Below are 72,089 nucleotides of genomic sequence, written 5' to 3' on the forward strand. Positions count from 1 at the left end.
AGAGAAATTAAAACACGTGCTCAACACTTAATTACTACATTTTTCAAGGAACGGCTAACATTTAGCTTTCCGCGCATGTCCCGAAAAATTCGAGGAGAAACAGTTCAGCTAGGTGAACTGAATTCACCGCATTCTTGTCTCAAGCTCCTGTAGGATGAAGTTGGGACTACTCACATCCGATGTTTGAAGCAACACTATAAATGGAAAGTAAGAACTCAGCTTATTTTATATTTTGGAAATATGCGTTACCACTACATTGTTTATTACATTATGTTTGATTGTAATTTTACATATATTAATGAAAATACTTTTACCTGAGGAAGTATCCAAATTTACATTTTTCCACCCAAGTAATGTGGTGTTTTTAAACACGACAAAAAAAGTTTCAGACTTAAAAATCGTAAAAAACAATAAGTTTTCCAAATATTTATAGTCACAATATAACAAATATTGAGAGGAATTCAGAATATTTTTAATCTAATGAAACCTAGTAACATATTCTTCTAAAAAAAAATACATATATAATGGCAACTTATTTTTTATTCTTCTTTATTTTATTTGTTTCCTCTTTCTTCCGTTTTTTAAAAACTGAGACTTAAGTTCGTTCATCTTTATTTCCAAATAGTTTTGGAACTGCGGTAGGCTTCACATGCCATAGAATTTAGAGAAAACTGTTTTGAAAAAACGAATGTGTAAGGTGCATATGAAAGTGTATCAATAAAAAAGCGGCTGTCAACAATTTCTTAAGTTCCTACTTAAATATTAGTAATAACTAATAATTTATTCATTTGAAAGAAAATGAAAAAAAAAAAAAAAAATCAGCAAAACCTAGGAGAAGTTGGGTGATTACAAAGAGTTTGGTGAGTAAAAGTAGCATCAATCGTATAATATGATATTAGACAGGGGTTCCTAAACTTTTCCGATTCGCGGAACCTTGGAAGAATTAGAACTTTCTCACGACACGGGAACCACAAAAGAAAAAGATAAACGCAAAGAAAAATTATGCTGCGATGAAATTACAGAAAATTACTAATTAAGAAAAGTATCGCTTTTTTTTTTGTTTTTTTGTTAGGAAAATCTTGTATACGTTCTGTTTCTAGAAACAAAGTTTTATATAACATAGTGTACGTTTCGAACAAAATGCGTATTTATATAAGATGGAATTTTCTCAAAAAATCTTTAAAAATTTTTTTCTTTAAAACTTTTGGATTTTATTTCTTTATATATATGAGGAGAATGTATTATGTGTCTTTATTATGTTCTAATAAAATATAATAAAATATTATTGATTAAAAAAAATAGATACCTATTTTTAAAGTTTTTTTTACATCAATTCTTTAGCTTAACGTTTACTTATCACGGGATAACGAATGATGGTATGCTCTTTAATGTAGTTTGAACACAAAAGTTCAAAAAATCCTTTGAATAAATTGTGTTTCAAATAACTACACCATAATACACACAAAGAAATAAAAAGCACAAATCACCGAGTAAAATCAAAATTTAGCAGTTTTAAAGGCTGCAGCGGAGCCTCTTCGTTTCAATCAACAAATTGAAAAAAACGACTCGGAACTCAGAAAACGAGGCGACTTTATCATTAATGATTTTTACTATTGTTTCGAATAGCAATCATGATATATCTAATAACCGATGATCGAGTAACGCGCGTGTTTCAACAATGAAACTCGCGCCACGGAAAGATAATCTGATAATATGTTTTCGTAATGTTTAACATGCAGGAAAGTGCTTTACTGTGACAAGGCTGAACTGGATCCGGTAACTTAACTGTTTTACTGGTAAGACTGTGTCATTTCAGGGAATGAAGAAACGAAAAAGCGGTCAACTATGCACGCTATCTAATGGAGTTTAGGGTGAATTCACTGGAGTTAGGGTTAAAATTTCAACTATCAAAATATAACCAAACAAGCAATTGCTCCGTTAAAATGTAGAAGAGAAGCAATTTTCACCCGTCATACCTACTAGACGTTAAATCCCGGTTATCACAAATTTGCCATTTCAACTGCTCTTGCGCGCGGACTTAGCTTTTTCGGCTTTCCTGTTTTATGATTTCGTGTTGCTTGCTTATATTTTGACTGAGCGAGAGTCCCACCAAATTAATGAATGCGATTAGAATATTTTCACAGCGATTACGTGATACATTATATGAAACTACGGATATGAATAACTGATAATCTTAAGAGAAAAGTGACGCTTCGATATTTATTGATTCGGAAATATTTATTTAACATAAATGTAAAACACATTGTGTACTTCAAAAGTGATTGGAATATTAGTACAGAAATCCGTCTTTTGCGGATATTTTACGTAAGGCGTAAACAACTTAGTATTATACATTTTTTATTTAGGTTGAGGGTTCAGTTTTGTATGTCAGCTTTGTAGAAGTGATGCTGCAGTTCTAGTACGCTCTTCTGAGGTTAAAAATTTAGTCCTGAAAAGGGACAGAAAAATCAGACACCGAATCCATTAATAATTAAGACGCAAAATTCAATCTTTACCGAGGCCTAAAAACTAAATCAGAGAAAACTTTGCGATTTCTAATTTTTATCTCTATCCATATCATGTTTATTGCCAAATTTAAAACGTTTGTAATTCATTTTAGTAAGATTTTTGAAATCAGCTAAGTCCGCGCGCAAGCGCAGTTGAAATGGCAAATTTGTGATAACCGGGATTTAACGTCAAGTGTCATACCTTGACGGGAGACTTTCTAGTTATAACTATTGTGTGGGTCATTCTCCAGAAAACGTAACTTTTAAACGCAAATATTTTTCAATTTCGAAATCTTTTGTTTTCATTTTTTTTCATTCTTTCATGAAAGTATTACTTACTAGAAGTAACCATAAACAATAGCTAAGTTCCAATTATTTTATCATAAATAAAAAATAATAAAATGCCTTGGTCTCGAGAGTAAAAAAAGAAAGGTAAAAAAAAAAGTTAATATTTAAAATTGAGGCCAATTAAATGTCAAAGTAGTAATTTTTTAAATTGTGCATACAATCAGCTATTTTAATGATTAGTGGGAACATAACATTAAGCTCTCTTAATTAAAGTGCGGCATAATTAGCAGTTTCAAATGTATGTTAAATAGTATTTAGTAAATTTGAGGATATACTGGCAATTTATAATTTTGGTAGAAAGCCTACTATTGATGCATTTCCTCTCCATCATTTATTTTCACCTCAGAAATAATGACATTGATAAGGTCTGACACAAAGGTGAGATTCACGGAAGTGAGGAATTTGCCATTAATATAGGCCTAATAAATACATTTTTCAGGAAAAAATATTTTTTTTCGTTGATACAATCTGCACATGTTAAGCATATGAAAACATGTTCACTTCTTTTTTTTACATTAATTTATATCCCTGAAATTTAAGTTCACGGAGATTAGAAGTCAGAGTAACCACACTAAGTTTTTAAAGCAAAATCTATCTTCTTGTTTTTCGCCAAAAATCTCACAACTTTAACTATGGCTGAAAATAAACAAGAGGGGGGGGGGGGTTTCCCTTGCATCATGGAAAATAAAAATCGATTTCATTTCTGCCACGTGTTAATGAGGAATGGCATTTTGAGTTTAGGTAACGGAGGTGAGATTTTTTTGTGTGACAGACCTCATTATCCTAGTGAAACGAATTAAATCACAATAGAAAAAATTTAAAAACACTTGAGTATTTAGTGTTTGAGACACTTGTGAGGAAAAAGTTATAAAAAATAGGTTCATTGTTTAATTTAAACAAGTTATTAAGCATCATTATTAGCTACACCAGGTGTGTGACATGCCACGGAGGTGAGAATTCCCATGTTGTGAAAAAAGAAAAAAAAAATTTTTTTTTTTTCAAAAAATATTGACAAATTTAAATGGATACATTTATGGGAAATGTAAAAAATACTGTTAAGTGAACTATTGTTTCAAACTTTTACTGTAAAGTGCATGTGATTTTGTGATTTAAAAGTTACATTTTTTTGGAGAATGACCCGTGTAAGCTGTAAGATATTTAAAATTTAGAAGGCAATCTAATGTTTCACGTGCTTAATTATAGGAATATCATATTATGTTAAATTCGACTAACACTAATGTTACATGAAAAAAAAAAAATATTGAGAGAAAATATTTTCTCAGTAATATTTATCTCAGTTGTAAACCCTCAAATGTTTTTTAATAGTCGTTTTGAGAAAAATTACAGGAAAAAAAAATGACATAGCGAAAAGTTGGAAATAAATTTTGCGTTTTTCAAAACAAATTCTACAATAATTTCTTGTTCTTCAGTTTTCAGCAGGTATTTTGTTAAAAAAACGAGTTTGTTTTAACAATTTGTTTTGTTCCAAGTCTGAATTTCTCAATAAAAAGTAATTTTTCCATGACTGAAGAAATACCATTTTATACGTTTCATTCCGTCTTTTAAGGGAAAAGGTATTATTCTAGAAAAAGCATGTACTATTAAAGAGTAGTGAGTGATAAATTTCAATTTTTAATTTAAAATTTAAATCTTCGTTCACATGCTTATTTCGGCAAAAGTTTTCCAAATTCTAGCAGTTTTATGTCTTTTTCTGTGTAAACAATGTGTCTTCTTTGGCAACTTTCTCGAACTAAAACAGTCGTTTGGCGCAGTATACGAGTAGTTCTTGCACCAAAAAACCCAATCTAACGAACCAACAACCCAATTCTCCTTAAGATTAAGGCTCTAAAAAATCGTTATTGCTAATTTATGCGGATTGGCTTTATTTATTGGAGGATTTGCATTATGTATGGGTATTCTTGGAAATTTATTACTTAATGATTTTGTCCTGATGGAATTGTGCAATAAATTTCGGCTCTAGGTGTCATTTTTTCTTATTTGTTTTGTTAATTTCCATTTTCTTGCTATTTATATTGTGTTCCATTTCACCGTGTTGATTTACTCGAATGACTTTTCATCTAAAAGCTCATACTTCTTTGCGTTGAAAAAGGTATTTCTTGAAACACTGAAACATCTGTCTGCCGTAATTTGCAATTTTAGGGCATGAAAACGCTGGTAGTTCATTCATTTAAAAATAAATTTGTTTTCGGTAACGATACGTCGATTAAAATATTTACATTTTCGAACAAAAACGCCTTTTATCACTCATTATACTTAATCTACAATAACCCACGTGGGGGAAATTCAAGTATAAAAAAAAATCTCTATCGCCTTTTTCCATCTTTGTTTTTACTGAGAAGGCATTTAACAAGCGGGGGGTAATTAGGATAGCTTCTTTAAGCAGTGGCTGACATTCTATCTCGTGCGCATGTCTCTCATAATTCCACGAGACCACTTCGAAAGGGTGAGTTGAATTCACGACATTCCTGCCACTGTCTTCTGTCGGATCTGGATGATTTGTTTTAAAGTTCCGGATTGTTTTCAAGCGTCTTTTTAAAAAACTTGTCACGGAAATACGGTGAGCTTTTATACATTTTTTTTGTTCTTTCTATTATTATATTTGTGGAGTTTTTGGCTTTGACATTTCTTTTTTAAAAATCATTGTTTTACGAAACATTTTGTATGAAACATTTATGAAACAGTATGGATAAACAAGAAATATATCTCTGAATAATGCAACGCCGTTTTTTTCCGTCTTTTTTTTATCTTTTGTGTGAGGAGAAAAGTTGTTAAATTACTATGCCAAGTGGAACATTCTTTTTGAATGTTTTTGCTCAAATTATTACTAAACGATTTTGAAAAACTAAAGCTCAGCAGAAAATTAGTTTAAATCAATATCTATTTTTTCTTTTTTCAATAACTTTTTTGTAATTGTGACTAAAAAAAGGTTGATAACATTTAACTATAAAAATTACTGGTGTACATGCGTGTATGAGGTGTGTCTGTTTAGTTTTTGAGATATCAAGTAAAAATTTTAGTAGTATTTGTGAACTGGGATTACGTATGTCATCGGAAATATATTAAATTCTGGATTCCTAATTTCCGGAATACCGGCTATTTATCTACGTGTTATCTTGAATGGTGTATTTCATACATTACAGTAACAGTAACTTAGCCAAAATTTACACATCTGGCGGCGTGGGTTGTAACAATTGTTACATGAGTATAAAATATCTTTTTCACATTTGCAATGTGTTAAATCATGAAGAAAATTTAGCAGAGAGGAGATTGACATTTCCAGTCCCCTTGTCATTTCGTTAGGAGGTAATATTGCTAACAACGTGCTGGTGACCAACCCCATAGTGGTTGTGATTGTAATTATTATCTTTATAATTGTAAGGGTGCCAATTTACCGCAATAGCTATATCCTTTTTACTTTATCCTAATAACCATTGATGTGTTTTATAAATATCCCTCGTATTACCTAATCTAGAAAAAATTATCTAATCACAAGGAGTAGTGTGACGGGTGCGAGTTTCTTCTTCATTTCCATTTCATTCCATTTGTAGAAACAAGTAAGTCAACGGATAGGGCCTTATCGCAATTCGTGATTGCGAAAAACGTAATTTGAAGTCCTTAAAAAAGAAAATAAATTGTAAGCTTCTAAGAAGAATCGAAAGATGCTATCTTCTGCGTATTATTTGAGGATATCGAACTCTCAGTTACGATGCAGCCTTTGCCATTTATGGTCTTCCGCCATTAGATTTGCTTATATTGAACAATATTCAAGTGAAACACAACTATAAAAACTAACGTTTGTGGCACCCAGGATGGGAAGCTTCCACTTTCATGATTGCCTCAATCTTCATGTAGGAAACCTGTTTCACTAATTACTTATTGAAATGTTGATTTTAAAGACTATAAAATTATTTGCGTTACGGACGGTAGCAAGTTAGAGGGAAGGGTGGGCCTTGCCTTTGTTGTCTATCAGGATGGAGTGCGGAAAATTGCAGTCCAGCGTCGGTACGGGATGAATGTTATGTTTATCAGGCTGAACTCTTAAGTCTAAACCTTGCTGTGAAGTGAATCTAAAATAATATTCATGAGAATTCGGTGAATAAGTTTCTTGTTTGTAGTGATTCACTTTCCTCTCTCTTTCTCTTGCGTGACTTAGCTACTTCTGAAAAGTTTGAAGTAGAATTTCAGTCTATTCTGTATGGTCTTGATGGGGCTACTGAGATTCATTGTTCCTATGTTCGAGATTACAGTGGTAATCATGGAAATGAGAGAGCATGTAGACTAGCTAAGGAAGCAACTTGTTTTTATGTTACTTTGGCGATGTCCGTGCCGCCTTCTCATTGAAATTATAGTGCGAGGGAAAAAACTGTTACTGACTGGAATGCCGAATATCTTTCCTCATCGAAAGCATTATAGACGAAGAGATTTTTCCCTACTATTTTTCATCGCTTGAAGTGCAAATTTTTTCCACCGTCTTTTTGTTAACCCAGGTATTAACTGGACATGGTAGCTTCAATAGCTATTTGTTTCGCTTTAAGTTAGTGAATAGCGATCTTTGTTATTGCTGGTGGTAGAGCATTGTCTACTAAGCTGTAAGCTGCATGATGAGGCCAGAAGTTCCTTTAAGCAAAGCTTAGCACACTTTCTAGAAGCTGCCACTCATAAAACTAGGTATTTACCTAATAAGATTCAATTTCAGTTTTGTTAAATATAGTTTTTCAATTTGACTGAAATTTGTGCTTGTTCACGTTACTTGTTGACTCATTATTTTATTAATTACAAGGACAGGTATTCCAGTTTAAGAACATGAAATTCAAACAAACTTTTAAATTTTTTATAGAAAATAATTTAGTGCGCATTTAGGATTACTTAAAATATAAATTATAAGGCTTATTAAAACATTCACACTTTTTTTTATAAAGTAAGTTGCTTAGAAGCTTCAACCTCATAAAATAGATTTTGTCTGAAATTTGTGCTTGTTAAACTTTTTTAAGTTAATTTCTTTATTAATTACAAGATACGCTAATTTCTATCATTCTTGGTTTTAGAAGATGTCTAAAAGGGGAAATGTGTTTCATAGGCGGGAAAAATAATGAAAAGAGTCTTAGCTGTTTGCAGGAAAAAAGATATGGGGCTATGCTATAAACTTGTAAGGTGTAATTAAAGCTTCCTTTTCCAGCACACACTATGCATCTTTTACAGCCCTTTGACGTGGCCGTTTTTAAGCCTCTGTCCACATATTTCTATCGAATCTGTGGATGCGAGAGCATCCAATAAAGTCCATTACCCAATATAAAAAAAGATAATTGTTAGGTCACTTTTATGAACAAACTGCAAGCGTGGCAAATATTTTGTGAATGGATTCTGTAGAACAGGAATTTGACCTGTTAGTATAATTGTGTTTTTATGACATCGACTTTGCAGCAACCGAGTCAGAAGTTTGTAGTCCAGATGAGACTACCAAAGTAAACATGCAAAAGAAAGACAATTTGAAACCGTTTCTGGGGGGAAAATCGCAATCTTTTATTGCAGCTAAGTGTTCTAAAAGTCATAACTTTACTAAAAACTCAGTTTGTTTCAGACGTTTCATCCATGCAAAAAGTCATAAAATTAATCGTAATATTCTGAAAGCTGTACCATGAGGAAAAAGTAATAAAAAAATCTACGTCTGATCAGTAAAAAATGCGCGTAATTGTATAAAGTATGCTGTTCTGAAATTACGATGTTTAAAGATGTTGCAAAATCTTTATATTTTAAGAGAGATCAAATAAATTAAAAAAAAAAAAAAAACTGTTATAAATAAATTCTAAAAATGTGTTAAGCTTATTTTTTTTCGGTTACATATAATTTAAAGAGTAATAATTCATTTTAATTAATAATGAAGTGTTAAAATAATTTCCTATTATAGGAGAAAGAAAAGAAACTTACGTTTTCTTTTATTTTTATTAAAGCTTTCAAGAAAGAGGTGCTCTGATTATCTAAAAATCATTATGGACTATGAAATTTCTTTTAACATATAAAAAAAAAGGTTAAATAACCTTCGCTTAAGATTTAACATTTACGAAAGAGATTGATTAATAGAAATGATTTTGATTTAATAAATTTAAAGTGCTTAATTTTAGGTATTTTTTTCTCGAAACAAATGATAACTGAAAAGTAATGGTTTTGTTTTTATCAAAAACTTAGTTCTATTTTAAATTTGTAATTTAATGTTTTTCTAAATAAATTCAAATGTTAAAGAATCAAAAATTTTTTCGTGGAATCAAGCGATTGTACGCTTGATATATTTCCTTGAAAATGATTTTCATGCCTTAGCATGAATGTTTTTTTTTCCCATTTAGTTTAACTATTCAATTTTCGAAGAGATGAACTGAATGGAGTATTTACTAAGATCAAGTTACATATTTTGTCTCACATCTTAAAACCGTCCTTGCTTTAAGATTTTTGTATTGACATTGCTGGAGTGAAATTACTGAAACATAAATCTTAGCACTTCAAGAAAATAAACAAGATATAGATTACTTAAGAGGCGATCATTTTCTTTCCTGTCAAAAATAAATTTATTTTATTCGATATTGAGTATTTGGACCGTTAACATGAAGTTCCGTCTAGAACTAAACTTGCCTATTTTCCCGTTAACCAACATCCGTTTTCTAGCGCCTGATTAATATTCTTTCAATTATCTGAGAATGAAAATTATTTCAAATACATCTTTCTAAAATTTAAAGCAAATTTTTAAAACCAAAATATTCTTGTTTTATCTCACGAAATAGATTAGTAAAAATTAAATAAACAAAGTAGCAGCTTCTTATAAACAACGCAGCCAATATACTAGTTTTTCCATTAAAAAATGCTTTTATAGTTTCAAGAGAAAAACTAAATTTGCGATTTTTCATTCCCAAATGAAACGCCTCGGATTTTATTTTTCCTCTGTTGCCAAAAAAAAAAAAAAATCATTTAAAAGTATTCTAGAAAATAAAAAAATAAATTACAAAACGTATTCTAAAATAAATAATGTTTATCAAAAGTAACATCGTTTGTACAGTTCTGCTTTTTGTTAAAATTAAATCACTCTGAATTTTTTTCATTTTCTGATACCAAAGTTAAAGTAAATGAATAAAACCATTTAATGAAAATACAAGCAATAAAATTTCACCTTAAAATATTTGCACTTTAAATTCATGTCATGTTGATTTAGTCATACTTATCTCAATTTTGCGTTAATGTTGAAGTCTACGAGAGATGATATTTCGGTTTTTATAAATTACATTTTTCCTATTACTTGAAATGAAACATTTATTCAGAATCTAAAGATTTTTCAAAATCAACATGTTTCCATTTCCCCGAAGAAATCTTCCTCGTGACTCGATATTCCAGAAAGATGTGAAGCAGGTGTAGTTAAATAGTGATTTAAAGAGGGGAAAAAAAAGTCACAGTTATGGATTGAGCGTCTTAATCACCGTACATGCATCTAACTGAGCATTTGTCATGTGAACTGAATCGTCAATCTAGCAAACAGTTTTGTTCCATACCGATAAAGCTTTTCCAAAGTGAGTAAACTGATAACAGTAAACTTTCTGAGTCTGAATTGAACCAATGAGTACAACTTGTGCCTCACAGATGAAATATTACAACTCTTCACGAATCTTATTTAATTGCTCAAAAACAGGCATCGTATTTTTATATATTGTAAATAAATAAAGTATATCATTAAAAGTATTTTAATAACAGTATGAAAGTTACTAATTTACGGGAGAAAATTGTTCTTGCGTTATTTTAAATTCAATTACTATAGTTAAAAAAAACAAAACAAAAATAATTAAAAAATAAAACTCGCCTATTTCAAAGTAGTATACGTACTGAGACTGTTGCTTTCATAACAGACACAAATTCCGGCGAAAAAAATGTTTTAACAGTTTCTTTTCTTTTTTTGGCTAGAAACTGAACTCTTTTTTGCTGTACATAATATGTATGTATTTTCTGTTTAAATTGAAAAAAAAAAAAAAAAAAAACGAGTATTATTGTTACAATTGTAATAATAATAATAATAATTATTATTATTACAGTATTTGAAACCACCATGAAAAGGGAAGCTGCCATTAGCGTGCATGTTCGTACTGCTAAAAATATACTCTATTTACTGAGAAGATGTTTGTCAACTAGCCGAAACTTCACATTCTTCAGAGAAAGCTATTGTTGTTTTACTTTTCTATCTGGTCGCCTTATCTATTTTTGGGTAACATTATCTTGGAGAATATTCTAGCTTTTCCTTCTTTGTGCCGTTTTACTTGCTCCTGGATAACTGAATAGGAGTGCTATCTTCTTACTTAGATTCGTTGTAAAAACGCCTGTATTAGACAGAGTTACAGTAGCAAAAGTATGAATTGACGATAATATCGTGTTTTTTTCTTAAGAACAGCTTCTTAAAAGGAAAAATATCTTTTTAAAAATCTGAGTTTTGTTTTCTGACGAATTAAAGTTTTCCCAGTCATATTTTCAAACTGTTTTAATTTTTACAAGTCTCTCTTTTTTGAAAGTTTATGTTTTATACCGTAAATTGGGGTTACTTGAGTCTCCTTGGGTGCTTGAACCCATAAGAAAAAAGTGTTTAAAATCCGTCCTGGTCCTATAAAACTCAATATATAGGCTTAAAAAACTTTCTCCATGACAGGTAGCAGTACTAGGTAGAGGCTGGAGCATGAAACAAAGTGTCTGCTATTCCCACCTTTTTCTGATTGAGGTTACGAATGCAAACAGCTGTTTTTAGTGCCTGCAAACTTTCACATTTAAGTTCATGGAAGTAAGTTCATCAACTTCTCTCTGATAAAATCATACCCAGGGGCGAACTGGTTCCCATGAGAGGGCGCGATCCTTGACTCCCAAAGGGCACAGAAAAAATCCCAAGGTACAAAATAAATAAATAAATAAATAAATAAAACAAAAAGAAAAACAATAAATAAATAAAATAAAAAAATAAAAAACTCCGAAGACGCAATGAATAAATGAAGGAAAAAAAGAGACGGGGGTGCACACGTTCGAGGACGCAAATAAAGTAAAATAAAATAGATTTAAAAAGAAAAAGACTTGTACACGCACGAGGGTGCAAAAGAAAAACCGAAGGAGCCCAGGTTTAAAGGTTCAAAAGAGAAAAAGATCGTACAGGTGTCAGAATACAAAAAAAAAAAAAAAAAAGGACGTACAGATTTGAGGGTGCAAAAAAAAAAAAAAAAAAAACATGCGAACAGGTTCTAGCGCGTAAATAAAAATAAATAAATAAATAAATAAAAATGGAAATTTTCGAGGGCACAAAAAAGAAAAAAACAGTGCACGCACAAGTTTGAGGGCATAAAAAACCCGAAGGTGCTCATACTTGAGAGCACAAGAAAAAAACGAAGTCACGTTCGAGGGCTAAAAAATAAAGGCAAGGACTAAAAAAAAAAAAAAAAAACAAAATTGCACAAGTTTGAGGGCGCAAAAAAGTTTTAAAAAAAAGAAAAGGCGAAGGTGCACAAAAAAAAAAAAAAAAAAAAAAAAAAAAACGTTCAGAGGGCGTTTGAGGGCGCACAGGCGGGAGGGCATATCGGCCGATGGTCTGGCGTGCCAGTCCGCCCCTGATCATACCTTCCAGTCAAAAGGAATACCGTAATATCTTACTTAATATGACCTAATTATTTTTAAACACCATATATTACAGTTTAAAGCAAATCATAAAAACTTCTTATATTGCACAAAAAACGATTTTTTCAGAATAACTGTCATACAAAAAAAAAAAAAGTTCTCCCGTTTAAGAAAAGAAAATCTTACATCCTTATAACACTTTCAGTTCATTACACATATACGCTCAAGAATTACAATCCTTGTATCAATTTAACCCTGTATCAACTGGACATTGTTTAACCGATTGTTCTTTATATTTATTCATTTTTCTACAAATTTTCAAATGGCTGTCTATTTTTTATTTCTTAACAGTATTATTTTGACATGTGGTATTAAATGCGTATTAATAAAAAATCAGAATCTAGGAAGTAAGAATACTTCATATAGCTACTTTTCGTTCTTATAGCTATGGTGTAAACGCCCATTGCATTTGTAAACCCACTTTTCCAGGTACACTCACAGAAAGTATGACGGATTGGAATTCTTCTAACGAGACTTATCTGGATCCCGAAGAACTTTACTCATCCTTGGAAGCGATCGGACCTAGCATGCAGCTGTTCCTGATAGTTCTGTACAGTTGCACTGCTCTGGCAGCTCTTGGTGGAAATGGAGCTGCCATTGCCGTACTATTACTAGGAAAACGGAGGTCTCTAAGATTATTCTTGGTGAACTTAGCATTGTCTGACGTGACAATGGCAGTTTTTTCGATTCCCTTCACTTACACGGACTTTGTGCTGGGGCGGTGGATCTTTCTGCCGGAATTTTGCCCTGTCGTGCAGTTTGTGCAACATGCTTCGGTGACAGTGTCAGTTTATACGCTAACTGTTGTTGGATTAGATAGGTAAGATTTTGCTACGCATATATTTTGTTTTTGTTTATAAGTTTTGTTATTTTTGTTATAAAGTTGTCTCCAAAATTGTTTCTGTATGTGGCTGCATCACTATGTATGAAACAAAGAAAGAAATACAAATTGCTATGTTAAACATTAAGCTACTTTAGTGACTTGGTTCATTCAAAAGAAGATCATGATGCATTACAAAACATAATTAAACTACTAATCGGTCTCGAAAGTTCGATTTCAGGGCATTGAATGGCACATGACTCAGATTTGTAGATGTGGAAAAAAATACACAACAATAAAACACACTATAGTTTTGGTTCATTTAATATCATGATGTATTACAAAACTTAATTAAAACTACTAATATGTCTCAAAAATCTGATTTCATGGTACTGAACGGCACATGACACAGAATTGAAGGGGTGGGAAAAATATTTTAAGAATATTTGCTCAATATTTTGCTGGATGGAGCATACGAAGTTTTACTAATTTTTATTAATGATTTGTTCTTAAATTTCTAAATGCTAAAACATGTCAAAATATTTATTTATTTTTGTTATTTATCAGCATACTATCAAAATAAGATTATTTTAGGAAAGTAAAATCAATTATCTTTTGTTTCGGAAAAAATCCATGAAAAGTTCACTGAAGCCATAAACTAACATTAAAATTCAGTACTTAGGGTAACGGCACTAGAAACAGACAAGGGTCCAATAACAGGCAGTCGTAAGTTTCAATTCAAATATTAAGAATTTTAGGCTGGTAGAACTGATGTTGCTGCGACACATAAACACGATGCAACCATCTAGTGCTATCAGAGTAAATTTTGTGAGTCAGTTGGTATTTACAAGACAGTGGTGAAAGTTATGAACAGCCACCACGAGATCTGCCGGTGTTTCATGTTCATTTGAATTTAATAAGGTTGTAGATCGAAAAATTTAGAATCTAAAATAAAAAACTTTTGCACATTTTGAAGATAAAAAGAGAATTTTGTTAATTACTAATCCTTTCCTCATCTTATCTGTTACTGGGTATCATCAGATTTTTCGGTATCTGTTACTGAAGTTGAAATTTTTTTTGAAATTGAGCAGATAAAAATATAATTAACTAATTCAGAGGATCCAGAAGCAGCCAAACGTTAGATATGTAGTTGCATGAAAGAAAAGGTTTTAAAAGTCTAAATACAATAAAAGGCTCAGAAAATTAAGCTAACCTGAGAGCAATGTCTAAATCATGTCCATTACTGGTGCCGTTATCCAATAGCTTTGCGGGAAAATTTGGAGTATTTATAAATCCTGGCGCAGCAGAGACCTTAAAACCCCAATCGTGCCAGATACTGTCACATTTAGATATGTAATGTTCCAAGCCCATTGCATAATATCTGATTTCAAGAGACTTATGACATTTGAAACTTTATGAATTTGAATCGTTGAATTGAACGAGCGCAAAATGCAAGGTTAATATTATGTTCAGTGAGTGAAATTCTGGGAAACACTCCACCACTTATTTATTGCAGACTATATAATCCGCCATTTTGAGTTTAATGTATCAAATAAGAAATGCGACTAGTAGCATCACCTACTACAATTTTAGAGAATTTTTTTTAACCTCTCCACTTAACGCTCGCTCACATCCGCTAAACCCATAGTATGACTTCCCTTATGTATATCCATTTATACATATATGAAAAAGATACTGTCTGACCACGGATTGTATGGGAAGACAAACATCCGTTTTACAACCGGAAATGGACGAATCTATTATTTTTTTTTACCGATGTCAGCTTTTGCACAAACAGAGTCTCGTTCAAATGAGCGGAATACGCGCATCAAATTTTCACTTTTCCCCCTTATTCACATAGATTCGTCTTATCTGGACATTTGAAAATTCCATGCAATCCGTGGTTGGACAGAATGTGTGATAGATTCAAAAATTAATTTAAATGTGATTTATTGCATAAACCTTTAAAGCTTAATACTTGGTTTAAAGAATATTTGTAACATATGACAGTCAAGAGCACTATTTTTGAGCTGTATATTAAAATAATTAAAATCTTTTGCTAAAGTTTCAGTGTTTAAAAGTTAAGAGTCACTGGTTTGGTTCTTCTTATTGCAAACAGACACTATTTTCGGCGGTTATCTGTAATCAAATTTTTATTTTATTATGTAATTAAAGATGTAACCGCACATGTTCACTCAACACTGCAGCACGATAGCTTTGACTGTAAGACAGTTGAACAGCTAATTACATATGTTGTTAAAAAAAAGTTCTTTTTCGTTTTTTTAACTCCGGTTTCATTTCAAGCTGCCCCAGAAGAATAAACGAGTTGCTGCAAATGTTACCTACCAATAAAGTAATTCGTTGTATTAAATACATTAAATACCCAACATACTATATATCAAGATGTTTTTAGTGACTTCTAAACAAATACCTGGTTTACAGTTACTGAGTTCACTGGTTTACAGTCCATCAATCATTACTTCATTGAATAAATATTCTTTTGAAATATTTCTTTTGTTTAAGGGTCTTTGTGTAGAAACCAAACTAGTTAAAGAAAACATACACTACGGCCTGCACATATCTACGAACTAATTATATTTCTGATTGAATTCCATCTGAGTTGAGTCGAATAAGCAGAGCATTTCATGCATGATAACACTACTAACAGTCTCAGCTACTAATTTAAATGAGTACTTTGTCGCTGTAAGTAAATATTGAATAAATCTACTGTTCCAGATTCATATCATAGTAAGGAAAAGGTCAAAATAACACCTGCCATGTCGTTTATTTCGTTATAAATATATTCGAGTAAAATTTAAAGCAACAGTATTTTTAAAAAATGCTGTTTCCTTAAGAACATATATACATTTTATCAAGCGAAAAACAAAGTGCTTAAATTTTGCCATAGATATGTGAACTTCTTCTCTCTTTTAATCAAGAAAACATGCAAGTAAGAAAATACATTAAAATTCTTAGGAAAATAAGTGTCCATAAAACATAACTAGATACATCAAAGAGAAATAAACCTAAGGCATGTTTTTAAATTCAATAAGTAGTTTTCAAACTAAAAGTTTAATAAAAAAGCAAAACACTGACTTGAATACTAGGCAAGCAAAAAATCTGCATACAAAAATCTTGTTCGGATTTCGGCAACAATTCAAGGTAGATCAATTATATTTAGAATTGTTAGTTAAATTTAGACACATTAGATGGGAAATGTTAACAGTTTGCCTTGATGAACAATTTGTTTCAGCTATAAGAAGCATCAAATTCTTTCTGGCATAAACTAGTACTTTACTAGTACTCTTAAGATCAAAAAATTAATGTCGAATAGTATAGCTATTTCAGACAAATTGAAATCTATTAATTCTAGTAAAATTTAACACAATATTTCTATAAAAATCTTCTTTAATTATTTTGTGAGAGAAGTTTACAACTTAATAAATATTTATTATCATTAAAATGATACTAACTGATACACATAAATAACTAACTTCCGAAAAGTAAATGGAATTAAAGTTTGTCCACATATTAATCATATATCTTTTTGCATTTTTTACAAGTAGCTTTCACAATACAGCTCTTTTGTTTTTGGAGCAATTTTATGTTCGAAATATTTCCTCCTAAATAGGGAAATAAATCATACGCTTATGCCCAACAATCTGCGTGTTTTAATAAAAAAGGAAAAGGTAATTTTGAGGTGTCTTGTTTTTATGTCCACTTCTTTTATATGACTTAGTTCTACATGGTATAGGTGTTCGAGTTACACGTACTGATTTAACGATTCCGGGACAGCAGAAACAACGCATTTCTTGCGAACATTTAGCCCACATAAAAATAAAATGATTCGATAGAATGCATGTTATGTATAGCACTATAATATAAAATCGTTACTCATTACTAAACAAGATGTAAAAAGTTAGATGTGTTGCCGCTCGGTGTTTTGCTTCTCATACACTTATTAAAAATGAAGTACTTAGTAAATAAGTGGAAAACGTTTATGAGGGAAAAGGTTAAGTTAAAAACAAGATTCATCAAGTGGGTGGAGTAGATGGCGTACAAAAAAGTCAACAGAAAATAAATCTGAAAAATTATTAATTTAAATTTTGACATCTTGAATTCAAATTATGTTTTTCGCAATCACGTGTTTTTTTGCGTGTGTGCAGGCATGTTTGTGTGTGTTTGGGTATGTGTGTATGTAGGCGTGTGTGTTTGTGTCTGTGTGCAGGCATGTGTGTGTGTATATGTGGATATGTATGTGGGTATGTGTGTATGTGTGTGAGTGTGTAGGTGTGTTTGTGTCTGTGTCCAGGCGTGTGTGTGCGTATGTGTGTGTATATCTGTGTATGTGTGTGTGTGGGTATGAGTGTGTGTATGTGTGTAAGTGTGTGTAGGTGTGCATGTAATGTGTGCGTGTGTGTTTATAGGATATGGACGCAACCTGGAGAGGGTTTTCGCTAGAGGAGCAACATCGTGAGGCCGGTCGACGATGGTGCTGCAGAGGGAGGCGGGGGGAAAATAAAATCAGCTAGCGCCAAAAACAGTCAAGTGAGAACAATAAGCAATTGTGATTGCTCAATAACTAATGTTTACATAAAATGCTACCGGAAATAACGGCTAGCGCTCCGCTAATTTTTTCCTGCTGTTTCCGATTGAGCGAAGATCAAAGGTTTTGTCAAGTGATCAAGCATTTCTGAAACAGTTGACAAACTAAAAAGTTATCGCTGTATCTCCGTCTGTTTTTTTAAGTCTATGGGTTTATTCGTAAGAGTACACGAATTGATTATGGTATAGTAGCATACAAACGATCCGATTATAGTGTTTGTATAAAAAAGTCACAGATATAAATTAAACTAATTGCACAGGATTTCAACTCGAAAAAACAAATTTAAATTTTTTAAATTCTTCTAACAGTCATATCTTGCTCTGACAGCTTTTACGGATAAACTAATGCTAGACGAATTAATTAAATTGAGTGAAGTAGTGAAAACAGCAATGCTCGCTAATCTACTAGTAAGGTAAAGCGAGTAGAGATTGCGCAGGCGGAGTGATTGCGCTGGCGGAGAGATCGCGCAGAGGGAGAGATTGCGCACAAAGGGATTGTAAGAGCTAAGTAAACGCGCAGAGACTTCATCTAGTTCAACAAGTGCAGTATTCGAGTGGGAAGATGAAAGTGTACGCTGGTTGTTCAGATTGTTTTCGATGAAATATCGTTACTTTACATTTTTTAACCTAACTAAGTGGTTTAGTTTTTATGTATTTTCCTTCAACATAATGGCAATAAAGTAACTTAGATTTAAACGGTTTTTCATGAAGCGAGCATTGTTAGCACCAGTAGTTCTTTCGATCAACGGCCTTGTTAAAAGTCTGAGCAATTTCTCCTGCTAAAATAGGAGTGTTCGAGTTTCTGTTACTTAGGAGAGATGACGCACTGTTTTCATTCATTTACATGAGACAAGATATTTTGTTTCTTTTGGTTACTCTGTATTGAAAAACGAAAATTGAAAAAACCATTAAGGTTAACAAGTTGCAAAGTAACGAATGGATATTTTGTACATTTTTTGACGTTCCTTGTTTTGTTTCTTTGGCATTTTCTTAAATTAAAACTTTTGCGTTCTATATAAAAATGCCTTTTCTGATTCATTGAAGATTTATTAAAAATATTTACTCCCACTATAATAATGGTTAAGTAGAAAAACCTTGCAAAAATGTAATTTTTAGTGTAATTTTTATAGTTATTGCTAACAGCAACCATTCCTACGTATCTGTGCAAATTGCGCGAAAATGCCTTCTTAGTTATTTTACAGCTGTTACATTAAGGTGTAACAGAAAAATAGCAAAGAATATGCAGAACCTATAAATGCTGTTGCAATCATACATGAATATTTTAACAAAACATTGATAGCAAAATTTTTTTTTTACTATGCTGTTGGATTTTGGCAAACTCTTCTAGTTGTCCTAGTTGTCCTCCTATCTTATTCTAAAATTGTTTATACACCTTTAAAAGTAATCAAAACTGAACTCTACATATAGTTCATGTGCGTGCCATTTATGCTATTAAGTGGGAAGAATCTAAAATAACTGCACCCTGAAAAAGATTGTGACGAAAGAGGTTATAGTGCTTGGCAGAAGTTAATTTTTTTGTTGAAAACCTTTTCACTAGACATCAAAAATATTTTCTTCGATTTTCTTTTCTGTTATGTAATATTTAAAGTATCGCGAAATTTTTGTTGGTTAATATTTAAGAACCAATGCATTTCGCGAGGCTGAATGCGGAATCCATGCACGTAGCAATTGTCCAAAATATTGTTCAAAAATCTTTTATCCCGGCTTCGATTTCCATTTAACTTGAACAATGTTCCGCATTTGTCACGTTTATGAATCGAAACGGGTGTTATGTATGTCAGCTCATTGAAATTTCATATCAAGTGGGAAACGGCTGTTTTGAAAGCAGACATTGTTCCTGGGAAAAGCCGTTTCTGAGCTTTCAAAAAGGGATTACAGTTTCGTAGATTTTCAGAAAAGGTACCGTTCTCTAATCCATCAAACTGATTGCGCATTGAGCTACGGAAAAGAATATTTTTGCGGATACATGGAAAAGATTGATGCCTTATCTGAAAACAAATATGAAAGAAATAGTTTTAAAATATATGAATGTTAGCAGCAGATTCAAAAAATATAAGCTTAAGCATTGGAGACACTGTGGTTTGAAAACAGTTCTGCCAAGGGCAGGTAAACGGCAGTCTCTGCAGAAAAGTGTTTTAAAGCTATTTGAAAAAACGAGCTTTGGATTAAGTACTATTAATGGGGAAATAATGGAATGTGACGTTTTTTTGACGCTTTTTTTCAGCTGAAAATAAATGCGTAAGCTTGCACAATATCGCTAACTTACAATAGATGAAAAAAATGAAATGGGAAAAAATTGGAAAACTTGTTACCTTTTATCTGCCCACTCTGCTTGTTCCAATACGTCAGAAATTAATTTAAATTCACGAAGAAAATATGCAAGCATATGCACGCCGGTAATGTTTCACATGAATTGGGACTCGTCCCCAGAGTAGTGCTGACACCTTCACGTTTCTTGAAATGACGTTTGGTAATCAACTGATTGCGAAAAAAATATTATTACTATTTTATTATTCATTTATTTATTCATTCATTTTTTCTATTTTACTTGAAAAATGAGTTGTTACTATTGAAGAATTGTAAAAACTCAGTGCTCTATCTGTAGTATTAATTTTTACTTTCTTCTATATCAAATATACAGAAGAAAGTATTGGATTCGTGCAAATTTTCGAGTTACAAATTTTGACGGATTCAAACTCTTTAAGGTATAATGAGTCCATTTCGACCATTTTTGGAAAATGTCTGCCTGTTTTATTGTGTATGTGTGTGTGTATCCGCGTGTGTGTGTGTGTATCCGCGTGTGTGTGTGTGTGTATCCGCGCGTGTGTGTGTGTGTCCATATGAGTGTGACCAGTTTTTTGTGGCCGCTCTACAGCAAAAACTACCGCATGAAATCGAACGAAATTTGGTACACATAAGTGCCCCTATGTGAACTTGTGCCCATTGGTTTTCCGAATTCCTCCAAGGGGGCTGGAGCAATGGGACGTTTCTTGAGTAATGCGTTCCTGCTATTTCCCAGTTAGTAACTGGCGGAATCAAACAAAATTTGGTTCACATGTTGCCCAAAACATGTACAGGTGCTGATTCAATTTTGGTGTCAATAGCTCAGACGGGGATTGAGCTATAGAACATTTTTGTCGTCAATTGTGACTGCTTTATCTCAAGAGATAATGAACGGAATCAAACAAAAATTTATCGACAAGTAGCCCTTAGAAGGTATAAAAGCTGATTCTATTTTGGCGTCAATAGCTGAAAACATAGTGGAGCAATCGAACGTTTTTTTTTTCATTGTTAGTGTCATACCTCAAGAAGTAATGCTACGTTCTGGATGAAATTTGGAATAAATGTGAATCCATATGTAAACAGGCGTTGGTTTAAATTTGGCGTCAATCGCTCCATGGTGCCTGATTTTTTTTTTTGTGTGTGTGAATAAAAATAGCTTTATAAAAATATGCATCATAAGAAAGGTAGATCGTAACAGATTGTCGTCTGCATATTTCGAGTGATTTTAATTGTTGGAAAATGACCACAAAATCGCGATGAATTAAACTTTTAAACTGTTGCTATCTTGTGTTTGTTAACAAATAAATGATTGAAATTATTTTAAGCAAGGCTTTTAAAATAATTTTCAATTTTCATTCTTTGCTTTGCTTTTGGGATAAATCGGGAATTGGGATGGTCGTCAAGTTTTGGCGTGTATAATTTTGTTTTTGTTGGGAATATTGCTTCCTCGTCAAGTATGGGGAAGGATCAGAATTATAAGAGAGATATAGAAGAAAGCTTTGTGATGGCCACAACATACTAGTTTTTACGCGAATAAACTGTTTTTAAAACACTAAGAAAATTCAATATCACTAAAAGTAAAATGTTGTTTTCTAAATGAATTGAAGAACATGGGGCAATTCAACGTCTGTGAGGAACTGCTATGGAACTTGGTGCACGTTAGATCTGAACTGTTGTCAGTGACACCGAGTAACATGAACCTCATTTCTACCTTGTTTTTATTTTAGTTATTGCGAATATCCTTTCTTACAAAGCAATACAGCGTTTTTTTTTTTTTTTTTCAAATTTCCAAAGTTTCCAATTTTAAAATCCAGACCAAAAAAAAAAAAAAAAAAGAGATCAAAATTCTATTAAAGTGTCAAACTACATAATAAACATATGTTTTAGCAGCCCAAAAAATATGATTTACGGAGCCTTACTAAGAATGCTCGAATATATGAGTGCGTGCATCAAATTCTTTTGAGTTTTCAAAATGTATCGAATATTTTGGAGGCAGTTTTTAGAAGAGTCAGGCTGGTCAGATAGACACCCATTTCGATTTTTCTTTACAGTGGTTTCTTCTAATAATTTAAAAAAGATACGCGTCTTTTTTTTATCAAAAAAAAAAAAAAAAAGAAAAAAATTGCGAACCACAAAATTTGTGGAAATTGTCTCCGACTTCAGTGTTTTTCTCAAATCAACATGTTTCAGTACTATATTATATCTACGTATTGAGCATCAACCAAAGTTGTTTGTGCAATTACTTCATTAAATTTAATGTCTAAATAGAAATATATTGTACATTTTATAACTGACCTTCAGTGTAGCCAGTTGGAGGTGGCTTAACTTTACCGATGAGGTGCAAAGGTTTGAGACCTCCTAGTTCCATGCACCGAGGATGAGCAAGTTTTCGCTTGCACTTCGTTTGTACTACATATTTTTTACTTAACTAACTTATTATTTGCAAGGCTATAATGAAACACAATAGACAATCCTAATCAAAATATTTAAAAAATATGCCAAAAGGAAAATTAGCAAGATTTTCACAAAAACGGAAGTTTTGTATGGCTTGTTTATCAGTGTTGAAACTTTGGGAAGAAAAATTTATCGATAGAAAGCTGAAGAAGAAATGAGAAAATTTGGCAATACAGAAAACATAAAAATGTTCTTTTTTACGGAATATTAAACTAAAGCACAGATTCAGTCTTTCTTCTTAAGAATGTCAATTGCAAAAAAGACCGGAAAACTGCAGCCACCATCAGTGAACCAAATGGAGGCTATAATTTGTAAATAGAATTTGAGAAATGAGGTAAATTACTTGACTGTTCTATGAATATTTCTGACATGCACCATCGTTTATTCACTGCTTTATGTTTTTTTTTTCAGAACTCAGGTTTTAAAATAACTTATGAGATCCATAACATTATAAACGATATTTGAAATGTAGAGCGTTTTCTAGTACAAATTGTGTAAAACTTGTCTAAACAATTGTACAACTACATTTGTAACCTATACTAGTTTTATAAAGAGAGAGAGAGAGAGCGATTTTTTGTATGTTTATATGTTCGAGGTAATCTCCGGAACCATTGAAACTATTTGGAAAAATCTTTCTCTACATGGAAGGAGCACTCTTACTGAGTGACATAGATCATACATTTTGCATATATGTATTTATAATATTTTTTTAACCAATAGTTCGGTTATGCTACCAGTTTATGTTTTATTCTATAAACGTTAAAAAAAAATCACCAATTGTACTGTCTTCGCGAACTGAATGTTGAGGGATGGAATTGCACGAAAGAAAATAAAATTAAGTTGCCAGCATAAGAACTATAAAAAAACTTTACATTTGTTTAAGGCTAGCAAGAATAGGGTATGTAGCATTATAATAAATAACCTTGGGCATTGAAAACCACTTAGAGTCACAGAATGTTTATGCGTCAAAATTTATTTAAACGAATTTTAGCTGAGATTTGCTTCGGGCAAATTAGTCTTTGAATTCAAGTAGTGCAGATAGACGATATTGATCCCTGTTTCTAAAAGTTGTAATTTCGCATGCATTTCAGGCTATCTTTCAAGGTATTTTATTCATACTAAAATCGAAATGAAAAACATCTGCTAAGGAATAGTATAGAAAATTTTCAACTTAAAGAGTAATTGTATGTAAGGACCGTAAGCTCGAAGCTTAGAGTTAAAAAAAAAATGACGAACAAAGAACGTTCGATAGAAAATAAATTGTCAAAAAGGGGGAAAAAACACAAATTCTTTGGAGAAATATTCTTCATGTATTTAAAAATTTAAAACGGTATAATTAATTTACATAGCTCACCAATTTATTATCAAAAAATAGGAAAAATATTGTGGCATGTGAGAAAAGCAAGTTTTTCGAAGAAAACGAGTATAAGAGGGTAAAATTCATCCCAGGACTGAAAAAGACTCGCTTCTTAGTATAATATTCATTATTCATCTTACTAGCCAATCGGAATTTTGTTAAACTAACTTTATTTGATACATGTAACTTTCTGACTCCGCTCCTAAACTCGAAAAATAACTTATAACTATTTTAATTTTTATGACAAGTTTTAGATTTTATTGCTTTATGGCAACATTTAAAAAAGATATCTGTGACGACATATTGTAAGGAGAGCGACAGCAGAAATATTAAGATTGCCGTTCAATGTCAAACGAGGTGAACCATAATCTATTTTTTTTAAAAATAGGCAAAATGTCAATGAAGCGGAAACTGATCATTGGACTTCCACCGCCGCAAAGAATCAACGAAAACATGACAACCAGAAAAGTAAGTTAATGTTTTTCGGCACACCCGGTGGAACAGGAAAACTTGATAAATTCAGCCAAAAATCGATTAACATGCAGTCTGGCTTCTGCAATGTTTTTTTAAGGAACTGCAGGGACTTTACGTAGTGTTTCAAAAACTGACTATCCCACATTTAAACTACTTTAAATATCTCCCTTAGAAAGACTCCGTATGTTCCATAAGAAAAAACTTGGGAGAACTTGGCAATCGGGAGAACTTCTTCTGGAGAGTGAGAAAGAAAATCGTTTGTGCATATCTTTATGTAGACTTCAAATTTGCCCGCCGTAAACTGAGTACCTAAATTTAGAGAGAAAATAAAAACAAGGCATATCAACAATAATTATTTCACAATTCAAGCCATGGCTGAGGAGTCGGAGTAAATTTCATTTAGGGATAAAGGAGTCGGAGTCGAATATCCAAGAATCGGAGTCAGTCATTTTTCCTCCGTGTATAAATTTTCGCCAAAGCTACGAAGTCAGAAATCAACGTCGGGGAGTCGGAGCGCGACTGATTTTCATTCACAGGAGTCGGAGTCAAGTGCCCCAAAATTCTCGGATTCGGAGTCGGAAGTAAGTCGTCAAGAGCTATTTCCAACAAAATTTGTTTGAAGTAAATCCTCCTTTAAGTTCAGAATCTCCATTGACTTTCAGTTTCCCTGTAGGCGCTGATGTTAAGAGATTCGAACTATTCAAACTGGAACAGAGAATTGTTCAAATTAAAAAAGGATATTTTCGATATATGTTCTTCATCAAAAGTTTTTTCCTACAAAGTTTGTTAGAAGCAACTTCGCCCCTTAGTTCAAGATTTATTTCTCCGTAGGCGCAAATGTTAAGTTTTTTTGAACTGTTTAAAATTGCACGAAAAAATTTTTCAAATCAAAAAATGAAATATTTGAATCAGGTGTCCTCGTCGAAATTTTTCGAACAAAAACAGAAATGTTCGAATAGGACTATTCAATCAAAAACTATTGGGTGGGGGGATGTTGGCAGACAGACCGACAGACCAACAGACATTTTTCCTCATCTCAATACCCCATTTTCCAATTTTTAATTTTTGAATATTTATTCAATTATTTTATTTATTTTTTACTTAATTCTGTTTTTTGCAATATTTTTAAGATGCGTTAAGCCTTCTTTCATGCTTTTTGAGTAATCACGATTGTTAATTGTTTTCACTTAACCAACCTTGACGTTCTGGTTCCTTTTTCAACTCCACCGTCCTCTGCAGGCAAGGTTCCTCCGGTCCTGAGCAATGTCCCCCGTAATCCACTTCTCCTGGTCGGTGGCGTCCATGTCCTACACACATGCACGCTCATACACATACACACTCACACACATACGCACACGTGCCTTTACACACATGCACACGTAACAGCCCAAGAGCAGGTTTGGGGGGACAGGAGCCGTTTCCAGAAACAATAACTCCAATGAGTAGGGTCCTGTCGCAGCTCGTGATCGCGAAAAACATAATTTGAATTCAGAATTTCACAATTAATTTTTATTTCCTCTTTCCATGACTTTTACTGAGAAAATAGGCTAAAAAAAGAAGTTCCCGTGTCCCATCCTGTATGAAGAACTTATATTGAGGGAGCGTCGCTCTTTAGGACATGCATATTATAACTTGATGTAAAATAACTACGTCGTTATTTTTCTGCTAATAACGTAATTCAAGATTAAGTTTGACAAAGTTATGTCAACAGACATGCCAAAAATGATGACCTACTTTTTGAGAATTGTCTCTAGACACGTCGTTGAGAAGAGACGCAGTTGCGCTTTAGTTAATTAAAAATGTGTGACAGGTGTTGAATGTTTAAGCATTAAACTTTATGCGCATTATCTGAATGACTAGAAAACATGTTTACCACGTTACAAAACAGGTGATTTATCGCCCAATTTCGTTGAAAAGAAAGTGTATCAAGATTTTTTTCACACGAAGGATTTAGGTGGGACAAAAATTATAAAACCAGAAATTTATTTTTAAAAACTAAACAAAATGAAACAAATTCGTCGATTTATAATAAAATAGTTTGCTTTATTTTTTGCTATTTCGTTCTTTCGTGCTTTACATCATTTTTCTATTTTTTGAAGATTTACTTATTTTGTGGCAATGAGAGCATGCGAACTCTCATCTTAAATGAAAGTTCACGAAACTTTTCACAATATATAAGTATTTTATAATCAAAACCGGATTGCATTAAAGAACAGATAAACTGCTTTGAAAAAAAAAATGTTTAAAATGACAAAAAGTTATCAATTAAAAAAAAATCAATAAAAATAAAGATAATTCAAATACAGAAAAACTAAATATTTAAACATTGAAAGAACGACTTTTTTCTAGCCTTTCCTGCTTAAATCACGTTTGTGCTAATTATAGACAGTTATACGAATACTTTTTCAATTAAGGATTGACCTTTTCTTGGTGTTTACTTTAGGAAATAAATAAATAACTTGGTGTTAAAAAGTAAAGTTGCATTCAACAAAGTTGTAAAAACATACATTGGCAACTATTTGCTGACCCCTTGTTTAAGGGTCATGTTTCGAAATTTTGCTTCATTTTTTTAAAGAAAAGACAGATTCATAGCAGAATACTTAACAAATTTATAAAGTAAAAATCCTTTTAAAACCAACATTAATAAAGATAATTAAAATATCGATACACTAAATATTTAAACATTGAAAGAACGAATTTTTATCCTTTCTAGCTTAAATGGCGTTTGCGCTAATTAAAGACTTTTATACGAATACTTTTATCATTAAGGATTGACCGACTTTTCTTGGCGTTCACGTAAATAAATTGATTAGAAGTGAATAAATAATTAGTGCTAAAAAGTAAAGTTTTAATCAACAAAGTTGAGAAAGCATACATTTGCAACTGTTCGCCAACACTTGTTTAAAAATCGTATTCTAAAATTTTGTTGCATCAAAGAAAAGAAAAAAAAAAGATCTATAAAAGAATTCATAACAAATTTATATTGTGAAAAAGTCTTTAAAAATATTGCGAAAAATATACATTTAAAATGTTTTACAGGTAAAATGAATTTTAAAAAAGAAAAAAAAAGCTTATGATTTTGCGTTGCTTGAATTGTTACTTCATTTATCTAAGCTTCTAGTAATTCTCAGAAGCTGATTGTAGATGAACTATAAAACTACTACTACTTTAAAGATTATACTACGATACTACTTTAAATATGAACTACGTCAATTTTATCATAAAATACGACCTGGAGCTAAATATTGAATTTCACTAGAAAGAGTATTTTTACTCTCAATTTTAATTCGATGACGTCTAAGCGAAAAGATAACATCAACCGATAACTCCACGTTTTTGACTTTTTATGAGATTCCATTCCCCCCTCCCACTCCGTAGTTCAGAACTACTTTAACTGAAGAGGCACATCTGCTCAAAAGTTATCAAAACTTTAATGCTTACGGATTCGAAGCTTTTGGCATATTCGATTTAAAGCAAAAAAAAAAAAAAAAAAAAGCACTACTTTTCTTCCGGGTCTCAGAAAAAATATTTTTATGCAAATTTCAGTCACAGTTTTAACTTTTAAAAGAAAAAAAGAATTGGGCTTTGGCATATTCAATTTAAATTCTTTTGTTCCCCTAGTTCACGATGCGTCTTTTAATCAATACAAACAAAGTTCTAAAAAGGTTAATTTGAGAAGAAAGTTGGAGAAACTTTGTCTAAATACTTTTGGCATATTTAAGCAATTTGTTTATCTAAAGTGAACAAATCTACTCACCATAACTATTGGCATATTTTTGAATATCTAGCAAACACTTTTTAAAAGAAGTGAGAGCTTTTTCAATGTCATTGATTTTGAATTTTTAAGATTTTACCCCAGAGATAACTTGTCAATTAACCTATATTAAGCAGTTAAACCAATGTACATAGAACAGATAGGATGTGTATATTGAACAATTAAATAAATTACCTGAAAAAAAGAAGCCTATTTCATGATGTAGTTATCAAATTAAAAATATCAGTTGAGTGTTAATGAGTAGTTAAGTTTAAAGTATCGGTCGCAAATGTATTTAATTTTAGATGTGTTAATTAAAATTGTAGAGCTTTATGTTCTTGAGATAATTTTCCTTTTTTATGAAACTCTTCAATCAAACGCAGAATATACTTAAATGGGTACCTGAAAATTGCGTCAGTTCGTGTTTTAACGAAGAAACAGGGCATTTCTAATTTTTATACGAAAATGTCCGAAATTCATTTTTCATGGGAATTTACATATGTGTGGTTTTGCTATGCAGGTTTGCATTTTACTTTCCATGTCTGTTTTCATATCAACTTTATTTTAATGCAAAGAAATCTTACATTCTAAAAATATTTTAACGTTATAAAAACATAAAATGAAGCGAATTCCATAATAAGGCGTATTAAGAATTTGGTTTTAGTTAACAATTTATCAAAAGCAGACAAAATTTTTTGCACAATTAACAGATGTAGTGGTTAGAAAGAAATACTTTACGTCATGACATGAAATCGAAGAGTATAATTAGTTTTCTGTAACGTGTAGGATGTGAAATTGCAAGTGAACAAAAAGAAAAGATGTTATATCAAAATACTTTTCATCTAAGAATTGAATTATTACGTACTAAGCGTCTAACTTGATGTTCTTGGTTCGAATATGCTAATTAATAATCTCTATAAACTTAATTGCGAAATTTTACACGCAAAGCACTTTCCCTAAACATAAATAATGTTTTTTTGGGGGGCAGGGGGAGGGGGATTTGAGTTACCTACTTCGAAAGCATGTAGAGTAGACGCAGTCTGGAAATTAATGTTCCAAAAGTTTAGTTTGGACTAAGGTTGAATATTCGAAGCATTTAATGTTTATTGTTATTATTACGAGTACTATAGAAAATTGCCCGTCAAAGTATGATGAGTGAAAATTGGTGAAAATTGATGGGGGATTTGAGTTACCTATTTCTAAAGCATGTAGAGTAGACGCAGTCTGGAAATTAATGTTCCAATAGCTTAGTTTGGACTAAGATTGAAGATTTGAAATATTTAATGTTTATTGTTATTATTACTATAGAAAATCGCCGGTCAAAGTATGATGGGTGAAAATTGCTTCTACATTTGAACGAAGCATTTTTTGCTTGTTTGGTAATATTTTGATGGTTGAAATTTTAACCCTAATGTCAGTGGATTAACCCTACACTCCGGTAGATAGCGTTCATTGTTGACCACTTTTTCGTTTCTTCATTCTCCTAAAATGACAGTCTTACCAGAAAAGCAGTCAAGTTACGCATCCAGCTCAGCTTTTTCAAAATAAAGCATTTCTCGGCGTGTCAAACATTACCGAAAAATGTTAATAGAATATCATGCCGTAGCGCGAGTTTCATTGTTCCTTAATAATTAGGGTAACGGCACCAGTAACAGACATGCTTAAGACATCGCTCTCAGGTAAACTCAATTTTCACAGCCTTTTAATATATTTAGACTTTACGAAATATTTTTCTCTCATGCAACATCTTATCTAACGTTTGGTTGCTACTGGATCCTCTGAATTCGTTCATTCTATTTTTATTTGCTCAATTTCGAAAATAGGTCCAAACCCCAGTAAACACCAAAAAATCTGATGACACACAAACACATATAGGATCAGGAAAGGATGAGTTATGGACAAAATTCCCTTTTTCTCTTCAAAATGTTCAAAAGCTCTTTACATTTTTAGAACTAAAGCCTTATTAATTTCGAATGAACATGAAACACCTGCTGATCTCGTGATGGCTGTTTATAACCTTCCACCACTGTCTTGCAATACCGACTGGCTAATTAAACTTCACTCTGATAACACTAGATGGTTGCACCATATTCATGGGAAACAGCAACATCAGTTTTACCCGCCTAAAATTCTTATTATTTAAATCCAAACTTATGACTGTCTGTTACTGGACCCTTGTCTGTTAACGGTGCCGTTACCTTAGTTAGTAAGAATCTTTAATTATTAGAACCAACGCTCATTAGCAGGGCCTGATTACCGCACAGGTCAACTAGGCCTGGGCCTGGTGCCCCATCCTCCTAAGGGGCCCCAAATTACTTACAGAATTGTGCATAACATTGCAACTGTACGAAAAATAAATGTATTTAAAAAATAATAATAAAAAATTATGACTTGCTAATTTGAAAAAAAAAAAAAACTTCCTTAAAAGGGAATTTTTATTTATTCTGACATTAACGAATTTACTTCGTTACAATTGTGAGGGGCCTTAAAGGGGATTCATAAATGCACACGATAGACGATTTATACATAGGTCTGTGATAATCAAATCAGCCCCCAAAAGTGCATTCCGACAGGCTTGTAAATCAACCTCTGTATAGTCTTCAGGGGTCTCCAACTTAACATGGGCCTAGGGCATCACTTTTAGTTAGTCGGGCCCTGCTCATTAGTAAAATATTGAGAGCTTTACGAAAGTGTTTACGTATATGCTGTAGAGTATTGATTTCAAGGCAACATTAACACTGCGATTAGGAATGTCACCTGTTAAAGCAGCACAATCGCTTTTAAAAAACATGCCAACCAATCTGTGGAATTTTGTGGATCATTAAATATTTCATCAATGCTTACTTATGTCTACTAGTCTTAGACGCTTCTTATGTCTAACCATTGAAGGTTCTAAAGCAGTGTAATCACATCGCAAAGTCATCATCGGAACCTTCCTCTAGGAACATTTTTCTTTTATTATTCGCATTAAATATATATATTCTAAATTACCGTTTTATAAATTGTTAATTCTAACGTTTTTAGCTATAAATTATTTTTCTCTATATTCTATCAGCTCTTAATGTTTAACAGCAGTTTAATGTTTTTATATAGAAATGTCGGCATTTATAAACTAAATGAGCTTTTATCATTTGAAGAAAAACCTGAGTTTTTTCTATTGTGCTGCTCATTAATTTTGAAACATAAGAACTAATTCGACCGGCACAAAATATTTTAAATCACTTAAATGCTTATTGCTTAATTTCCTATTATAAAGGTCGAGCATGTTTCAAACTTTTTTGTATGATAACTAATTGCATATTTAGTTAACTAATGCAAATCTGTTTTTAATGTATTCAGATTTTAAAAGAAACGTTTGAAAGCGCCTAAGTAGGAAAACTACTTAAAAAAAACCGTAGTAATTTTCCAGGTAGTTTAAAGCAAAAAATGTACTTTTAAAGCTCAGTCTTTTTTTCACATCGTCATTTTTTAGGGTAATGAAATTGTTTTTTTCTCGATTTTATGCTTTATTTTCAGATGCAAAAAGAAAAAAATGTGTAATTTATCCTAATATATACATAATTACTTTACTGAATGGTAAGGAAAATAATTTGCACTTCTGCTACAGCTGTATTAGTTTCTAGAAATGCTATACTTTAAATAAATGGATTTTTCAAAGGAAAAAAAAATCATTTACAAATACTTTTAGTGGGAAAAAAAATGAGAAAAAAAGAAAGTTAAATTATCCGTAAGCAATCTTGTATCCAAGCGTGTTTTTGCTGTAAACTATGTTTCTTCTCATTGTAATTACATTTCACGTCCAGGTTTATAAATCTATCTTATAAATTTCTGTTATTTAACTACGAAACGAATACAATGGTTGTTGAAGTGACTATCAGTGGAATGTCGCTAAATGTTTTGGATTTTAGAAGCAAAATTCTCATAAAAATTACAGGGCGGACTGGGTGCTCTTACTGTTTGAATTAATGAATAAAATGATAATGAAACAATAAAAGAATAACTTAATTACTTAATACGTAAAGAAAGGTAAATGAGTAAGAAAACGAGTGAATGAATACGAATATAAGTGAATGAATACATAAGTGAATTATAAACTTAGTATTAACTAAATAAAAACTACACCGAATATTAGAAAGTCTAAATTAATATTTCAAAAGTTAATAACAAGAAATTTATCATTTAATAATACCAAAAATAATTTTTGACTTACCACAAAGTATTACAAAATGAGTATCAATTTTGTAAAATTACTTGTAATATCATATTCCATGATTTTGAGGGGTATTTTGTTCTTGATTGGAATAGACTATTACATCGACTTATTACATTGTTAAAATATTATTAGATAATTGGCGCTAAAAGCAGAGTAAATATTTCACCATTTCACTTTGTCCCACATTCCCCTATTCTTTTCCAAATGAAATTTTTCACCTGCGGAAGGAAATGTAAATATTATATTGATCAGGTAAATTAAACACTCATAAAAATTTTCACTGAACATTTTGATTTAAAACAACGTCCAGTAAAAACTTTTTCAGTACAGTGCATAATAAAGTCAGTGATACGATTTTAACATCTTGCACCAAAACAATTTTTAAACCCTTGTCACACTTTAAAACATTTCCCATTATTAATAAAAAGGAAATAGTATTCATTTTTAAAAACTAAAAGTTATTTCCAAAAATTTTTAGAAACTTGATGCCAGAGAAAAGCTTTTAAAGATTTTGCATTGTCTCTGGAGGAATTTAATATCGTTCGGTCTATTGAACTTGCTCTTAAAATCAAAAATTATTCCGAATTCAAAAAAAAAAAAAAAAGTTCTTGCGTTTTTTTTACCTATACACATGGATATTGTTGTGAGTGTAATTTAAGCTATGTTTTGTGTAGCAAAAAGAACTTAAAAATCTAATTACTTCGCGTTGAGAAGTTATCTGGAATGCAAAACTTTGAAATTTTAAAAGGACAAAAAACACTAAGCGCATTAGTATTAAACGAGTAACATAATATTTTGTAATAGTAGCATTTAAAAACTGTTTGTTCAAGAAATGTATTAGGTAGTGGGAAGCAATGGGATGTAAGCGTATTTTGAAAGCTTTTAAGTAAAACAAGTACAAAGATCAAACCGTACATATGCAGTTTTGCCATATCTCTCAGCTGAAAGCCGTGAGTCGAGTGTGAATTTCATTTTGGGTCATAATTTGAGGCTATTTTTAAGTTTAGTTGAGTTTCGTGTTATTATAGAAGCAGAGTGCAAAAGAGAAACGCATGGCTGTTTAAGTAGGTTCTTGTTACATTCGATATCCAATGCTTTATAGGAAATCCTCGTTACAGTGGAACAGCGTATAGACGTATTTTTAAGAGCCGTTCCAAAAAAAATGTTATTTAAGTCTAAAACAACAAAATAAATAAAAAATCAAATGCAACAAAAACTTATTTTTAATAGTCGCGCGTACCTCACAGAGAGAAGCAGCAGATAAGCAGACTGCTACTGACGGTAGAAAATCCTAAGGATGACTAAACGAAGGTATAGGTGAGGGAGATGAATCGCTCAAACCAGACACACGTAGCATGATCAAGCACAAAACTATACTACAAAACTATATTACCTTTAGTTTATCTCTTAGATACGCACGCTCGCTGTCAGGTTACGAGATCAAACTAAAATATGTGGTGTATAAGAAGGTCTTCTCCTTTAATGATGGATGGGGCAGGTCGTTTTAGCCCGTTTAGATCGTTTCGAATGTTTGAATGGACTACACGTATTTGTTGTTACCAGCTAATAGAAATCATTATTAAAGTTCTGCGAAAAAAAGTTGCCCTTGTTATACTAGTTCAACACGCAGTCATATTATACATAAGGAGAAATGTATAACAATGTAAATTTCCTATAAGTCAATATTGTTAAAATTAATTAACATGTTAAAAAGTTCCTATTTAAATGTATTTTCATTACTTTTAAAATCCAGAATATCTAACAGCAATTAACTAAATACGGATTACTCTAAGAAGCAAAGAGTTTAAAGTTTAATTAAGTGTATTCAAACATTTATATCCTCAGTCACGTTCAAATTTAGAAGTGTTTCGAAAATGGTTTCAGTTAACTAGAATGTTACACCAGGGGGCTTTAGATTTTTTTTTCATGATGTTTATTTGTAATCAAAGAACGTTTGTTGAACTTAACTATTAAAATTTATCTTTAGCTCTAGGTTAAAAATAAATCTACATTGCTGTGATTTATGCGATGTATTTAACAGTGCAGCAATATTGAAACACTCTACGATTTTCACTCGTATTTGTTTTTCGGATACACGCAGATATACATCGATATATTTTATAGAGTAAACTATATATACATATATATATATATATATATATATATATATATATATATATATATATATATATATATATATATATATATATATATATATATATATATATAAGCAGTAATAGATGTATAGATAATGAGACATAGATAAATATAGAGTTATTGTATAAAACACGGATACAGTAAAACCTGTAAAGTTGACCACCTGTCTAAGTTGACCGCTATTTTCAGGCACAAAATTAGATCTATATAATATAATTCAACCTCTATAAGTTGACCACCCGCTTAAGTTAACCACTTCAGTAGTGCATCGCAAGTGGTCAACTTACACAGTTTTCTCTGAATAGAGTTACAGAAAAAGCAGAAAATGTTTTCCTTAAATTAATATTTATCTAGATTAATATACATTGCTAAATGTTCTTGGAATTACCTTGTAGATGGACACAGATGAGTAAATGTAGAACAGGTTGAAAAACATAAAATCATTTTTTAGAATAAATTTGTAGAGGAAAAATATAATACATAGATTTGATTAGTTAAAGATTTTCTTGAAATTATTTTTTAACATTTAATTCTTTTCTGTAACTATTTAGAACGGCAGATAGTATATTCTTATTTACTAAAACATACAGAAAACCAATCTAAATGCGAAGGAAAGTTTTATTTTTGACTCACTTGTTCAAAATTTATGTCATAGCTTCCGTTTCCATGGTTACAAACGCTTGAAAATCAAAATTTGTAGACTCAAACAACTCAAACAAATTTATAAATTTCAATACATAATAAAACTGCTCAAGGCACTTCTTATGTGACTTATATCCTTCTTAGAGTTTTTAAGCAAAACATTTTGCAATATGACTTGCATTCAACTCAATGTAAACTTTCATGTCACTGAAGAAATATACGGCAAACTACTCCCACAATATTTTGAAATTGCTTCCGAAAATAACTTTTTTTCTCTTTCCACAAAAATTTAAAAGAAAATCATATTTTGTAACTAAAACCATTGCGTATTTTCTCTAGTAGACATTTCTTATTTTTGCAATAAGACTTTACCTATAAACGAGCATTCGAAAAAGTCTTCAATTTATTAACAATTTGTTATGAAATTCATTTTTAATAGTTGGTAGGCTTTTTATATCCATGAATCCATACCCATTTTTATATCCACTCTCGAGGAAAATTGAATTGGCAAATCAACTGAAAAGTATTTTGTTTTTCCCCTGCTGCGATTCTTGCTAGGTTTCGTCTCAAGACAGATCGGGTGTTCCATCCTACGTACAAATATGTAAGGCATCACATAGAACGCTGCGTCATGAACTTTAAAGTGTAAGTGCAATACTGCGAGATTCATATCAAAGCATCAAATTGAATTATTGTTGCCTGGTTTTATTTCAAAGTCGAGAATTTATGATCATGTTCGATTCAATTTCCCATCGCCAATAACAAAGTTTTTCCGAAATATATGAAAAACAGTGGGAAATGCATTTTTAAAGTGATACGCATGGAAATTCGCTGCATTATTGAAAGTCAAAGTGAGCTTTACAAGCAAATCAAAATTTCAATGAGAAAGATCATTGATATTTATTGTACTTTTACCGATTTGTATGGAAAATATACGTTTAGTAAACATTGGTACTGATGAAACTTTAGCTCGAATCATAGTATTTTATTCATAATTTTATTTTTAAAGTAGGAAATTAAAAACTAAACAATAGTTTTTTATATTTATTTCAAGAAACATCTATATTAGTGCAAGTAGCAAGTGACAACGGATGAACGTTGGCAGCAAAAAAAACTAAAGTTGTTTATGAATATTTTGTATTAATTGTAATTTAAATTGTAATATTGTGTCTGCAATTTTCCAAATTTTGATTGATCTCCAATGGTTTTGATCTTTAGAATATTTTCTAAAAATAGAGCATACCTTATTTTTCTTCTTTTTATGAATTTATTACTTAATCAATTTTAGGTTGCTACCCTAGTATCGTATCAAATGCTAATTATTAATGAACGCACGTGGCAAAATTATCAGGGATAATTTTGGTCATGATTTTTAGCTATATGACTGCAACAAAGTAATAAGCAATAGTTTATCTAACTGAAAATAAAGTAATAACAACAATGTAACCTGATTTCTAAACGCAAGTTGGGTTATTTCTTTGTCTTTAAATAGGGAACAAGACCTAGGAGTTTCTCTTTCGGTAGTTAGAAACCAAGTACTTTAAGGGGGTGGGGTGCAGTTTTGAGAAAGTGATTTTTTTTTTTTTTTTGGTTTCGTCTTGTAGTTAAACATTTCGAAAATACATTCCGAAAGTTTCAAGTCGTTTTGAGCAAAATTCTCAAAGTTACCAAGTATTTAGTCTCTGCTCCTTCAAACTGTTGCTCCGACAGCTGTTCAACAGTTAAAAATACAGCAGTTCTGACAGCTGCAAATGCTCAGAATGAGTGCTGATTGCTTAGGGTTAGCTAATTATAATATAAATAAATAATGAAAAACAAATAGGCAGAGGAGATCGAAGTTGCTACAGGGACTGTACTCTATGGAGCTGGAATTGATGCTTTTTAACTTCTAAAACATTAAACGCGTTTTGTCAAAACCACTTTTTTAAAGTCTGTGTTCATTCCTATTTTAAAACCAACAGACCGATTTATTTTAAATTTAGTCAACACATTCTGCATATAAAGAACCTTCCCTCTACGTTGAGTTTGAATGTTTTTTTTTATGGGTTTTTTTACTAATTAGATATCGGACTTTTTCGTGAAAAATAGCACTTTTAACTTCAAATGACCGCCAAAAATTTAAAATTCAAAAAAAAAAAAAAAAACATCTGAGAACGTAGGGAGAGGATTAATTAATATTTTTACTAAATTTAAAAAGAATTTGATTCCAGATAAATGTCAACTGAGATGCAGTGAACACAGTAAATCATCTTTCTCCAAAGGTGCCCTGGGAAAAACTCTGTCATCGGCTCGTCTGTGGATACTTTTTGATCAAAAGTTTATGGAATATTCTTAAAACCATACATAATAATGCACAAAAGGTTTTAATAAATTTAAATCAAACTATTTTCGAAAAAAAAATTGTAAAAAAGCGATTTTTTTGACGCTGAAAACCCTACCCTCTCATGTCTTTCTGATTGCTTTTATTTTATAAATTAGTTATTTTATTTAACACACTTAAAATAAAAATTTTATTTCTAAAATATAATTTTTGAAATTTGTGTTCACATACTTGCGTAAAATAAAGTGTTTAGATTAGCAGGTTGAAAGCGTGCCTTAAATGCAACAAAAACCTAAATTCATTTACGAAACCTGTGGATTTAATACGACTATTAAAATAACTTATTTTAGGTAGGGGAATATGGTGAAAAGTAAACTAGCATGGCAACGTGAAGTGGTGAAATATTTACTCTGCCTATAGCACCATGCATCTAGAAATATTTCATGAATTATATCACAGTCAAGAAAAATTTGCCTTTGAAAATCAAAGAATATGAAAATACAAGCAATCTTCAAAAATTAATACTCATATTGTTATATGTTGTGGTAAGATAAAAAAAAAATGTTATTATTAAATGATTCAGTTCTTGTTATTAACACATCTCAAATATCGAGTGAAACCAATACTGATATTCGGTGCTGTAATTATTTGTTTAATATTAAGTATTTTGGTATATTAAATGCTTTGCACAGTTAGTCAGATGCATGTGAGGTAGAATGGATGGAGTAAAGTGTAATAGTTTATTTCATTTACTTATTCAATTCTTTATAAGGCACTTATTTATTTATTCATTTACTTGTTTTCTTATTCACTATTTTATTTATTTTATCGTTAAACATTTCATTTTCTTTTCATTTATTTATTAATTATTTTATTTACTCATTAATTTAATCACAAATATCTTAACTAACCAAATAGAAAATATTTTATTTGAAAAATAATTCTTTTTTCACTTTTCCCCTTGAAAAAAAAAAAAAAAAAAAAGAAGTGAAACATTTCTACCTTTTTTTGGAGGTACAAATTTACTGCCAAATATAAAATACAATGTTTTAATGCAAGTTGAATTTATTAAATAAGTTTTTCTTTATGTACCATAGTTTTTACAGCAAATTTTGAATTTGCTCATTTTGAAAAATCTTAATTATCTTAACGGTTTCACTTTGCCTCATATTCCTCTACTTCATTTTTCACGTATGTAATCCTTTATTGATTAATTCTGAACATGCTTTAACATTTTTTAATGAAACATGTTTTAGACATACTTTTTACTTCCTTTTACAAAAAAGGAAGTATTGTATCCGAGAAAAACTTTTCACTCAAAAATTAGCCTTAATTTCCATTTTGCTCACCCCCCGAATGAATGTTGAGTTTTTTTCGACTCGACCACACGTACATATGTACCTAAGAGCGTATAGACGCCCGAAATATCCATTTTAACATTTCCCGAGTTAATAGCAACGAGTTTTCTCGTGACGTCTGTATGTACGTATGTATGTGCGTATGTGTGTATGTATCTCGCATAACTCAAAAACAGTATGTCCTAGAAAGTTGAAATTTGGTCCGTAGACGTCTAGTGGGGCCTAGATGTGCACCTTCCCTTTTGGTTGCATTCGGATGTTTCTAAAGGGGTCTTTTGCCTCTTTTTGGGAGGAAATCATCGTTAATTTCGATGTAAACTCAAGTGGTGTTATGATTTGTCCGACACTTGGCGATATATCGCCAGTCTTTTGGTAGTCAAGTTTTGTTGCCAACTTGGCGACAAATTTGGCAATTTTTTTTTTTTAATTTGGTTTTAATTTGGCCATTGTTGGTGATATTTAGAGAGTAAACAATGGAATCACATTAAAATTGCCAATAATGGGGAAATGACATTAAATTGGAGTAAAAGGAAGTCATCAGCTCGTTTATAATGTAAGTTCATCACGCTTGTTTAAAGCTATTATCAAACGAACGCATTCCATTTGTATTTATAGGTATTATGCAATCGTTTATCCCTTGAGTAATCGTTGGACGAAGTCTCATGGTCGCCTTGTCGTCTTCGGGATTTGGAGTTGTTCTTTGGGGCTGTCCAGCTTTCAGTTAGTACATGGAAAGGCCGAAAAATTTGAAGTAGGAGGACAAGAAGTATATGACTGTAATGAAATCTGGAACGAATTGGATGGAAAGGTAATGTGTGAAAAATAAATTATTCAATCTGACTAATTAGTAGTTAGTTTAATTTAAAAATATTTAGGGTTGGTTTATTCAGAACTAACTTAAAATAGAAATGTTGGAACTGCCGTTATCTTCTTTTAAACCGTTTATTAATACAAAAGGTTTTATTGTACATTATTTTCATTTGGACGCGTTTGAGCCTGTAAAAGAAAAGAAAAAATTTAAAACAATACATACATTATTTAAGAAACATGTTTGTGCAAAAAAAAAAAAAAAAGCTGATATTCAATTTGCAAGAAAATTATTCTCAAAAATTTTAAATAAAGGCAAATCAAAAAGAAGGAAAGAAATTTAAAACTGCCAAATATAGTAACCAAGTCACTAAAACGTTAGTGTAATAATTATTTAAAAAAAGTAGTAATTGAAAGAGAGTAGTGAATCATTTCCCCTCGTGTCCCCGTTGTCGAAATAAAAGGTCTTAAAATAGGGCGACTTTTCAAAATAAAGTCATCAAATTTTGCTAGAAATGGACACTTAATAAGTTGCTAATAAGTTGCTGTAGCTTTGATAGCATTTTAAGATAGCAACATTACGATCACCATTTTTAGAACTTTCCAATTATCGCAAAACCTAATGATTTTTCTTTAAATGGAGCTTTCAAGATCTTATTTTTCCATAGCGTGGGATGAGAGCAAATTATTTTTGCGTAAAAAATCATGTTCCAGTACTCTCTTGCAATTTATACTTATTTTAAAATTTTTCATTATTGCACAATTCATGTGGTTCCTTAGTAAAATAAGCATTGTTATGACATGGTACATAGAACTGTACCTCAGAGAATCGCAAATAACCTGAAGCATTTTTTTTTTTAAATCTTACTGGTAATATTGTTTTTTCTGTATTCAGCAAACGTTTCATAATGGAGAAATTCATTTTAACAACACTCCACAAATGCAAACACAAAAGTTTTAAATACATTTCGAAATTTTAAACATTTTCTGTAAAAGTGAACTTAAATTAGCATTTAAAATTAACTCTAAAGCTTTACTTTCACTACTATGTAATTCATATGTTTGAAAATTTTTATGAATTAAGGGGGTCTGGGACACATTTTGAAAAAATTCATTAAACAGTTTAATCAGTTTTCAAATTGTTTTTCACTGATTTACTGTTACAAATATCTTAGCTTCAATTTTTATTCGGCGATTAAAAAATATTTATTCAATGAAAAATAGAAAATATTTGAAGAAAAATTTCGAAGATTTTTTTTTTTTTTTAAATCATATTTTTTGCAAAAAAACGTTCTTTTTTTTCAAATTTGCCGCATAAAAATTAAAGGATATTCTCCAAATTTCATTACCTTGTCCTTGTCGGTTCTTGACTTATAAGAGTTTGAGTGCAAAAAATCGGGAAAAATTGCATCATGGAGAAAACGAGTTTAAAATTTTAAAGTTAAGTATAAAATTAGTTTAAAGCATGCCAACAAAAATAATTACATCCTTAGTTCTTATTAAGATAGAAACAAGACTCAAACGTCTTTTGAAGCAGACAAAAACGGAGAAAATTCTTAAATAAAAAAAAAAAAATCAAAAATTTGACAATTTTTGTGTCTCGGCCCCCCTTACTTACGTATTCATAAATACAGAAAAAAAAAATTAAAAAAAAATCTTTAAGAACCATTTGGTTCCTTTTTTAGTAAGCTCCCGGTAACATAGTTTGAAATTGCAGAAATACTTTAACTCGAGCTGATATATTTAGTACTGAGCGCAATGTGATTGGGTAAAAAGCGGGGTAATAAATTTCATTTAATACTGATGTATTTAATTGTAAGCGGTTTGCAAATATTTTATGCTAAAGTAATAAAAGAAAATGTTATGATATTTTATTGTGCACCATTCTGTCCTCAAAAGCTTATGGTTTCAAGACATGCTTTAAATCTTTGTCATGATTTGGGCTTCAATTTATTTTATATTGTTGATTTATGGAATGATCAAACGATTTTTTCACCTATTGACGAAGAACCATCATTAGCATTTGATGTGACCAGGATTATAAAGATTAAAGTAAGTTTTAGGAAAAATGTAAATAGCAAAAAAAAAAAAAAAAACAAATTAAACAATCCTGAAAAAATATTCAGTACACTGTTATAACCAGGGGTTCCAGACGAGTGAATATATTCCCTCTAAGGTGAAAGCATGGTGCCTGAAGGTGCAACGCAGGCCCGAAAATAGAGCAGAGGAGCCGAAACAGTATGCAATCGCAGAAAGACTTATTGCGCATGCGCCTTTGCTTTAGACATACAGTCATACATTCAACCACCTCAATATGGTGGAGAAATGATGATTGCGTTTATGTGTCTTTCACATTGAATGAAGTACACTATTGGATTAAAACACAACTTTTCTAGGATTAATTATCCGAAATTACAAGCAAGTACAGCTTTTGATCACTTTGTAGCTTGTAGGGCTTTCAAACATAGTTAAAAGTTTTGAAAAGTGCATTTATTGCTTTTCAGTTACCGTTACTGCCTTGTAGTGTCAGTTTACCGTTACTATTGTGAAATTTTCATCATTCAAAACGCTACTAAAAATGTCTCTCATTATTTTCTTGATTACTCGACAAGCAGCTTTTATTATTCACAAAAAAAAAAAAAAAGAAAAAAAATTACACCGGCAATAGGGTTATCAATAATCAACAAGTGAGAAAACCTTAATAAAAATGATTCTTGTGTTTCGTAGATTATAACAGAAAGCTAGTGAAAAAAAAAAATCTCTCTCAGTCTAGCTCTTTTTTTTTTTGCTTTTTCATTCAAGTGTTAGAATCATTTTCTGTTAGCGGTTAATGTCTCGATAGCGTTAGAAATTTCTTTTGGTTATTTAATGTCGAAAAACTTCATGTGCATTTTATTTTGTTAATCTTGATTAACGTTTATGAAATGATTTTGTTTTTCCGTAACTGTAATATCCCTGAATATTTTTGGCTCTTCATGTAAATAATCCATAAGTACAGCTATGCTTCATTTTCGGAATGCGTCATCTTTTAGTAAATGTATAATTTCTCACATTATTTAAATAATTACTCGGCTTTAAATAATAACGTATTTGTGACATATCTTTGATGCCAAGTAAAGGGGTAGATATTTATTGTTTTATTAATTTTTTACATTACATGTTTTTTAACGGCCCCAGAGTTATTATTATTAATATTATTTATTTTATGAATTTTTAAGAAAACTATAAAGATTTCACCGGTCCGCAAAGTTTTTCAATTTCTTTTACCGCGCCCGTGGGTCAAAAGAGGTTGAGAAACACTGAGTTAGAGCACGATCAGATGAATTAAAGCAATGAGCACTTCTTAACTATGTTGAAAACTCTGAAATATTATCAAATGTTGTAATTGCATGTTTTAATCATTTCCAGTACCGAATTCAATGTGAAAAATGTCCAAAACGTAGAATATTATAAATCAAAACAAAACTTAAAAAAAAAAATAAATAAATAATAATAATAATTAAAAAAAACACAACTGTATTCAAAAACGCACACAATATGGGGATTGGGGGGGGGGAGGATCTGTAGTAAGGGTGCCATTTCTCTCTCCGAAGGTTCCTTTTTTTTCACTCTGGCTGTCTGGTGCATGTTTTTTTACCCTATTTAGACCTGCCATTTCGGCTCCGTACTGGGTGCCGCTGGTGAACAAGCGTTTCCCCCCTGAAAGGTGCCGAACGCATCCTGTAGTTTTAACAGTGTACCATCGGTAGAAATATTTTAAATGAAAATTATGTGAAAAAATATTTCGCAATATTTCGCAATTTAAAGAAGAAAAAAGGACCGAGAGGTTCGAGAGTTAAAATTTTCAAAATTAAAATGTAGAGTTACGGAATACTACGGTCTATTCGATTGGGCTCTCAAAGAATATCAGCAAACGTCCAATATCAAGGCTTCTTTTGTCAGAAGAAACTGAAACAAACATAGCAACTGACACAATTTTAGAATCTACTGTCAGCATTAAAAGTCCTTCGCCATGAGGGAATAGAAATACTAATGAAATATTGACAGAAGCAGAAAGTGGCCACTACGAAAGAGATGTTTTCATTATAGCAAAGCTTAAATAGAAGTAAAAGCGCTGAAATGCCGAAACTCAACACGAAAAGGTCTTTTATTGACTAAAACAATGAAGTTAAAAAAAAAAAACTCTGTTGGGTACTCGGACAGATATTTTCTAGCTTTCACCTCTTATTTGTTAAGTTCTCGGCTATTTTACTTTCGTTTTAAACGCAAAACAAACAAAGTTGTACAAAGTTTTCTAACACTATGTTTCGAATTTTTAAATTTTTAACCAATAAGTAGTTAATTTATAACACACCAAGCATCTAAAATGCATTTTATTTGACAATCTATATAATCGCTTCATAAAATATGGCGAAAACCGTATTTTAACGTTTTGATAAAATTTATTACAAAAGTTAAAAAATCAGAAAATTGCCTAACCTTTGCATTTATGGAAAATTATGGAATTATACCACACGCCTCAAATCTTTATGAAAATTTAGTGCCACCAATGCCACTTTAACTGCACTACTCATCATCGAAAACAGAAAAATGCTTTTTTGTTACTAATTTTGCTGAACACATTAAAAAACAGCATTTTCTAAAGCAATTGCGGAAAATTGCCAAATAACTTCAAAGTTTTTATGTGCACTTTGCTACGCCAGTGACACCTTTTCATCACTACCCATCATGAAAACAGAGAAAAAGTATTCTTCGGCCCACCCTACTGTATGAGCCCTTTGTTTTTTATTTATTTATATTTATTTAAGTATTTTCTTTCGATAGAACCAAGTGAGGGAACACCACAGAAATGTTAGAGCTTCAAATGATTTTCTGAATTAAATTTGAAGATAGCATATTTTCGGTTTAACAAAAAAAAAAAAAAAAAAAACCTGGAGTTTGAAGAAGACAAACGTGTTCGATATATTGTTAACGCAATAACTGGTATTGACGCAACATTCGGTAATGTGCTTAACAGAAAGCAACATTTGGTAATGCGCTTTCTTAACATGAAGCACAGTTTTTCAAAGTGCTTCCCGCGGACCCCAGTGTATCTGCAAGCTCATGCCAGGGGGTCAGCGGTGCTTTCCTGGAAAAAATTGCCTTTATATGATAGTTTTATAACATATTTTATTGCAATCCTATAGATGCATACAGTCTAGGAAATAAAATTTAAAATTTTGAAAATTTAAAAAAATAACGGTTTTTTAAAGTGAGATTACTTAAAAAAACCATTTTTTTTTAAATCTAAAAAAATGCTCATTTGAACCCCTTTTATTGCTTAACATAGGAATATACATAGCAATCCGTGTTTTGTTTGTCAGAAAATGTTTTATGATATTTTGAAATGGACGTTATCGCCCATGGCATGCATATAAAATGAAAATGTCTAATAACTTCATTAACTGAAGTTTAGATTATGTATTAATGTCTAAAAGCTACAATAATGGTGCACTTTATCAGCAACAGCTAAAATCTATCGACTTAATAAAATACGTGTAACAAACCGCTTTTTATGACCGAGACAATTTGCCTTTTTGTATGACTCTGTGCGTAATTATAGAAAAGCCTTTGGTGATCATCTGATTTCGTTATATAAATATCTTTATTCTGCTGATTAGGGCTTAATTGTTATAGGAGCTGATCTCCCATACTTCTTTGTCTATTTCACTCAAATTTTTGTATTTTTGACCGAATTCAGGCCATTTAAGCATTAAAATAAGTTCCGAAGACTATAGGATTCCTGCACTTCTTTTGTTAGAAATTGGATCCCTGGCTATAATAGCTACCTTTGGTGAGATCTGTTTGGTTACCTCTAAAAACCATCGACAACTGATTACTTCTCTCATAAAGCAGGTGGGTGTTTTGAATTCTTAAACTGTTGGTGAGTTATGCGTTTTGAATTTAGTATACCTATACTTATGTATAAAAGTAATCATACGAGATAGGCAATCGCGCTGCGAAACGAATTGTTCCCCAGAGCCATTGGTTTTAACAAAAGTGCAAAATCTAATGCAGTAATTTATGCAAAATGAAAGGGCTGTTTTTATCAAAAAAAAAAAAAAAAAAACCTGCAGTAGGTAGTTTTGATCAAAAAATCCCCTTCAGATGATATTTTTGATCAAAACAAACCCCTACAGAAGGTTTTGATAAAATAAATCCCTTCCAGAAAGGTATTTTCATCAAAAACACCCTTCCAGAAGGAATTTCTGGCTGCGCTAGTGGAGGTAGGATCCAAAAATTGAGACAGCAGTCACCAATCACAACCAGAGCACGTAATTAAAATAAATCGTTTTAAATGCATTGTACTGCTCTTCCCTTTGAGCTTGGTTGGTTTGCCTTGTCATATAAATGAGTTGCACGTTGTACTTGAAAGATAAAAATTTTGAGTCGTTGCGGCATATGTAAGTAACGGTGAATGCATAGCTTTCGAGACAAAATAAAGTAATATTGAAACAGGAAAAAGGATAGATTTCAGCTGTTACTGATGAAGTACACCATTAGACATTAATATAATCAGAGTTTCAGTGAATTAAGTTATTAGACATTTTCATTTTACGTGCATGCCATGGGCGGTAAAGTCAGTTTCAAAAAATCATAAAATATTTTCTGAGAAAAAACACGGGATGCGGTGTGTATCCACTTGTTAAGCATTAAAAGAGGCTCAAACGAGCCAATTTTCAAATTTTATTTCCAATGCTGTATGCATCTAAGGATTGAAATAATATAAGTTATGAAACTATCATATAAGGGCTTTAGACTGCCATCTTCGTTTAGTAAAAAAAAAAAAAAAAACTTTTTTATGAAGAAAAAATATCATAAATTCGGTTAAAATGCAGTTTTTTCACCTAAAAAATATTTTTTTCTTTATTAGAAAACCTAACTAAATTTTCAAAACGATGTCTAGATGATATATGGGTCCTTATTTATTTTTATAAAAAAGAATTATTAAAATAGGTTAAATACTATTGAAATAGTGTCCATTTCAAATCGAGTGTTTTGCTGGTTTTTTTTTCAAAATGGCTTGATTTTGTGCAGAATTTTAGTAGGCTGTTACAGAAGAATTTTTTAAATTCTTGCTAAATCCTTTTAGTATATTTCATGCGTCCTTAGTTGTAACTACCGTACTTTTTTCAAAAAAAAAAAAAAAAAAAAAAAAATCGGTGATGACCATGTGATAGGCCTTGCCTGATCTGAAATGGAATGGCTCAAGTACGTAGTTCTAAAAATTATGGAAAAACGCATAAATAAGTAGAACACCACGTAAACACGCATAAAAAATTTAGATTTACATATAGTGAAACCCTGTTACAACGAAGTTCAAAATAACACAAATGTTTTTCATTGTAACGAAAATTTCGTAGTAATAGAATTTAAACAATGTAATGGAAATTAGACAAAACTGAAAATTTAGTTCGATAAAGCATATGTTTTGTTGTATTGGCATTCGTTTCAACAGGATTTCCCTTGATAAAGGGGGATGGGATAGGTTCACAAAGTGGTAACGTTTATAAGATAGGGTCTGTGACGATCTCGAATTTGAGAACCTCTTGCACAAAATATTAAGTTTTAATCTCTAAAGTAATACAAAATGTTTATTTGTCTTTTCCAGATTTACACTTCAGTTGTATTTTTGATTACATTTCTTATCCCAATGATTGTACTTTGCTACGTTTACGGCAGCATCGGATGCAAAATGTGGGCTCATCGGACACCAGGGAACGCTGATGTTTCAAGAGACAGACAACAAATGGCGGCAAAAATGAAAGTAAGAGTGCATATTATTGCATTTATATTGGATACTCTAATTAATTTTCTATTTATACCATAAAGTTATTCTAGAATGCTTCGATATCTGATAGCATCGTCGTTAAGAACTAACTGCTGTCATAAATCTATTGTTAGAGAAACGGAATAGAAAATTCGTTCATTGACGCTAGATTACCTAATCATAATTTATTATTGATGGCATCAAGCCTTTTGTTTCAAAAACATAGATTTTAGATTCTCCAGTAAACGTAACATGATTGACTGCCAACGAGAAAATCAACGTCATAACTCATCAGTGCAATACAAAGGCACATCGATTTATATTTTGTAAGCGCTTGCTATTGGCGAAATGTAATTCATGAGTTCACAATGCAAACTGAAAAGACATTCGTAGTACCTTTTCTTTACTATTTGCCTTTTTATGTAAATCGATTTGTTCTAACAGTGAGCCGCCAAAGTGACTGTTCGGCTACAGGTTTAGTTAAACCATTTGGTGTATAATAGTATTAATGTGTTAAAAAATGATGGAAACGTCTTGTGGCATTATCATCATCAAGTAAAATTTTCAAAAGGGCCATTTTTATATTGTTATTAATATATTTATTTTGGGAATTTTCTCGCCCCTTCGTTTTTTGTTATAAAGTTTTTGAAGAAACTGTCAGTGATGACTTTCCAACTCAATTTTAAATCAGGCAAATCCGGCAAATTATCGGAACACTTATGCAAATACAGATCATATTCCTGCCATCGAGATATTTTGTTAACTTTATTTTTAATGGAGTTTAATCTTAAGTAAACTGCAGTACAAATTTTCTCCGGTGCTCCACGTGGTCTTGAAGTAACTGTCTTATACCTCGCGTTGTGAAGAGCAGTTGAGCACAGCAATACCAAAGAACTTGGTCTGGAGGGAACTGTTCCACTTTTCCAAACGGTTATTGCTTGCTGATAAAATCTGCGCTCTTTTACATTCTGTTCATCTTTCGTGAAATTTCGTATTGCACAATACATAAATACATGCATTTATTTATACACATATACGCGCAGTATCTGCAAATTGTCCATCCATCATTTTTTGGCATTTTTATCATCTATTGTACTTTAGCTTTATTGTACAGGCTTGCTTGTTTGGTTTCCACTGGAAGTAAGACACGAAAACCAACTTAAATTCCAGCATTTCCCTATAGTATAAAATCCAAAACGCGTTTCTTCAACTTTCTTAAAACCTCATTTTTGCAGATAGTGCGTTTTACCTCACCATGCCAGTTCATATATATATATATATATATATATATATATATATATATATATATATATATATATATATATATATATATTTGGTGTTATGCATGTGTTTCATCACCTCCAGGCATGCACGAAGTGTAAAATAACGAAATAACAACAAATTGAAAAAAACTGAACAAGATATGCAAAAACTTGAAGAAGTAGACAAAACCGACAAATTTAAACACAACTACATTTAAACAGCAAACAGTAACTGGGTGGGGCACTGCTTCGTCAACGGAGATTGGAAGCAGTGGTTGTATTTAAAATTTGCAGGTTTCTGAAGAGGTCGGCAGCGCACGAGTTAACATTGAAAGTTTAATTGTTTAGAAAGTCTAAAACAGACAATACTACTGCCAATTTGTGCAAACAACCTCCCTCCCCCCCGTTCTGACTTGCAAATAAAAGAAAACAGATTGCTCACCAAGTTTCGAAAAAGACAATTCCATCATCCAAACTCAGTCCATATTCTTTCCTGTCGATACGGTAACCAGACCTCGCATCCACTTAATAGTTCCTCAAACAGGGGCTTTATATTCAAGGATCCAGGGCTTTAATCCATTCAACTCTGATGATGCGTATTACTGAAACCCGTTTGAGAAGGTATTAGGTGGATACGAGGTCTGGTTACCGTATCGACAGGAAAAGATATGGACAAAGTTTGGATAATGGAATTGTCTTGTTTGTGAAACTGGATGAGTAATCTGTTTTCTTTTATTTGCAGGTCAGAGCGGGGGGGGGGGGGGTTGCACAAATTGGAAGTAGTATTGTCTGTTTTAGACTTTCTAAACAATTAAATTTTCAATGTAACTCGTGCACTGCCGACCTCTTCAGAAGCCTGCAAATTTTAAGTACAACCACGACTCCCGCTCTCCGTCGACGAAGCAGTGCCCACCCAGTGAATGTTTGCTGTTTGAATGTAGTTGTGTTTAAATTTGTCGGTTTTGCATTTGTATCACTTCTTCAAGTTCTTGCATATCTTGTTCATTTTTTTTCTTCAATTTGTTGGTATTTCGTTATTTTACACTTACTTCGTGCACGCCTGGAGGTGGAACACATGCATAACACCAAATATTTAAAATAAATTTAATGCTTTAGCCGCAATTATGCGCTGGTTGAGTGTAGAATATATTATTTTACACATTCCCCCTATATATATATGTATATGTATATAATATTTCTCGATATCTTTTAAAGTCTTTAATACCCACTCCCAATCAAGTCACGAACATGCATCATTTACGACTTTCGTATTAACATAATATGTTATCTCCTTAGCTATGAAATTAAAGCTGCAATTATAATAAACTTCGATTCTCTTAAGCCATCAACTAATTATGCGTCAACCCTAATGATCATGCAAAATGATTTTATAATTAATGGATCTCAATATTGATGAAAAATGAATTAAATCTATAAATGAATTTCCTTTTGACAGTGTTCCAGTTAAAAAATGGATTTAAAGTACCTAAGTAAGCAGAACTGTGCCGATGTATTAGTAATTACAATTCTTTGAAATAGCTCAGATTTTCGAAAAACGATGATTTATTCCTACGTCTGGTATGGTGAAGTAGTGTGTTTTGCATCTAAAATGTGGTATCTTATTAACTCCATGTTAATCCACAATCAAGAAGCGAAACACACTACTTCACCATAGCAGATATTAGAAGAAAACAATATTTAGCCTCAAGATGGTGAACTTGTCGCTTCAGCTACGATATAGGGCTATATTTACACCTGTATGCACCTGCATTTTTTCCGCAAGTACAGGTGATGCGTAGTAAGATATATTTTCCAAGTTTTTAGTACATTTTCCAAATGTTCAATATGTTTGTATAATCCAGCTCCTTTTAAACGTTTAATAGCATATTTCCGCATTGGCTAATCACCTTCACTTTTCTAACTTATTATTCAGCGCTCGTTGAAGTTCAAATCATGAGAGCCAAACCATACCATAAGCTATTTTGTAGTAAGTTACAGCCCTAAAGCCAGGGCTAAGGCAGAAATACTTAAAATACACCGCCAGCTCAGTTATTCCATCCGAGGACTGCAGTTTCGTGTTTTTTAGCACTCATCAGCCCGGAATAGGAATCACAAGAGCTGGAGGCGTATTTTTTGATTCCTATTCCGGGCTGATGAGTGCTAAAAAGCACGAAACTGCATTCCTCGGATGGAATAACTGAGCTGGCGGTGTATTTTAAGCATACTATAAGTTATCCAACATTTCTCTTTCTGCACTGGTTAGGGGCTAGTGTATTGTCATTTTAATCGCATTCTGATATTGTTTTCAGCGATGTTCTAAAGGTTTCATTCTATAACTGTTACCTTAGGTAGTAAAAATGATGGCAACTGTGGTCGCACTCTTCGCACTTTGCTGGCTTCCTATCCAAGTGTTCGGGTTGCTCATATACTTTCATCCTGATGCAGTAATGCCAGAAAAAGACGAAGATTTCGGCAGTTTCGCAGCTGCATTCCTCTGCTGCCATTGGCTGTCGATGGCAAACAGCTTTGTGAACCCACTAATATACTGTTTTATGAGCGACAATTTCAGAGTAAGTATTGCTTTTCTTCGAACAAAAGTTCTGCTTTTTCTGCCTTTGCAATTAATTTGTCTTCAAACTTTTCTTTCGTTGAAAAAACATTCTTTTGATCGAATTTTTGGTAAATTTGATTTATGAAAAAAAAGAGTGAAAAAGACTCTTTTTGTCATGACTAAAGAGGGTTTAAAACTAAATTTTTGGTATAAAGGAAAGTTGTAGCTAAAACAAAATCTCAAAATTGTCATTAAAGTGGACGTTAAAGACAAGAAAAATGAATAATTATATACTTTGTTCACACATGAATGTAATATTTTCAATGATGTGATTTTTTTTCTTAAAAATACTGGGGTAGTGAAAAATTAATTTTATTTACATAGAAAGCTCGAGCGCGCTATCCTCAGACCAATCAAACCTAAGGTCCCTATATATACGATCCGACGCATCAGCTTAAGATTGGCCATTTTGGATTAGAGCGCGTGTTTGAGTGGGTGTCTTTCTGGTGAGTTATCGCGTTTGGTGATTGTTCACTGTGAGCAGTGGCGCACACAAGGGAGGGGTCCAGGGGGTCCGGACCCCTCCCAAAGGTCTTGCTTTTTTCCCCGATTGATTACGATTCTGTGTATTTTGTACGTAAAATAAATTCAAATAAAGGTAACATTAATTTCAGTTCTAATAAGTGAAAAAAAAATCCTCATGATAAAAGATTTTTTTTTTTTAATATTGCGCACTTTTCCTATAACGAATTGTCTATTACAAGCAGAATGGTGATTATAAATGAATACACTAAAAAACCATGTTTTAGTTTTGTAATTACAGATTACACCAAATGAGATTCTATGAACTTCTAAATCATATGGTGCTTCTGCAACGATGAATTTGATTTGTTGAATCCATTTTTTAATTATGAGAAAAATTAATGCGTATATTATTTTGCTGTTTGGTAATTTATTTAAGTATATTTTATTAAATAACACTAATTGTTTATTCAATAGTTTATTTTTTACTATTTTTCGTTCTCGAGAATCGAAAAAATCAAGTCAATATGTTTGTCGGCGTATTGAGAATATGATATGAGACTGAGGCATTCGATCTTGGACCCTCCCATTGCAAAATTCCTGTGTGCGCCACTGACTGTGAGCAATTATTAGCGGCACACGTGAATTGTTTATCAAATAAAATATTATTTTCGACAAATTTGGCGATTTAAAAAACAAACAAACAAGCAAACAAATGCGTTTTAACGACTGGCATGAGACGAAAACTGTTGGTTTAAAGCATTTGAAAATATGAGAATTTTTGGGCCTAATGGGTAACACACACACAAAAAAAAAGGATTTTTGACGAACTTTGCATGTCTGAGACATATGTAAAGGACCTGGGTTGTAGTGTAGAGTGGTAAAAGCACCTATAACAAAACACCACACACAAAGCATAGAAAAATCCCCTTCAAAATACAGTGTGGGAGAATGTTTCTTCAGTCTGGTGCTCTAATTTGTCAACGAGAAATTTTCCTCTCACAGTAATAATTGAAATGACAATTATGGTTTTTCAATACGCTGACCAGTTTCTGCAAGAAAATGTTGTCTTTTGCCATTTGAAAGTTTCGAGATTCGTTTGTTGTAACCGTAACCGTGAATACTGCATGTTTACATTCGAGCACATACCTTCAAGTAACTATATCCAAAATTATACAGGAGAAGTTACTTTTGAATCACCCTATATTTTGCGGTAAAGCGACCTGTAAAGTACACTTAAGTGCAATATAATTTTCAAAAATTCACACCATCGCTGAAAACGGCAGCAATCGGCACATAGCACTAAACTCATTTCAATTTATGTATAGTTGTAAAACATTTTATAGCTATTTTCTCTTTGCAAATGAGTAGAAGGAAGTTACTTAGCCTTCCATTTCATCTAAGAAATTTTGTTTTGATATCTTTGCATGTGTTAGCGATCGCAACCATATTTAAAATAAAATATGGTTTTGGCATTTTAAAGTACTGTGAATACCATTTGGATATAAATGGAACAGTCACCCCTCCCCCTCCCCCAAAGTTGTGCTTAATTTTGAAATGCAACGTACTTCTGCCGATTTAAGGAATAACGAATTATATTTTGGCTTTTTATTTTATTTATTCATTTGTATTTCCGATTTCGTGATTATAAACATAAAATAAACCTTTACGATTACCGTTATTTAAAGCAGATAAACGGTAAAAATAACGTTATCAAAGAAAATATACTTCAAAAGAGTTGCATGCAGAAGTTTTGGGGTACTCAGGAGCACCTTTTTCTTATTAAAGAGAAAGTTTTAAGCTTCTAATAACCATTCAAGAAGACGCGAGACTCAACGATGTCTATATAAAAGGAGCAGGCTTAAATATTTTTGAGCAGGCGTTGTTCTGCTTTGCATTTGAAGATTTCAACTTTCTGGTTTTTTTTTCTGCATAGTATGTTAATTTTGCAACGTTTTTGTATTTTTTATCTTTTTTTAATTGCTTGTTTGTTTTCTTACCTAATTTTAGTCAGTCAGTTAGTTTATTTTTATTCCCGGGCTTTGAATTTCATAGTTTTTTTTTTTAATTTCACTTTTGTGTTTTTTGGTGTGATTAAATTACATTTTAAAAAGCGTTTTTTTTTCCCTCTCATTCAGTTTTAGTGATTCGTATCCGTAATTATTCTTATGTAATTTTATACACTGCTTTATGTGTGCTTTTCATTGGTCAATATAATAATTTTTTTTCTTCTATTAAGATTCTTTGAGCCAGTTCTTTTCGAATAGATATCTTTGATACCCGTTTTCTTTGCTCTGTCGTAACTCTAAAACATACGAATGCAAAGTTGTGCAGTATTTTTGCATTAGAAACGTCATTTTTAGTTTCAATTTAAAAGATTATGTTTTGTGATTTTTCTTTGGAGCGTCCTAGTTCTCTTTTTTTGCCCCCCCCCCCAATTCCTAAAATCAATTATTTTTTAAAATGCTGTGTTTTTTCTATTGTCTTGTCTGTAACTTTTAACTTTATGAAACATTAATATTAATAAAGTGTTAGTTTTCAACTTTTTCTTTAAACAGTCTTTAAACAGGTTATTTAAACTTTTAATAGAACTGTGATTGCAACTAAATGGCGACAATTTATTTTTTATTTTTTTTTTTAATCGGATTAGTTCAGGTTTTGATCGACGTTTTGCTGGTTTTTGAAACCTAGATTAAAAATCTCGTATAGTTTTTACGTTTCCATGAAACTTTTCCAATGCCTGTGGCACCCAGATTTACGAAGATTCCCTGAAACCACTTTACCATAACCTAGACCATTTGTGTCTTATAAGAAATATCGTGAGTTTTATCTAGCAAGCTCTCATATTTTTTTTAATTAAATTAATCAAATATTTAACTTAAAGTATTCCTTTATGATGTAACATTTTTGACGGTTGCATAATCAACAAAGGTTGTATTTAAGTGCAAGACTGCGACATTTTTATCTTTAAAAACATCTACACTAAATTAATACAGTGAAATCCCATTCCAACGAATTCTAACACAACGAAATTTCTATTTCAGCGAAATAAATGTTCAGTCCCAATTTAATTTCAATTACATTGCTCATGTTTCATTACAACGAAGTTCCCGTCACAACAAACAAAATTTGCGGTCGATTGAAGTTCGTTGTAACAAGATTTCATTATAATAGCTCATCCAGTAGTTTATCTAACAGAACGGATCCTGTTTTCATTTGGAAACAAATGGCAGGAAGAAAGAAAGGTTGTTTTTCCACGCGATCAAGAATTAAATATACTTAGATTTTTAAAGCCTCGTTTTCAAAACTAGGTCACACAATGGTAAACATGCTAATTAAACTTTATGTTGAAAAGAAGGGATGGCATTTTAAAGATTGCAAAATCAGTTGCTTCGGAATTAAAGACTAAACTGAGGCTTTCGTAAAGAAAATTAGCAGTGACAAGACGGAAATTAATTTCTACTTCGTTTACTATGATTATAAGCTTAAATGATGTTACAAACAGAAATTAAAATATCTTCTAAACCTTTTAATGATTTCGTTCAGCAGATAACGAACGCGAGAGCAGAGTATTATAACTTAATTTTTATACCAGATTTAACACAGTAATAACACTTCTGTTTTATTTTGTTTTGATTCATTTGAATAACATATTTTCATTTTAGGATCAAACGACTTTCTTACTTCAATGGCTTTCTGCATTTAAGGTAAATTATAACTCGTTTCCAACAGATGCTGCAAAATAAAATTATCATGGTTTCGTAAACTTAAAACAGACATGTTTGAACCGTACATTTCATTACTGTCTCCTGATGGTAGACTAATGGTTAAAATGCCATAAAAAGACATCATAATTTGATTAGCTCCTGTCCTGTACAGTTCATTTCGTTAAAACTCGTTAATTTTTACTTATTTTTTAAAATTTTGCTACGAATTTAAAAGTTGTGGGCCTACTAAGTAGTAAAAAAGATGTAATTACATTACAAGATAAAGTATTCGGATTGAATTTAACACAAGGCAAGATCTCTAACAAAATAGTTAACTGATTGTGCTTCTTTGGGATTTTTTTCTCTAGTATACTTGACACAGAATCATTATAAACTACCCGCGGGACATCATGCTTCCTAGTGATTACCAAAAGGTTGAAGTTAAATAAAAGCACTTATAATTTGTTAAACTGCTGTCTTATACAGTTCCTTTCGTGTAAATACTTTAGTTTTACTTACTTTGTGAATTTTACTATGAATTTAAAAGTTTTGTGCCGACCAAGTAACAAAAAAGATACAATTACATTACAGGTTAAACGTATTCGAAGTGACTTTAACACAAAGCAGGATTTCAGATAAAATAGTTAACTGATTTTACATTTTAGTGGATTTTTTTTAACGGAAATATTTTACAAAGATTTACTGTAAACTACCCTTGGTACATATGTCTCCTGGTTGTAGCCAAAAGATTAAAGTGCCATATAAAGACCCCATAATTTGTTAAGCTGCTGTCCTATACAGTTTCTTTCGTCGACGTTCATTAGTTTTGACTTATTTGCAAGATTTTATTATGAATTTAAATGTTTTGTGTGTACCAAGAAACGAAAAATATACAATTTTATTACTGGATAAAGCATTAAGATTGACTTTAACGCAAGGCAATACTTTCTGCTAAAATATTTAAATGATTGGGCCTCTTAGGGAAATTACGCTTGTTTGCACAAATTTATATCCGATGAAAATGTAATATTAATTAATCATAGCATTAATGTATTTCTCCTTCTTGGATTAGACGGACCTCCGTCAATTGCTTTCCTGCAGCCGACGACAAGTGAGGCTCGATCCACGTGCTTCTACGTTAGTAACAGGATCTTCCACTTTGAGGAGCGGTTTAAATGTTGCTCTAAAACCTATGAAACCAGAGGAGAACATCCTTCGCCGACCAGTGCGTGAAACAACTTGGCCTGCCCTTAATCAGCAACAATCTGTGAAAATTGCTATCTTCGACTAAATTATATAAGGGAATCTAGAAAAGTATCTAACCTTTTTTTTTTTTTTGTGGAAACCCAATGTATACGAATCAAGCTGAATTTCATGACCTGAACTTTATGCGCTTGACCTTTGACCCCAAGAGCAGCTCTACTACCTCAAATTTTGAGCGGCATTAGGTGACGGCGAAGTGGACATCATTCGAAAGATGCAGACGGCTTTAGATGACGCTTCCTCAGCATATTTCTCGCACTAGATTTCGAACTTTTAGGCGAAAAACCAAAAGGTAGTTCAAAAGGCTCCTTACGCTCCTGATATGGCCCTTGCACCTAACGGCTGCTTCCCAAACTCAAAAAGAAATTGAAAGGTCAGTGCTGCTCTAGTCGTTTTGTCAATTTATTTGCAAATAGAATACCCACAAGGGTACTAACAGTTAAACTCTGTTTGCCAGTGAATGACAATAATGAGAGATGGGAATAAATTCACTCATATGGAGAAAACTTCAAAGTCAGTTCATACAATCACGTTTGATTCAAATCCATCAGGTTTTCACACGCACATAAACAACATAGGATACCTTTTTAACATCCCTTCTATGATAAAAGATTGAAAATGTCAGGCATTGATTCAGTAGGTCAAAATGATTGTCTTGATTATAGATGGAAAATAAATCATCCGATTTCAGAAGGGAAAGATTTTTTTTAAGACTGGTGTGGAGAGACATTTGATATTTTTATTTTCTTTTCGTGATCGCAAAAAAAAAAAAAAAAGAAAGAAATGTTTTAAGTCCTAAACTTGAGTAGTTTAGAATAAAAACCAACTTAATCCATTTTGGAAATTTTATAGGAAAAAAAATATCTTCTGCCTACGCAGGCTGTCAAAAAAAAAAAAAAAAAAAAATTTGCGTGCATAAATTTTCGTGCGCAAATTCATTTCGTTTTTTTTTTTAAATTAGCAGTGTTGTCTAACTATTTCATCATGAATATCATTATTTCAAAATTGGTTTTGAAGTAAATCAAGGCCATTTTTCCTTTATTTTGCATTCAAATTTTTATTATAGTTGTGTGATATCGCTATTCCACGTCCTATATTAGTCTGTAAAATCAAAAATGTGAGTTGATTAAGCATTTATTATAAAAATTACTCATGAGTCTTCACGATGAATGCTTCTAGAAGCAAGGTTTGAGTTGGTTTTGATACTCAGCACCTTAAGTAAGGATGCTTTGAACTTTCAAATCGACTGTTAAGCTTGTTTAATCTATCGGGCTTTTAGCTCCTTCTATCTTTGTTTTGTAACTTTATTTATTGCTATTCATTTTCTTAAAATATTATAAGAGACCATGATGACAAGCGATTTTGATAACAAATATCGACTTGACAATATGAAAATACTGGGATTTTTTTTATGTGGCGCTCTTTAGCCATTTAAGGTTACATAAAATCTCTATAACCAACTAGGAATTTTTTTCAATCATTTTGGAAGCTGAATTCTGTTCATGATGATGTTTCGAAATTATTAACTGAACAAGATTTGTTTTTTCAAGTTCTAGCACCTCATATCTATTTAAGTGTTTTGTAAGCTCTCAATCACCTTCCTGTGTCTGCTGATAGATTGAGCTGATGCGTGAGGCAACTATTTTGATCTACTGTACGATGATCACGAGATTTTCAAGTAAATTTACTTTTCCACTGTACAAAATTTTGATGTTCGTATTGTGCATGTAATTTGTCCGTTGTATATTACAAATGATATAAATGGTGATGCGAGGAACTCGTACAATTTCCGTTAACAGTACCTTTTAAATATCCAAATCAAATTCTGTAAGTTATTGAACTGTCTGTACTGATTAATAAAACTTCCTAACCAACTTACGAACGTGATTGAACTGAAGTAGTCTGTATTTTTTCTTAAGTTCTGTATAAAAACGCTGTTCCAAAGTAAATATTTAATATTGTATTGCGAAACTAATTTTTCCATAAAGTAGTATTAATGTTATGATGTTCAAATAACTGTAACTGCGAACATAACTTACACTGGTGTGCAAAAATTAAGGACGAGACGGTTTTTTCAATATAACTTTGTACAAAAGCTTTCCAAATCAACACATTTAATGCCGTAAGATCCCCAATACGTAAGGAAGGACATGTGTAATGTAAGCAACACTTACTAAAAGAGAAATCAGAGGGATAAAAAGAAGCTTTATTGAAAAAGTAGCATGGAGCGCAATGCGACTGAAGGCCGAAACATCCCTGTGATGGGTGTCCAGCAAGAAACATCCGGTCTTTAGTAGGGGATATGATCTCCCCCGACTGCTAGGCAGGTTTCACAGCGTCTGCCCATGCTGAGAATGAGGGTGTCAACGAGTTGTTGAGGCATTGCTGCCGATTCGTCTTGCAGCGCCAATCGAAGCTCCCGAATCGTTACTAGTGGTAAGGTACGAGCTGCCAAGCGTCTGCCTAGAAAATCCCATACATGCTCGATGGGATTGAGATCCAGAGATCGTGCCGGCCAATCCATACGTTCAATATCCTCACTCTCTAAGAGCTGTTCGGCAGCTACTGTGCGATGACATGGTGCATTGCCGTCCATGAAAAGGAAATGCGGACCCATAGCGCCTGTAAAAAAACACATATGGAAGAAGAATCTCGTTACAATAACGGGTCCCTTTGACTGAACCTGCGTCGAAGATGCGAAGGTCTGTACGACTACCAAGCATGATAACTCAACAAACGAGAACACCGCGACCTCCATACCTGTCCCTTTCAATGATGTTCGAGGGATGATTGCGGCTTCCCCGCTCTCTCCAGATGAGTATGCGATGAGAATTGCTACTCAGACTGAATCTGCTCTCATCTGTAAAGAGTACTCGTCCCCATTCACTGTCTCTCCAATTCCGGAGTTCCCGGCACCACAGAGAACGCCTTCTCCGATGGGCAGGCGTTAGAGGTACACACCGTAAAGGGCGTCGTGCAAACAGACCACCACCGTGCAGTCCTCTGGTCACGGTAAAACGCGATATCGGTCGTCCAGTCGCCTGTGTCGTGTGTCTAGCGTTTCTCCCACTGTCTGCCGCCTGTTTCTTCTGGCCTGTAAGACAATATACCGGTCATCTGCGGGCGTGTTCCTCGTGGACGACCACTACTGAACCCCCGGATAACTGTTCCTGTAGTTTGAAATTGTCTCCAAAGTCGTGAAACGATGCTGTGAGCAATTCCGAACTCTGCAGCAACACTTGTCACACTGCGGCCTTCCTCCAACTTCCCAATGATTCGACCTCGGGTAAAAGCATCCAGATGTCGTCTAACAGATTGATTATTCGCCATTTCTCGCTGAGGCAGCAACTCGGTGTGATTTTAACTGCTATACGGCGTGCAATCTCTTTGCCAGAAATACTGATCTTACACCGACGACATGCTTTATACTACTCAGACACTCCCCCATTACGTCTGCCTGCATATCTGCGCATGTGCTACCGTATATCACCTTACTTAATCTCCTGATTGGTCTTTCTGTCCGCTCTGCCTCTTCGTTCAGCCGATATGCTAATTTTTCGACTTCGTCCTTAATTTTTGCACACCAGTGTATATTGTATACTACTAAAGAGCTAAACGTCAAGGTGCATTTTAACAGGGAATTGAAAAAATTGAGCTTTAAACATTATGTGATATTGTCAAATAACTTTTCACCAAGAATTCTATTGCTGTTTTGATGCGTGATATTTTTATGTGAAGAAATATATGTACACATTTTAGTCTATATGGACTTACAATTGCTTTTAATCCTTATACATTTCATTTAATAAGAAAAAGAGATAAAAATCATATCAATGTATTGAATTTTAATCTCTGTCGCATTATAAAATGCATGTTTTATGTGAGTATGTATTGTGAAAATAAAATAAAGATTTATATAAAAACGAACATTTTTTTTTCAAATTTTTTCCTTCCAATTTCTTTCTGCTGGTTTTCTTGTAAAATATTTTAGCAGGATAAATTGGGGTCAATGGAAGCATGGGGTGGATGGAAAGAAACTCAATTACCGCGTTTGTGGTAATTTTTCATACTAAACTGTTGGTGAGCGCAAACTACATACAGTAATGAACAAAGTTTTAAAGCACACAATTAGCAGATTACTGCATACACATGTTTCGGAGTTACAGGGAACTCCTTTTTCAATGCTAAGTTGTGAGCTTTTGAATGTTAAGACATCCGGTAAAAGCCACGAGAAGGAACAACATATAGCTTAAATAGTAAAACTAGCAAATTAACAAAACTTATAAGACAAAATGGAACTGAGAGTCGAAATTTATTACACAACTCCATTCAAAAAAAAAAAAAAAACATTCTAACAAGGCTGGAGTCAATGGAAGAAAGACGTAAATGTAAAGAGAGTCCATTACCACGCTTGTGGTAATTTTTGTAACTAAACTGTTTGTGAGTGAAGACTTCATAAGATACAGGCAGACGCGCCACGAACTTAAATTTTTGGGTCAGCAAATACTCTCAATTTGCCTAATCAAACTCCAAATTTCTCAGAATGCTGATAATTTTTCAAATTAAACACAAACTTTTGTCGAATGATAATAATTTTGTCGAATAGAACTCCAAATTTGACGAATGATAGTAATTTTGATTTAAAAAAAAAGTCAGCTATCATTTGCCGTCTAATGAAATTTTTGAAGGTCACAATGACCTCCCGTGACCTCTCCTGCATATAAATAAGATTTTACGAGTTCCACGTGTTTTAAAACCATTGTGATGACGTCAATGTTGTTTGAGTTTTTACACTGAAAAAGATTGTTTTTGAAGTTTAGTGAACTTACATTTTCCTCTCTATCAGCTGTTTAAATGAGAAACAATTGGTTTCAACTAGTTTTGCTTGTCATGTGAAAGGTTAATAAAGACTTTTAGTTAGGAATTTTACCTTCCCTGCTATTTTTTATGCATAGTTAATTTATTTCTATTTACCCCACACACACTGTGCTTTGAGGAAAATAGAAATATCTAAGCTTGTTATTCACCCATTTTTTAAAAGTTAAGTGTTAACTTAAAGTACACTTTTGTGTTTATTTGCAGAATTTAATTTTGTGCATTACGTTTTTAAAATGATGGCAGATTACATTAAGAGGAGTCCGAGAGTCATATGCGAATTATGGGCTACAGATTGTCTATATTTGTTGTATAGTTTCTAAACTGATTGTGAATACTGTGATTGTGTAACCGACCTCATGGGGAAAGAAATCACTGTTTCCACTTACCTCCTAGTGTCTAGGGTAAATGTAAACACTCTGCACTGTTAAAAACATTTCTGAAACTATACGGTAAAAGTTACTGGCATCCATGTCGCCAGTAACTTTTATTGTAATATGTTACGGTAGAGAAAACGAGAATGCCGTGGCTAGTTGTACTGAGTAAAAAGAACAAATTGCACGCCCGCCGTTGAGTCCGACCCTGCGCCGTTGTGATTCGAGACCGCTTCGTTATCCACCAACCTAGTGGGTACGGGAAGTGAACGGGGATGGAGAAATATATGCCTTTCATAAGTCACGTGGTGCAAAAATTGGCGCTGCAATCGCTTACTTTTTTTTGCACAATTTACGGCATTTTTTTCTGTACTGCAAGCACTCCGTTTTACCGTAATAGTTACCTGAAAATTTTCTTGAATTTTTAACAGTGTGGGAAAAATGGAAACATCATTTCTTTTGCTACATACAGTCATAATGTCAAACCTATAATTGTTTCTTTTGCTGACAAAGAGTCATATAGTCAAAATTAGAATAATTTATTTTGCTGGCAAGCAATCGTAGAGCCAATATTTTCATACGCAGTTATTCTCAGGAGTAGAGATTTGTGCACGATGTATAAAATTTTATTTCACAATCTATCCAAAGTGGATCCGAAGATTAAAATTTGGAATTCTGTTTCCAATTTATTTAACGAGCCCTACTTACTTTTAATTTTAAACCACCGAAGCGTAGTTACGAACGATAAGACGGTATGTAAAGGCTGTACAAAATAACTTCACTAAACTGAATTAAAAACGCATAAAAATTGAGTGGCATAGTTTTTAAAAAATGTCGATTTGTACTACAGATTGTAGTCGCGCACGCAAAATTGCTTTTTCAATTTTAAATTCCCAGTTAAGAATGGGAAAAAAGAGCTTTCGATCCAATTCAAACTTGCTGAAGAACAGTCAATCAAAATGAAACCATGCTAGGCTTTTGGTATTCTATTTGAAACGCAATAAAAGGACGCAATATCTTTCTTAGAGCAGTTTCCTGAGGCAAATTTTGGTCTGTTTATGACCAGTATTCCTATACTCCCTATTTACATGTACAGACACTCTCTAAGCTAAAATTCTTACAATAGATATACAATTTTTTACGGCGACAACATAAGATGGGACAAGTTACTTATTATTTCTCGAGGATATTGTTGAAAGTTCTCTACATTGAATAGTCTATGCAACAATATTAATCAGTGAAATCATATGATGCTATTAAGTACAAAAAATGTAGTTTTTAAACATTTAGAAACTTAATTTTTCTGTATTAAATTTGCACTGTTTTTATTAAAACTATATAATTAAATTTGAGACCCATTTATATATATATATATATATATATATATATATATATATATATATATATAACTAGTAAACTATGAGTGGTGCAGTTTGAAATAGATAAATTATTTCTCAAAGTTACCCTTAATTCGTTAATAATACCCAAAAGGTGATTTTATGAACGGATGCCGTTTTAAAAAAACATTATTTGCTTGAAGTACTCGGCGATTGCAGGTAACGGGAGGAGTGAACAAAAAACATATGCCTGAAAGTATCTCTAAAAAAAATCTTACAACAGCACTTGCGAAAGTCAGAAGCAGTAGCATTCGTCAGTGTCGCTGCTTTCGGGACGGTTTTGAAAGTGTTGGAAAAAATTAGCTATTTTTCTTGATATGTGTTCGTACACTTGTAACATTTATTTATTAAAATCAGTGATTGAATTTTACTACTTATGCTGCGAATTATACATTGATCCCATATATTAAAATATTCCATTAAAATTATTACAGTTCGAATTTAAGACGGTTCAGTTCTTTTGATACACCATGCACGTTGCATATAGTTAAGTAATTATGAGTATGAATATCAGCCTTAACATTCCAAAAAGTCTCTGTTAAGGGGGTAAAACAAATATTTAGGAAGAAGTTGTTAGCCCAAAACCTGTACGATACGCGTATCTTTCTTGGGAGGTGACTTTATGCAAATAGAAGAGTGTAGCTACGAAAATAACAATATGGCACCTATTAAAATCAAATACTTAGAGCTAGCTGAAAATAGTATAAATAGTTTAACGTCAATAACTGCAAATAAAAATGATTAAATAGGCAGACCAGTTTCAAATGCAATCGCCTCTTCATCAATGCCAAGCTGATAATGAAAGCCCTTTGCGAGAGTGCTGTTTAAATACTTGAGATGCGGCTCAGCTGAACTAATTAGGTTTCAGCATTTGCTGAGCACTAATTGGCTATAGAGAACAGAATATGCAAATTCAAACTAATTTAGGAAATTCGGAGAAAAGTGAGTTGCTCCAAAAGACTAGTGTGTTATACAATGTTTTTGTAATATTTAAAAAGCTTCAAAAAATTCACCTCTTGCACATATTATAACAATATGACATATAATTGAATTCGTTACGCAGCACTGGTTGAATATGATACTTGATTTTTGAATTGTTAGCTTATCTTTGAAGCAACCAAACTTGTGAGTTTCGTTTCGTGGCTGAGCAATAAGCAGACTTTGTTGTTAAGCATTTTTTTTCTTTTTTTTTAAATGTAAAAGTAGGAGTATCATATTGACATCTATTTATTCACAAATTAGGTAACATTAAACTGTTACACACAGGAGAAAAATGAGCCTTCATGTTTTGATGTGTTTTTGCGTAACGTGAGTCTGAGGTATGATTCACTTTCGGCACATAAACACTACCTTGCACATTTTTTGTAATGCATTTATCATCCATGGAGCATAACTCAAACATCGTCCGCACGAAGACACCAGACATTCAGACATCGTCGTCTCTTCCGAAAGGGAAGAAGCATTCATATAATGCGGACGCACGTAAAGCAGATGACAATACTCGCCCAATAGAGAGGATCTTGTGAAGACCAATGAAACGAGACTCACAACTAGACGGACTTCAAATATATAGCTTCTCGTCACGTTAACGGGTTTCGTACATTAGGGCTTGCTGTCATGGCAACGCTGACCAAAAACTGGTTTTAGCAAGAAAAAATCGTTACGGACGTGTCGTGCGAACGAATGCTTTCTGTACCAGTGCTTCCAGACTCCTCTTAGCAGTACATTGCATACACGTAAATTTCGTTGCATGATGAGTATGTAAGACGAAAATAATCACAAGAAGTTTTGAAGTAGGGTACACCGGGGCACATTTGCGCATTGAGTACATTTAGGCAGTGCCCTTTTTCCAAAACGAGTTGTAACTGGAGAGCCAACAGTCATATCAGATTGATGCAGCTCCCTAGCCAATATTCTCACAAGTTTTTGAGCATCAGTCGAGCTTCAGTTTAGCATGCGGGTAGGAAAATCTGTTTTCTACCGAGTTAAGTAAATATTGTGTTGAACGTTTTGAAGCTTATTGTGAGTAAATAATACACAGTTAAGAGTTTTACAGTTATTTAGCTTTGAAAATGACCATTCATTTTAAATTAAGTAAAAGATTCGTGTCTTATAGCTTACAATCATATAGTGTTGTCTTCATGATTGTTCAGCTTTAACTTTATGCACTATTCAGCCTGTAATGCATTTTCTTTATTTTAAAGGTAGTAAGACATTAAGTTCAAAACACTAACAGAATCACTTTAGATGTCAAAATAATGAAAAGGCTTATCGCTAATCCAAGTATTTTCCCCAGTATTCCTTCCACATCGTCACATGTTTACAACCCCTACTGAGACCCTTTGAAAAAGTAGGACCAAAGTTTAAGAACCAGCAAAGGGAAAAAAATAGGGATGCTCAGAATCCTAACTGATACTCCTATTAAAGAAGCGATCAGACTAGAGCAGTTAGAAGCTACAAAGAAAAAACAAACAAAATAGGCAGAACAATTTCGGTTTTTATAATGCTAAATGTATAAATAATTATTCAGTTACAAAATCAAATACCTCTTGCTCCATCCACTTTCAGAGTAAAATAAACAAAACACGAAATTTTCATTTTGGAATTTCTAATCAAGTATTTCATACGAAATGAGCACTGTAAACCGGTAAAAAGAAATGCAATAAGTATGCATTTAAAATTAAAAATGCATAGAGACTTCCACCGCCTTTCAGTTTATCCAATAACATATTTGTTGATTGTTTTAAACAAGTAGAACGGTAGTAATACTGAATTTAATACTGATATTTTCTTTATTTACTCATTATCTTTTCAACGAAATGTTACTCAACAATTTGCAACTAACTTGATTTCATGTGAAACTAAATTTAACATACTTAAATTAATATAAATAAATCAGAAAAAAGTAGTAAAATATAAATCACTGCCGAATTTTTCTGATTCAATTAATTTATTCTTTACCTTAATAAAATACATGAAAGTAAGTTATGTTCTTAGAAAGCAAGCAAAAGATTGTAAGAATATGCCTATGCAAATTTAAAAAAAAAATGCGCCGACTTGAAATTTCTTACTTCAAAAAAATTATTAAATAAAAAGAAAAAAATATTTGCGCATTTAGTAACAAGCATTTCATTGTAGATAAATAAAAATAAATTTATGTTTCCTGTATCTTAACGACTTGAAACTTATATAGTCAATTTTATTAACTGAATGAATATTGCAAGATTACATGTTTCTATTTTATAGGTGAACGTATAAGAATGTATTGATATTTTACCGTTTTTTGAAAATCCCTCTCCAGAGATATTCTTTATGGGGAAAAAGATTGTGACGTCATTGTTAGCATATGTTTTTATCGTACATAGTCTAGTCATTACTTTTTGTTCAAAGTCTGCTTTTCATTATTGCTTCTGTACATAATAAATACAACATTGTGATTAAAATGAAAAAAAAAAAAAAAAAAAAAAAAAAAAACGTGAATAAAACATGAATAGTCTTAATAGCTTTATCAATATCTTAATAGCTCATTAATAACTTTTATACACGTATTTCAATGCTACAATAGAACCTCATCATCAGTGTGAAACTGCTGAACACGCAACAAAAATTCATTCATTTTTTCTGATACATGGGGCGTACTTCGCGTTCACTCATGACACTACAGCACTTGAGCACCGATAAAGAGTCTTGAAACCATGAAATAATTATTGTCAGCAGTTTCTTCATATGATGTGCTTTATTCACGTTTTGTTTATTCATTTTTTATTATTTTGATTATACTATTTTGCAGAAAGGATGCTTGATTTTTTTTTTCCTTCTGAGACAAAAATATCTACAAATTGAATGATGTCGAATTATGCTAAAAGTCCCATCAGATCCACGTGTCCCAGTAGATTTCCTTATCCCCACAGTCGAAATTTCAGTTAAACTCTCCCCAGAGTCGACAAAGTGATGATTGATTTTGTTTAATAATAAAAACGAATAATAGGTAGCAATTTATCAGAATGATTGAAAATAACTCAAACTTATATATATATATATATATATATATATATATATATATATATATATATATATATATATATATATATATTATATATATATATATTGTCTTTTCTGATTATTTTATCCACCTGAAAATTTTTATCCAAGTTGGTATAACTTAACTGAATATAAAAAACAATCACTTTTGCGGGAACGTATTAACCAGGAAACGGTTCACCTGGGAAAGGCTTCGGCACCATGGGGCTGTGAGTGTATCCGGACAGTGCATCAAAATCCAGAACGACGCACGAAGACACTGTCACCGAATACCAGTTCTAGTAAACTAACTACCTTCTCTCAGTAACTGAGTTTGATACTTCACCTGCGTTTTGTTAATGTCAAAGTAAGGGTGTACAAAAATTAACGCAATGATTAAATTTGCCATCATCTTTGCAGTAAATTGTTTGCAACCTTGAAAAAAGAAAAATTTGACAGCTGAGAGTTCCGGGTTATTAAAAATGGAGCGCTTTATAACGCGTTTTCATTATTGAACAATTATTTCAAAAATAATTGAAGTTGAGGCTGGTCAAGCAGTTACTGTTATTGGCGCTCGATATCGTAACACGGTAATGCACGGGTGGTTGTGAGCGTGTTGACATAGACCTTTGACTTCAAATAACCCCATAAGAAGAAATGCAATGATAGGGTGCCAATTCTGATCACCGAACCGAGAGAGTGCAGACCAGGAAATGCCTCATGTAGTAATTGAGTTGTTTCTCAAGCTGTATGGTAGCACAACACTTCATTTTTACTAACCCTAAACTCTCTGCTGTCAAGTTCTTCTGTTTTCATGGCTATTAAAAATTTACGGCAAAAACGGCGGCAAATTCGCATCTTGCGTTACTTTAGCGACATCATTTATATCATACATGTTGTACTCTTCTATTGCAAGTTTAGTGAGTTACGGGGATCATAGAATGATCCCTGTAACTGACTGACTTTTTGAATCAAGAAAATATCAGTGATCGTGATCTCCATAGTTGAAACAAGAAAAATATTCTGTAAATAAAATTAACACATACTGCCACACACAGAGGACTGAGTGTAAAGGGTGGCCCAAGGAACGCTCGAAAATTGTAGTTTTTGGACTTTCATCACAACAATTTCCGTTTTATTTCCTAGCAGGGTTTTTGAACTTCAAAATAAAAAGTGATTTTTGTATTATTTCAAACCCAATATTTGTTTATTATCAAACTTTACAAACATTGTAAAATCCCGCTTTGCCCTACCAGGGAGCCCAAAGCGGGTAAGCTTTACTAATTGTGATTTGGTACATGTGCCAATCAAATATGAAGGGATGAATGATTAAAATATTTGACTAGCTACTTGTCATTACACACACACACACACACACACATATATATATATATATATATATATATATATATATATATATATATATATAAAAGTTGTACTTATCCAATTTAAAGTCAGCTCATTTGTTTGTAAAACATAAAGAACTAACTGATTAAATAGACTAATTAATTGCCATCCTAAAAAATAACGTTTTAAAGTTATACTTATCCGATTGAAACAGGAAATCTAAGTAAGCACACGAGTCAAGAAATTATAAATAAATATATGACTAAATCCTATACTCACTTAGCCCGACCCGCTTTACCCAAAGGGGGCAAAGCCGGTTTTTTATTCCAATAATTATAACCTTAAATTTAAAAAAGAAACACACGAAATGACTATCGTAGTTTGTAGATGGATGGTGTCAGAATAACGTAATATATCGTAATCAGAATAAGGTAACGTATAGACAGTCAAAAAATAAGCTGGTCTTCGATTAATGACAAGCTACAAAACTTTTTTTTTAGAAATGTATATATTTTTTAAAAATCTGGTTGCGCAATTATGCTTCACTGCTGCTTCACTGAGACTGATGAAAACACGGGGGTGTTCATGTAAACACGACATACGTATGCATCACCGTTTACACACCATGGGGGGGGGGGGGAGGACATACGAAGGCCTACCCGCTTTGGGCCACCCCAACCTCTCTCTCTCTCTCTCTCTCTCTCTATATATATATATATATATATATATATATATATATATATACATTATTTTTATGAACTTAGTTTAAGGAAAAAAATGTTAAAATGCTCCCTAAAGAAAGGGTGATGTGAAGCTATTTTAGGTATTGCACTTAGGTCTGTACGAATATTTTAATGCCGATAATTATTTTTATACAGTTTTAACAGCATGACGATTGCTATGAGGAAGCGTTACATACATCTCATAGATAGATTTAACATGTCTGTTAAAAAAAAAACTAGTACGCTGTGGCTCACTAACTCGACTTATATATCTACATTTCTAATTCTTAGATCTAACGTATAACTGCTCAATAAAAACGGGAAGATTTCGGTAATTTGAAAATCGGTGATCAAAATTCATTGCCGTTAAATATTTGGCACCAATGCCTGATCGAGGAATGTTTTTCCTTTGCATACGTACACAAAGAATAGGGAAATATCTATTTGAGTAGGATTACCCTAAAACAGCAGAGTTACCAAAATAAAATTATTCACACAAAATTTGACGACCGTACTAATTTTCGAATCATCAAAATATAACCAACAAGGCAGAATCAAAGAGAGGAAATTCAAAATCTTTTCAAAAGCCTTGCTTATTTTAACTAACTTAGCTTTGTTTCTTAACAAATAGAAGATGGCAACAGTTTCAAATTTTAAATCATTTGGTTGCAAACTTCCCTTTTTAAGCTATTGGTTCCAAAATGAAATTTGCCTTTTTACCCTTTGATGTCTACTGTCGATCAATTTTTGTTTGAGTCCGTTCATTATCTGTCGTGATACAGCAGTCACAAGTAACGAGAAAAACCTTTTCATTGCTCATCCCTCATTTAAGCTAATGTCACCGAAATTAAATCAACTCCTTTAGGGTCTACATATGGACCAACTTTTGTGTAATTCCACCCGTTACTTCCTGCAATATATCAGGTACGCAGAACGGAGGGAACGTCCGATTGCTCCACACGCCTGGGAGGAATTGGAGCCGAAAATTATTGGGCGCCAATTCACATTGGGGCACATATGTGTACCGAATTTCGTTCAATTTCATTCAGTAGTTTTGCTCTAGAACGGCCACAAAAAATCGGTCACACATCACATATAGACAGACTCACGAATACTTTATTTTATCTATGAAATATAAAAGATGGTAAAAAAGATAGCTTTTTGAAGAAAACAGAAGATTTCAGCAAAATTTAAATTACTTGATGCAGTCATTCAAAGGAGAATACCCTAATTTAAAAAAAATTTATTTCTCAGAAATAATTTTTGTATATGAATTATAAAATTACGAAATGATGCAGTTTTTAAATGCAGGTGAAAATGGTATTATATAAGCAGCATTTTTCAATTTTTCTATGCAACGCAGAAGTTTAATACGTTTGCAAAAAAGATTCAATTACGGTCTTTTGCTTTTCAACTTTTCATTACCTGACTGTGAGACATTTATTTTCATTTCTTATATCTCACGCTCACATATCGCTAGAAACTAATTAAGTCAACAATTCGATCGCTTCTTTAGAGAAAAAAATAAAATAAAAAACAAGTTCTATAATAAGCCACACGTAACTGCAAACTAATGAATAACTTTGGAATGCTTTCCATAACTGTAGCTGTTATAAAAGCTTTAGTGTAAAAAACAATTAATCAGTGAAATGCGTGATTGAAATCCGATTTATCGATTTCCGTTTCTGCTGCTATGATTAAGAACAAATTCGTTTCTCAAATGGATAATAATGGGAAAATGGTGAAAACCAATTTTTAAAGGCTCTTAATAATAAGGTATTTTTTGAAACATCAAGTCAAAAAGCGATGCTTTTAAATATATAAACATTCCAAATATTTCGTTGAATATTTTTGTGGATTCGTAAAGATTATAATGTACGAATATGATAGTTTATATTAGTTTTAGCATTAAGGAAAATAAAATGCCAATACTCGTTACTTTCCTAAATCTGATTTCATCTTTTTATCAGTGCGCGTTATGTTTATTAATTACGTCTTTCCAGTTTTCAAGGGAAAAAAATCAGGTACTTTCAATTTTTCAATTTGTCCCAGGCGGTCTGGTTGTGGTGTTTATAATTCAAAAAAAAAAAAAAAAAAAAAAAAAAAATCAAAAACTATATCAATTATATTTTAGACAAATATATTTACATTAATTTAAAATTGATTCACTAATGAAAAGATATGTTTTTTAATCTGCCGTTTCAATGACAAAACACATGTAAGATCCAAAGACAGTAAAAAAAATAATAAATATGCAATGTGCTCAATTGGGGACAAGATCATCACAATCGGTTTTAAAATAAGAATACCTGTTAATAAACTTGTGTTTCAAATGAACTGTAAAAGAAAATGAACTATAATTTACTGTTTTTTACTTTGGATTTAATATTCTAAACAATTCTGAGACTTTTTAACGCAACTGA

General features: G+C 32.2%; 1 protein-coding gene across 1 annotated transcript; it reads left to right on the top strand.

The window, feature by feature from the left end:
* The first annotated feature begins 13,012 nt into the window (after window positions 1–13,012).
* On the top strand, window positions 13,013–56,959 carry LOC129232305 (RYamide receptor-like). Its single transcript, XM_054866496.1, has 5 exons — window positions 13,013–13,371; window positions 39,625–39,817; window positions 47,468–47,623; window positions 51,237–51,458; window positions 56,741–56,959. Exons 1-5 carry the CDS (start codon window positions 13,079–13,081, stop codon window positions 56,957–56,959), a joined length of 1,083 nt encoding a protein of 360 aa, XP_054722471.1. The 5' UTR covers window positions 13,013–13,078.
* The last annotated feature ends 15,130 nt before the right edge of the window (window positions 56,960–72,089 follow it).

The sequence above is a fragment of the Uloborus diversus genome, chromosome 1, assembly GCF_026930045.1.
Source record: "Uloborus diversus isolate 005 chromosome 1, Udiv.v.3.1, whole genome shotgun sequence".
Lineage (NCBI taxonomy): Eukaryota > Metazoa > Arthropoda > Arachnida > Araneae > Uloboridae > Uloborus > Uloborus diversus.

Bases quoted from the DNA above. Each gene is read 5' to 3' on its own strand.
- LOC129232305 (XM_054866496.1), top strand. From the start codon at position 13,079: ATGCAGCTGTTCCTGATAGTTCTGTACAGTTGCACTGCTCTGGCAGCT. The intron at 39,818-47,467 runs GTAATGTGTGAA...TGTCTTTTCCAG, and splicing joins GGAACGAATTGGATGGAAAG to ATTTACACTTCAGTTGTATT. The intron at 51,459-56,740 runs GTAAGTATTGCT...TTCTTGGATTAG, and splicing joins TTATGAGCGACAATTTCAGA to ACGGACCTCCGTCAATTGCT.